Source organism: Zosterops lateralis (assembly GCF_965231275.1).
Source record: "Zosterops lateralis genome assembly, chromosome: 3".
In the NCBI taxonomy this organism is placed as follows: Eukaryota; Metazoa; Chordata; class Aves; order Passeriformes; family Zosteropidae; genus Zosterops; species Zosterops lateralis.
The window spans coordinates 68,879,453-68,950,599 of record NC_139764.1 but is presented as its reverse complement, the minus strand read 5'-3'; the positions used below and the strand labels follow the sequence as shown (position 1 = coordinate 68,950,599).

At 46.6% G+C, this 71,147-nt stretch overlaps 3 protein-coding genes across 3 annotated transcripts in view; 1 reads left to right on the top strand and 2 right to left on the bottom strand.

The window, feature by feature from the left end:
• OSTM1 (osteoclastogenesis associated transmembrane protein 1) overlaps positions 1-943 on the bottom strand; it is a gene marked incomplete at its 5' end in the record, with an annotated part of 9,249 nt that extends 8,306 nt beyond the window's left edge. Inside the window, one exon of the mRNA XM_083856742.1 lies at positions 614-943. Coding sequence (XP_083712868.1) covers positions 614-943 — 330 coding nt within the window. The remainder of the gene's footprint in view (positions 1-613) is intronic.
• A 46,495-nt stretch (positions 944-47,438) lies between these two features.
• NR2E1 (nuclear receptor subfamily 2 group E member 1) lies at positions 47,439-64,737 on the top strand. The gene is made up of 9 exons (XM_083858339.1): positions 47,439-48,078; positions 53,014-53,159; positions 53,786-53,873; positions 54,137-54,372; positions 55,651-55,797; positions 60,478-60,574; positions 60,960-61,109; positions 61,379-61,484; positions 63,863-64,737. The coding sequence occupies exons 1-9, from the start codon at positions 48,054-48,056 to the stop codon at positions 64,023-64,025; spliced, it is 1,158 nt and encodes a 385-aa protein (XP_083714465.1). The 5' UTR covers positions 47,439-48,053; the 3' UTR covers positions 64,026-64,737.
• A 3,534-nt stretch (positions 64,738-68,271) lies between these two features.
• SNX3 (sorting nexin 3) overlaps positions 68,272-71,147 on the bottom strand; it is a 17,622-nt gene continuing 14,746 nt past the window's right edge. Inside the window, exon 4 of the mRNA XM_083858209.1 lies at positions 68,272-68,955. Coding sequence (XP_083714335.1) covers positions 68,850-68,955 — 106 coding nt within the window. The 3' untranslated portion in view covers positions 68,272-68,849. The remainder of the gene's footprint in view (positions 68,956-71,147) is intronic.

Sequence of the window (71,147 nt, the reverse complement as noted above, 5' to 3'; positions counted from 1 at the left end):
CAACACTAAAAAAAGGAGGGAGAAAACACCCAAAACAAAGCACAACCAAAGCCTGGAAGATGTAAACAGAATAGCCAGCTTCAGTCAAAGTTCTCCCACCAGGAGGGTGCACTGACCCCAGCCAGTCTCAGGCTTTCTACACCGGCTCCCACCGGCTCTGGAGCCCAGAAGGCTGTGACACGGCTCCTGACAGGCTGCTGTGCCTCACTCGACACGGCTCCACCAGCTTTCCGGGAGTGCCGGGCAGCTAAGCTCTAGCAGCGCTCCCCATTAGTGCTCACACAGCCTGTGAGCCAGAACACCGCTTCAGCCACTGCCGCATCAGCAAGAACAACTCGAGTTTTTCCACTCGGAGAGCTTTCTCCGCAGGTGGAGCTGCTTGCCCCCGGCCACGCCAGGAGCTGGCACGGACAGAGCAGCACACGGCGGCCCGTCCCAAACGCTCCCAGGCTCTGCCCCGCGCACCCAGCGGGGCGTTCAGCCTGCCTTCCCCAGGATCCCCCGCCGCCTGACGGGCCCCGGCACCGAACCCACAGGCCGGGAAGCCCCAGGGAAGGGGCCAGGCCCCGGCCCGCCCCGGAGGCCGCGCACCCCCCCGGCCCCACGGACGCACCCCGACGGCGCGGGCGATGCCGCCGTACAGTGCGAGCAGGCGGCGGTAGTGGCCGTGGCAGCCCTGGCAGAGGCGCACCGGGCGGGCGCGCCGGCCCAGGCACTCCGTCAGCGCCGCGCTGCCCTCCGCGAAGGCGGCCAGCAGGCTGCGGCACTCGGGCTCCAGCTCGGGCAGGTCGCCGGGCAGCCCCGCGCTCCACAGCTCCTCCGCCAGCTCCTCCGCCAGCTCCAGCGCCGGGGTCTGGCGCGGCCCCGCGGCGGCGGCGAGGCCGAGCAGGGCGAGGGCCAGCGCCGGCAGCAGCGCCCGGCAGAGGCACCGCGGCGGCGCCATGGCGGCCGCGCCGAGGAACCGGAAGCGCCGCGCCGGGAGAGAGCCCGCCCCCGCCCCGGGGCGCCGCCGCTGATTGGTCGGGCCGGGCCGGGGACGGGGAAAGGGGCGGGCCGGGGGCGGGGCCTACGCGGGAGGTCCCGGGGGCGGGGCCGGGGCTCATCCCAGGGATTCATCCCGGGGGTTCACTCATCCCGGGGATTCATCCCGGGACACGGCGCTGGGGTGTCCCCAGGGCCGAGTGTGTGCGGGCTGTGCCCGTGCCCGCGGGATGTACTCGCCTCCCACACACGCTGCTCCGCGAGAGCGCGGTTTCCGTGCCCTGCCTTTCATCCAGGTGATACTCTCCTCATCCGAGAAGGGATGTTTAAGAGTACCCGTCGTGTGGGAAGTGACTTTAAGATATGCTGAAATACAGCGACAATTTAAGGATTAAAAATCCCCCAAACAGAGAAAGAAATTGTGATGGAGAAATAAACTGCAACTTTCTGCAAACGAAGTATTTCCCACGTTTTGTTTGAAGCTGGACACCTTTGTTGGTGCCTGGCTCCAAATTTCCCCGTGGCCGACTCTGAATAAAACCACAGCTACCAAAGGAAAACTCTTCTCGGAGAGGGAGGAGGGGGCAGAGCAGTGGGAAGCCCCTCCCGGGGGATGAGGTGCCAGGATACCCCATAGCTGTCTGCAGGACCTCGACCCCCAGTCCCTTCCTTCTGACTAAGGCTCTTTCCAGCCTCTTCCATGGGCCTCTTACCCAGCCTGGGGTTTGTAGCGCCCTGGCAAGATACACATCAGAGAGATAAAGGCGGGCCCTGCGAATCCACAGCCTGGTGCCTTCGGGAATAATAGAGCCGAGCAGGAATGGCCCCATCCATTTTTGGCAGCCGATTGGGCGCTGCACACACGGTGCTGCAGCGGTGATGGGACACAGGGCCGGGACAGTTTTGGGAGCTCAGGGCCACTGGAGCGGCTCCCAGAACAGCCAGTGGTACCAGCTCCACCAGCACCGTGTCACCGGCCCCACCTGGGGCTGGCTGTGCACTAAACGTCACGGCATGGAAATATCCAAGACAGGTTTGTGAAAACACAGGAGTGAAGGTGTCGATACAGATGCCATCAACAGGCACAGAGCACCCAGCAGAGCATCGGGCATCTCTGGGCGTCCTGAATGCTTCGGATCTGGAGAACTGGCTCTCAAAGCAATGGATGAAACAAATGCAAACCATGAGTATGACACAGACAAACGCTGCAGCGTGGTCAAAACCCACCGCACCGCCTGTACCTGCAGGTGACACGGGCGAGGCCCTGGACTGGGTGTCGGACCTTCCCTGAGAAGGCAGGCAAGCCCCTCGGGGTTTTTTGCAGGCAATACCTTCCCGCACAGCGCCTGTTGGTTTGGGGACCCCATCCAGCCAGCGGAAGCCTGAGGCTGCTCAGCAGGACGCGTGTGCCCAGCTGGCACCAGGACATTGCCATCTTTCCATGTCTCCCTGGCAGAGGTGCAGCCAAAACACCGAGAAACCCTGGGGCGGTGCCGCTTGCACCGAGCCGCACCCGCAGCCTGAGACCGGGACAGGGGACACTCGCCTACCCTAAGCCACCCGCGGGCCAGCCGGGGTCCGGAGAGCCCCGTTTGCCGGAGCCCGGTGTCCCTGCGGAGCGGCGTGTTCTCCAGAGAGGAGTGTCCCTGCAGGGCGGGATGTCCCTGCAGAGGGGTGTCCCTGCAGGGCGGGATGTTCCCGCAGAGAGGAGTGTCCCCGCAGGGCGGGGGCTGTCCGGGGGCGGCCGGGCCGGGCTGCCCGCATCCCCCCGGGAATGGGCCCGCATCCCCCCGGGAATGGGCCCGCATCCCCCCGGGAGAGGGCAGCAGCACTCCCGCATCGCCCCACCGAGGGGCTGCAAAGGGCCGTCGGCCTGTCCCACGCCGCCCCGACAGCAGCCGCAGCCCCGGGAGGGGAGCGATGCAAACACGCCCCGGGGCAGCTCTCGGTATCCTCGCCCAGGGTCTGCGGGCACCGGGAGAGACCGGCGGGCGGGGACAGCCGCGCCCTCATCTCCCGGGTCGAGGGGGAGGCGTCTTCCCACGACGTAAGAGATTTTAATATTCTCCTGTGAGATAATGTGCTCTTCCTGGACTCGGGGAATGTGGAGAAGGAAAAAAGAAAGGGAGTAAGTAAACCTTTAAGAAAGAAAAAGGGAAGGGGAGAGAATAAAGGGGGGGAAAGCTCAAGAGTTTCAGATGAGATCTCTGAGGTACAACCAGTTGTTGCAGACCAATGAGGAAAATGTCTGGTCACTAAATGTCTGTTCACCTTTTTATCCAAAATAAGCATGACACTACAAAGCAAAATATAGAAAGTCAGTAACTTTTTCAGATGTGGTTCAGAACTGGTCCTGAAGAAGGCATGGTCCCCTTCTCTGGTAGCAGATACATTTGGTGACCAAGAAGAATTCAGGCGTTTACACAGAGAGCTCGGCTGTCAAGCTCATTCAGTTAATTTTGTTTTAGACTTGGTGCCATTACCTTTTTGCTCGACCTCATCGAAGGAGTTGTACTCACAAGCAGGGTTTGACCTTGACCAGCAAATCTCAGAAATATTCAAGAATATCAGAAATCTTGTGTGGATATACCCAATTATTCTTGAAAACACATCCAAGTGTTTCAATACCTGCCCTGACTACAGGCAAGAGCATTATTCCATAGAAGGAAAAAAAATCTTACCTTTAAAGTGCAGAAACAGAACACAGAAACGGGTATTGATTTCCTATGCCATCTTGCTGGATCCGAGGAGATGGCAGTGTGAGCCAGAGAAAATGAACAGTCTAAAGCTGTAAACCCTTTTTTCCCCTCTGATTGCCAGTCTCCCTGTTTCCTTCGGTGTTCTTTCTCCTGAGCTATGCCACTGTGAGCTGAGAAACAAACTCTTTTATCAAGTTTTCTTGTTATCTTTGAAGGATGATGGCTTGGATAAAACCTTTATACCAGAGAGCTGGAAAAAGAGGAACAGACCATAAATGTCAGGGCAGTGCCAGAAAAGTAACTGATGACGAAGAGTGAAAGGAGTCAGGGGCGACTGAAAGGCTGGGTGCTTGGGGAGTGCAATGGCCTCTGGAAGGGAGACTGGGGCAGGCAGCAGCTCAGAGGGCAGGAAGAAAGAGGAAAAAGGGCTCTGCCTCTTACACCAAAACTGCTACAAAGGAGACAGACCACCCATCATCTGAAACAGGGGCTGGTAGGAGCAGGGAGGTGCAAGGGTTGTCCACAGAGAGGTGCTTCTGGCATTGTGGAAATGGAAATATTTTATTAATCTTGACCCATTTCATTGCAAAGATTACAAAGCTCAGTGTGAAAATAGGATCAGTGTATTATATCTATTCCCTGCCTACAGAAAGCTTTTCCTTCTGCTCTCCATCACAGTCCTGCATGTCCCTCTAATTCACGGGGCGTTGTTGGCTCATTTGTGTGCTGGTTGTGGCTGATGTCAAAGCCTAACTGTGGGTCACCTGATTAAATGACTGTTTTCCAGATTCCACAGAGAATCAGAAAGTGGTTCAGGAAACAATAGCACATATGTAATTAATAAAGGGTACACACACATCTTCATCACACCCTTGACAGTGAACTTGTGAGGAAATAAACATGTTAAATAAACTGTCAGCATGCTGAGGCATTTTTGTTAGTTGTGAATCAAAATCACCCTAGCAATACTGTAGAGTTGGTCTGAGCCAATTCTTATTTTCAAAATATTATGTGAGTTTTGTTTAAAAGAGATTGACAAAGGCTTGTCTAGCTGCACTATTTCTGACCAGCCTAAGCCACTGTGCTTGCTAGCACTGTCCATTTGGAGCATTATTTTTCTATATGGATAGCAAAGAATATCAAAACCTTCCCACTCAGGGCAAGTCACACCTGCACTAAACCATGAAGAATGAGCAAAAGCACTCAAAAGTCAGGAAAGCAAAAAGCAGTTGATCCACAATCATTTCAGCCCTTAAATCAGAAACTCCCAAAATCCCTCAATGTCTTTGCAAATCAGATGCCAAATCATGCCTGGAGTTTTTAGGAGCAATAATGTTGCACAAGCTACTTGGAAGTCAGGGAAGATCAGATGCTGGAAAAGTGAAGACACACTCAGGAACATCATTCTCTGGGCAAAAACAAGAAACAGCTACCACCAACTATAACATCTTCAATTTTATACTTAGAGAAAATGTGTATCAGTGCCTCATACAGAATTTTTTTGGAATGTTCTGCAAATTGGTTTGATCTCTGAAGTGCCAAATGAAACAAGGGAACACTCATAGCATCACAGTTTTCCAAAGAGCTCTGGCTAGGTCTATGGTGCCAGGCTGTCCAACTCAACTGCAATGTGTTTGTCTTGGGCAATTCCATGGAAACTTGTGAAACAGGCTCTTAGCTCACCTAAGCCAAATCACCACATTGTCATTTTGGAGAATCACAAATCTCCTCCATGTCAGAGTAAGGTTTTAAGGTTAGATGCTACCTAATACAGCTAACCCCTCCTTTTTGCTAGCTGCTCATTTGGGGGGAGGCTGGACCTGCACTTGACATCCTCAAAGGATCAACAGTTATTTTTCTGAGTTTCACTGTTCACAGAGACCTGCCCAGGACCCATTTTCCATATCCACCTGCTCCTGAAGTCTCTTGTTGTAGCCTCTGGCAGATACTCAAGCAGATACTCAAGCCGCCTTTAGCTGGAACAAGCTGAGTGGAGGAACCCTGGACACTGTCCTGTCCTTGGGGCTGGGGTATCTAAAGGCACTGAAGTGACCTGTGATGGTAAGCCAGAAAGCCAGCAGTAGTTTTCCCATTTCCAAACAAATATAGAGAAAACACTGAGACAGGCCATCCATCAGCTACCTTTCTCTCCTATTTAGCACCAGCATACTTCTGAAAAGAGAAAACTACCTTACCTCTTTGCATGAAGGCTTTTTTTTTTTTTTTCTGTAGGCATATAACAGCATAATAGCTTCAGAAATCGTACCTAGTGCCATATGATCTTTGCTTAGACCTTAAATGTTTGCATATAATCCTCTCAATGAATCCAATGCACAGAGAAATGCCATTTCCACACACCTGTAAGAGTTTTTACTGTGGAAAGGGAAAAAAAATAGGTAACTTGTATTTTTAGAATAATGACTAGAAAAACAATAATTGTCAGTGACAATCATGCCAGCCTGTGAAGATACAGCTAGAACTAAGTTGATGGGAATTTTTTTGTTTGGATTTTTTTTCCCAGGATTCTGCACTTGAGCAACTGAATGTTACCACATTTAAGGTCCTGTGTGGCATTGCTCTTTCCTTACTCATTCGCATCTAATTAAGTCTTAATTGTGCTGTTCGTTATGAAATGAAGGGGCTGTTAGACTGGATATTTTTCATGTCAGTAAAACAGGATGATACGTATGAAATAGCTAATGTATAGAAAAAGAAAATATGAAAAAAGACCTCTGAAGATAATGTTTAAAACCTAGCAGAAAGATTAGAAGCAGCGTAATAGCGAATTACTTCTAATATAATTACTTCTATAATAGCAAATTATACAAATAACTTCTTGATCGACACAAACAATACAAAAGCTATATTCTTGTCATAGCTCACTGCAATGTGGATGACTGTCCATGCTCAGAGATACCCAGTGAGCCAAGTTTTGCTCTTTGTTACCCTGAGGCTGGTGTGGTATCACCCCACTCTTCTCCAGCAGGAAGCAAACCAGAACTGTTTTTCCCTTTTGCACTGGTTGTTTCCTGCTACTCATATATCTCAATTGAATTTCATCAAGTTCCCAAAGCTTATGCCTAAAATATGTCTTGCAAGGGAAAGTGGCTGGGCTTTGACAGACATTGGATTCACTTGTCAAGTTTCTCCCCTTGTGTTGCAGCCCCTCTGGGATGAGCCAGTGGAGGACAGTCTCCACAAGCAGGAGTCCTTCCCTCCTGTACTTATGTGGCCGGGATTGAAGCAGCACTGCAGGGGCTGACATGAACATCTGAACTAATCAGCTAAGGGAGAAAGATTTTTACAGGTGTTTCCATATACATTTGTCCTGGTCAGTTCTTGCTTTAAACCTGTTCTTTGAATTGTACCTAGGTAGTTCCTTTTAGACATGGTAGTAAAAAATTATCTATTCACTAATGTAATTTTCTAGAAAAGGTTTTCCCTTTCTTCTCTGGGTAAAGGATCACAGCAAGATGATTGCTAAGAAGATAGCAAAAACCTGGCAGGTAATTTCAGGAATGTATTGAATGTAAGTATTGATTATCCTACAGAGTTTCAATCTAACCTGAAGTACTCCCTGTCTATGTTAATTCTGAGAAGGAAAAAGTAAAGAAAAAGAGTTTTCAGCACAGTTTTAGGTTATTGTGACAACAAGGCAGCTTCTGGCAGAGGGTTGGCAAAGACACCTGTGGAGGGAAAGTCCACTTGTGGCTGCATCCCACTGGGCCTTGGCCAGCTACAGCCACACTGTTGTGAGACGTGAGGGACTTAAGAAGAGCCAAGCACTGTTCCCACCTAGGGTATGTCACCAGCATTAGTACATTGTGGTTTCTGTAAAGGGCCAAATTTTCTCATTTGTGAATTTTCAACTCTGTTCAACAAAGTTCATCTAAGTTGTGTGCCTGTGAGAAAGGGAGCATGCTTTGGTCAAGAGGCTGTAAATGTAACACTGAGTACCAGACGGATAGCAGGCTCCAACAGGCACTTCCAAAAGGCTACAGGCAGCTGAAGACTGGGTGAAATTTTGTAAACAGTTGCCTTCACACCTTGCAGTGTTCATCGCCATGTTTCCCTTCCAGCTTGTTGCTGTGACCTGAAAGTCACTTCCTCTCTTCCAAGGATTCACACAGAGTTTATATTTAAAAAAAAACCCCAACCAACAAATACTGTTGTAAATATCACATGTAGTGAATGCAACTTCAAATGTTGGGAGGATATTTATGGATGTCTTATTTGTAATAGCTTCTTTTCAAAATTATTTTGTGCATTTAGAGTGCTTTTATTTTAAAAAATGGACATTCCGCCCCCTCCCCAAAATGAAATACCTAAACAACTAACCAACAACAACAGATAAAAACCCCATAACACATTTCCAGCCTTAAAATAGGTCTAATACTGTGTGCTCAGTCTTTCCCTGCCAGGAGGGACTGTGCAAACTTCGCTGCAGAGACAGTGCAGGTAGCCTGACCACATCGTGACTCTGAAATCTCTGGCTGGCAGGATTTAGCTCCAGTCCATATTCAAGGGGACATTTACACTGGCTCCATACAGGGACCCCAAGTAAATTTTCAAGAAGGGAAGTTTCAGTGGCAGAGGAGAGGTCAGGCTGTGAGAATCTATAGAAGAATAGAATTTGACTTTCTTACCTTTCTACACTGTATTAATTGAAGTGTTTAAAAGAGAGAAGCTAATTATTCAACACGAGCCTGTCAAATCTTCAGCAGCTTGGCCAAGTCTTTCTGAGCAGCACGGGTTTGTGAATGTCTGGGACTGTCTTAACATGAATTGATGTCTCACCGTCTTCCAGCTATTCAGAGCCTGCATACCTTTGTCCACAAACGACTTTAAGAAAATAAGGAACGGGTTATCCCGGGAATTTCCCACGGGATTTTCAACACGTTCACTCACGATGAAAGCGGGGATGGACACAGACACTCACACACAGACCAGAGAGCCCCAGCACGGTCTGGGGCCAGCCCCGCTCTGTCCCGCAGCCGGGCACCGCGGCAGGAGCTCTCCCCGCCCGGCTCCTTGTGGATTCCCCGCCCGGGGGGTCTCCCCCCGCAGCCCTCCCTGGGGGCACCGTGGGGCAGCCGGGGGTGGGGAGGATACCTGAGTGTTCAGACGGGTGGACAGATGGATGGACAGACTTCAGGTGCGCCCTTCCACTCGATCTCCGGGACGAGAGGGCTGGGGCAGCCCGGAGCTCACTCCCTCGCAGAGACCTCTGGAGAGCAGCCGTGACTTTTTTTTTTTTTTTTTTTTTTTCTTCCTTCTGAGCACAGAAACACAGAGACCAGATTTGGGGCTTTTTTTTTTTTCTAAGCCAGGTGTTCCCTTACTCACAAGTCCCGAAGTTGCCATGGGGAGGCTGACACTACTCGGCAGAGGACAGGACGAGAGGCGGTGACAGGCAGCGCACACCCGGGGCCGCTCGGGCCCCCTCACAGCCTGAGGGGAGCCGGGCACACCGCCCCCGGCACAGGTGAGGGGGCACCCAGGGGCGCGGGGCTGAGCGGCAGCGGGAACCGGACAGACGACTTTCCCGGGGCCGGGGGCGGCCTCCCGCTCCCCCCAAAACCTCCCTGCCTTTTCTCCTGGGTAGGGCAGGGCTGCGGGCAGCCGCTGGGGAAAGCTCTCCGGGACATGCCCGGGCTGTCCTGCGCCCCTTGGGTGGGGGGCTTGGGGGGTGGGTCCGAGACTCCGATACAAGCTGGGGGTATTTTTGGCGTGGGAAGGGGTTGTTTTGGGGAGCGGCAGTGCCTGCAGCCCCGGCGGTGGCTGTGGGAGCGGTGCCGCCCTCCCTCCCGCTCCCCCGGGCCCCCCGGCCCTGCCGCCCCCAGCCCGCCCCGCCGGGGTCGCCTCCCCTGCCCGGGGCCGCTTTGGGACTCGGCTTTTTGTTATTTTCACCGAGAAGATATTAATTAAAAGAAATACATGATTAAAAAGTAATGAGTTGAATAAAAATTATCTCCGCTCATTTTCTGATTATGTTAATTGTTAAAAACCCTTCAATCACGCTGTTGCAGTCAATGGGTTTTAATGTGAAATTAGTGGGCTCTTGATAACTTACAGTCCAGAATAATCCTGGAGGTTTAGTCATCATTCCTAATAACGAGATGTTACTGAGAACGGAGATTTTACATGATTTTGCCACATTCAGCCCTTCCCCCATGGAAGGTCTCTCTTTGTGGCACACAACTTCAATTTTCATGCCTACGACTACTTTGTTAGTCTTCCCCTGTGTACTGCTCCATTATACGCCAATTACATATTTTATGTGCCTCTGTGTCGTCTGAATATTTAGAAAAAAAAAAACCACCATGTGTCTGATATAAGAAAAAAAAAATGTCCCTCGTGGATTTCTAATTTTATTTTATCGTCCAACCCATATTGGATATTGCAACTCTTCCTTCCCTCTGATGAATTATCTCCAGAAGAGATAAGAACAGGTTTATATTGAAAATATTAAAAGTAATTATACTCTTCATGGGGGGGGGATATTTTCTGCAGGCGTTGGTATTCTACAGGCTTAAAGGTTGAAATAAATACGGAGAGTTTCTCTCACGGGTGACGGCAAAGAGCCGGGGATTCGCTGCCTTCAGCCTCGGGCTTCGGAAATGCCGTGAAATCCTCCTCCCAGAGAGGGACGAAATGACGGCCTCAGACCGCTCATTAGAGCAAACGCTTCTGCCCTAAAAATTTATTTGAGAGGTTTCATTTTCACGCGGGAAACTAAATGTACCCTTTTCTGTCCGACAGCCTTGAAAATTGTCACCTAAAAGCCTCTCCTGGCACCCAGCTAACGATTCAGCTAAAACCTCGGGCACTGACAGCGGACTGACCCCTCTGTGGAAGGAAAGAAGGAAAGAAGGGAGGAAGGGAGGAAGGAAAGGAGCGGGCGAGGAGCGGCTGCGGGGCGGCGCTCGGCGCTCCAGCCCGGGATGTGCCCGGATCCCTGGGCAGGGCTGTAGCCCTGAGGAGCCTCTGGGAGCCCTGGGGACACACGGGCCCATCAGTGCCACTCCTTAAGGCTCAAAAAGGGGAGGGGGAAGGAGGAAGGGGGTGTAAGGGGAAAGGAAAGAGGGGGAGGAAAAGGCAGCAGTAAAATTGGCGCTCTCTGTGCCCGTGTGTGTGCGCGCAGAGCCGCGTATTCCTTCCCTCGGAGACAAAGTGCTGGTGCCGTGCGTCCCTCTGTCACTGCGAGGGTGTCTAATTATTGCTGGCAGATAAGAAAAGATGTTTTCGGGCGCACCGAGCAGACTGGCGAGGGGGGCGGCGGAGTGCGGGGCGCGTTCCCGGCCAGCCCTGCACAGACCAGGCTGTGGAAAAGCCTCCGCCAGGGCCATTTGTGCTGCCGCCGGTTTAATACCGATCCCCTATCGCAGCCGGCGAGGAGCGAGGGTCCTGCACACCGCTTCTGGCTCCTTTGGGATGGCGGGAGGTGGGCCAGGAAGGGTCCCTCCGTGTCCTCCCTGCCCGGGGAGCCGCGGGCCGGGGCCACCTTCCCGTTCCCAGCCGGGCCTGCCCCTCCCCGCCCCCCCTCAGGCAGCTCCGGGGCCGTCGGGCCTCCCGGGGGAGGGGGGAGTTTGTGTCCTAGTTTGTTGTGAGGGGGAGCGCTGGGGGGACTGTGGTTTGGTTTGTTGTTGTTTTGGTTTGGGTTTTTTTGGGGTTTTAGTTTTGTTGTTGTTTTTGTGGTTTTTTTCTCTCGCTTCGGGTAAAAAAAGAGCCATTTGTTTACAAAGGCCCAGTACCCCCATGTGAGCCCACCCGGCGGGGCTCCATCGAGGAGCGGGGGGGGTTTCCCTCCGTGCGGGGCCCCCTCGCCCGTTCATTTCCCTATTTGCATCCGCAGTTAGCTGAAGATCATTTTAATAAATAACAATGAAAGAGGAGCGCATCTAGAGGGCTTGTCGGCAACATTCAAAAGCCAATAGAGTTTATAATTTTACTCTATCATTTCTTATTGATTAGAGTAATCAAGATAAAAAGCTAGCCGGGCTCCGAGAAGTTCAGCGGCATATCATTAAAGATAAGAGTCAGTTAATTCTGGCGCAGGGGTAATGGTGCCGGCGATGAAGAGTTCATTTGCATGAGATGCTGAGCCCCGTAACAAGAGGACAAAAATCACTAATTAGGACTGCAGAGTGTCTCGAGTTCTTCAAGCACCCTTTAGAGATGAGGGATGATGCAAAGCGACCGCACTTTTATGTAAATTGGGGCTAGGACACCGCGCCCGGGGTGCTGCTCCCGGCGGGGACGGGTCGGGTCCCCGGGGCCGCTCCAGAGTGCGGGACCGCCCCGCACCGAGCCCCGGGCAGCCCGGGGGAAACACCGCCGCCAACAGTGCCGGGTCTGCACTGAAATCTGCCGGGTGGGGGAACAAGACAAGAAGGGGAAAAAAAAGAAAGAAAAAAAAAGAAAAAAGAAAAAAAAAATAAAACAAAAATAAACTCTTTGCGGAAATGTTTATTCGTTGGTTGAAAAAAAAAAAAATAGAGTGAAAAAGTAAGCCTCACACCAATGAAAATAAAAAGTCTGCACCCGTGAGCCTGCGGGTTGCTAAAAACTAAGGCGAGAGCTTCATGGCGAGCTGCGGGCAGAGCCTCATCCCTGCGGGGAACGGGGAGCGCCCGCCGCCCCCACCTGCCGAGAGACGAGCCGGCATCAACCACTCCCTGCAGCTCCCGGTCACCTCCTCCCCACCGAGCCATCGCCCCCTCCTTCCCGCGGAGCTGCTCTCTTCCTCCCTGTTCCCCAGTCCGGTCTGACCTCCCCTCTGATGGCACAGACAGCCCCAAACTCCAGCAGAGCCCCTCTGCTTCGGGCCGCCCCCCGGGGAGGAAGGGCACCGCACCCGTGGGGCTTTGGGGAAGCTCCCCCCAAAGCCGGGGCAGCAACAGGCTGGTGGCTCTCGGGTTGTTTACTCGCCCCAAGGTACCGGCCGCGGGAGGCTCGGCAGCTGCCTGTCAGCGCTAACTCTGCCCCTCGCTTGGCCGGGGAGTAAAGGATTCACGGCCTTCTTTGGGCTAATTGTAGGTGTCAGCGTGGAAAGCGGCAATGTTTGCCGCCTCTCAAAAGTCTCTCTGTGCGTCTCGCCCCCCGGCAGCTCCCGGCCGGCCCCGCAGGCAGGACCAGGTGTCCCTCCCGGCTGCCCCTCCCGCTCCCGGCCGCCTTCACACCTTTCCCTGCCCACACGTGTCCCCGTCCCGGGCACACACCATCCCTGACCCCCATCCCCGCGCCCCGCACAGCCGAGAGCCGGCTCTCCCACCCGCGCCTCGCCCTCTCGAGTGCGCGGGTTCCTCGCGGTCCCAAAATCCCTTCCCGCACGCAGGTGCATCTCTCGGTTCCCCAGCACACTCACAGGCACCTGCCCCCCACCTTCCCTGCAAGCTCACCTGCTCACACGCCCTCAGACAGACGGACAGACAGACAGACGGACAGACGGACAGACAGACAGACGGATGGACAGACAGACACCCCGCTGCACAGACCTCCCCCCGCCCCCGTCCCCTGCAGAGCCCGGGCCGGGCCCGCGGCCGGAGCGGAGGAGGGTGGCCGCGCTCCTCCCGCCTCGCCTCCCCGGTCCCCGGCTCTTTGCACTTTTGTCTGGCTATGTGGCTGAAGGCTCCTTTCCCCTTGTTCTTCCCATAGAGAATAAAGTCAGTCTGTATTTAATGGTTATGGCGGATGTGAGGAGGATTTGGCAAATGAAGAGGCCTTTTGCTCTAAAATATTGTTCCTTACGTCGTGTGAGTCTACCAACCCACCACGACCCCATATTCTTCTCCGGGTGTCTGACTCGAATGACAAACGAGCTGATTTTTTCAGTACATCGCTGGGAAATGTAGTGAGTGATAATAGAGATTTCTCTTTCATTTTTTACGCTTGACTTGGTTATTGTTGCTTTTCTTTTCCCGTGATTCCTTCTGAGGATTAGCTCTGACTTCCCCACTATTGGCGGTCAAAGTGGCCCAAACTCTGGATGACAATTGATGGGGATCAGGGGATTGCCCATTCTGTGCCTGTAAGAACTGATTTGTGCCAGAGAAACTCATCAAGTATAGGCGAAGAATAAAAAGCATTTGGGGGTAAATGTATTCATTGAGAAGGGTTCTTCCAAATTGCTTCTAAGTTTTCTTAATGAAAAGTAACGCTTGCAGCAATCAACGGCTTTTTGACGGATTACAAACCTGGGTAGGACTATGGGGCCGCATTTAAAAGTGCCCCAGCCTTAGCATGAGGGCAACTCGCTCACAAAAGTGCAGGAACGAGGGTCAGGCCGCAAAATACAAAGCTGAGGTTTGATGCGTGCAGGAGTAATGAAAGGTGCATTAATTTATTAACATGGTGCGCGCAGGAAAAGTGAAAGAACAGCCCGGTGTAAGGAGAATCATTAACTCTCTACCCCAGGGACCCACCCAGGCCTCGTCATTTACATCAAAATAGTTATTGTATCTTTAGAGAGATAAAAAAATCCCTCGGCAGCAACAGTCCGTGTAAAAGGTGGAAGACGGAAAGGAAAGGAAAGGAAAGGAAAGGAAAGGAAAGGAAAGGAAAGGAAAGGAAAGGAAAGGAAAGGAAAGGAAAGGAAAGGAAAGGAAAGGAAAGGAAAGGAAAGGAAAGGAAAGGAAAGGAAAGGAAAGGAAAGGAAAGGAAAGGAAAGGAAAGGAAAGGAAAGGAAAGGAAAGGAAAGGAAAGGAAAGGAAAGGAAAGGAAAGGAAAGGGGAAGGAAAGGGGAAGGAAAGGGGAAATGAGGCGGTGTGAGCGGACACAGAGGCGGTGAGGAGGTGCAGTGGCGCGGAGCCCTGCCCGGCCCGTGGCGGCCCCCCCGAGCCCCGGCCCCGCTCCCGCCGCTCTCCCCGGGCCGGTCCCGCCGCGGGGCTCTGGGCAGCCCCGGCACCCCGGGTGCCCCTCCCCCGAAGTGTGGCTTCGGGTGTTTAAACATCGATTTCGTTAATTAGTCCAATCACTGGGGGCCGGGGACAGCCTGGCCAGGGCACCGGGCTGGGGGCGGCACCGGCGAGGGGCGCGGGCTTTGTCCTGTCCCGGGCCGGGGCAGCGCCCGGCCGGCCCCGCTGCATTTCTGCATTTCGCTTCTCGTGGGGTTTTTTTTTTTTTCTTTTTTTTTCTGTCGTATTTTTCTTAAGCAGTCGAAGGACACAATGAGAACGGCCCCGAAGTGAAAAGGGTAAGGCCGGGAAGGGGAGCCGGGAGGAATCTCCAGCCTTTCCCGCATTCCCCTCAAGCCCGAAAGGCCGGAATATTAACTTTCTTCCCCCTGCATCTTGTCAATGCTATCATGGCTTTGATGGGAGGGTCTTCAAGGTGGCACATTTCTGAACTTAACCCCTTTTCAAACTAACTCTCTACCTCCCTTGTTAGTGCCCAGCTCTGAACTTCTGAAGAGTATTTTTGTGTGAGTCAGGGTTCATTCACTCGGGGGCTTTTGTAGGACTTTCTTCCTTTCAGCCCTCAGTGTGTTACACCAATTAAAGGACGACGTGCTGTAAATGTAATGGGCCGAGCAGTGATTGTTTTTGACAAGCAACAAAACACATAGATCCACCCCTTAGATTAGGCCGTTGAAGGGAGGTTCATGCCGGTCAGTTTACTGAATAGTTCATGAACTGTAATTCTGAGGGCTTGTGTGAAAGAAAATGTCTCTCCCCCTTTCTTTTCTTTTTTTTTCATTTTTTTTTTCTTTTTTTTTCCCCTCTAAAAGAAGAAACACCAAGCATCTAGGGGGAAGGGGATGGCTTGGGAGGGTGAGGGGAGTTGGAGGAGAGCAGAGGTGGCTTTGTCTTGTCATTTAGCAAGGAAAAAAAAAGAAGCTAACAGTCAAGCCACTTTATGTCACTAAACATGCCAGCCTCCTTTGCAGAGATGCTCCTCTCCATACATCTTTATAGGCAGCCTCAAGCTAATAACCTTCTACCTGCTCCCATCCACTCAGTATTTTTATCTTGTTCAGAGTTCTCTCAAAACTGAATCAGAAGCATTTCACAGGAGGAAGAAAATGTGGATTAGAGTTGAACTTTTGAGGAGCATAAAACACAAGAAAAATTGTATCTCATTATGGGCCCGATGCTGTTCCTCTTCAACCCAGTGGATGGAAGGGTGGGAGAAAAGGGAAAATCCTCCATAACACAACCTGAGTCAAAGTGGTTTGAAAAATAGAAAAATGATCCTTTCTCAAATGGCCAAGGGGGTGCTTGAGTTATTTATTTAAGTCAAAGCAACTTGGCTATTATCAGGGAAGGGGTAGACACAAGTCACAGGCTGTGGAAAGAGTGGGAATAATGAGATGGATACTTCTTCTTGAAAAGAAGAGTATTTCTTCAGCCTTTCCTATGGAAGATTATCCTGGGCATGTCACATTGTCTTTAATCCCAGAGGCATCTGCAGTCCTGCAGCTGCACGGGTACCACGTGTGGGTTTGTGAAGGGAATCACAACACTTCAACTCTGTGGAGATGGGTTGGGAGCAGATATAGCATAGAAATACCTTCAGAGCCCTTTGAGAAGGGATATGCTTCTCCATATCCAAATTCAGCCTGCGGGGTGATCCCTGAAAAGTAGTCTATCTTGGGAATTCCTGCTGAAGAAACACAACATGTTCTGCTCTCCGCTTTTGCCTGGGCATCATTTCACCCCCAAACTGATAAATTAAATAAATAATCCTCCTTACATTCAGATATGTTGTTTCTCTAGGCATTTTTTAGTGACTCCCATGCTTGGCTAAATCCCTGTTAATTCCTGTGGGGCTCCAGCAAACCCCAATGATATTTGGGGAAACTATGTGGGCAGCTGTCACTCCAAGATCCAGAATTACTGTCATGCAATAACCACATTGGAGCCATCTGAGCCTAGGTAGCAGTGCACAGCATTTTTTTCTAACCCTTCCTTCCTATAGTTCAGTACAATGGGACCTAATTCCCGCAACACTTTTTTTGGATGCAGCAAGTTGTTTACACTGGTAATAAGCTCACTGTATGTGCTGTAAAATTTGTACTTGTTACTGCAGGAGATTAATGAATATGTGAATCACAGCTGAGGAGTTTAACTCTCATTGACTTCATTATGCAGAAGGTATCAGGAAACAAAAAGACACGTGTGCTAACTCATAAACAGAAGCACATCTCTAATTCCAGTCTGCAGGCCCCACTAGAGCAGACTTTACATCTGCTCCCCAAAAGAACAGTGTGCTGCTCGTGCTGGCACACAGACCACAGTCATTTGAGGCCACAAATGCCATAGGATAAGGGGATGTTGTGTGGATGATGGGCACATATCAAAGAGGAGATCCCTCTTTGGACGTGTGAGAGCTGCTCCTGAGGGAGGTTGGTCAGTACAGGATGGAGGTCAGTGAGTGCCCTGGAAAAGGATGAGATCACCATGTGATCCGTGTGTTTGATTAATGACAGTGCAAAATGCTGCAAAATGCTATAGTATCCACAGAAGTAGGTAAAAAAGGCCCCTCCTCTATTTCCCACCCTTCTCAGCAGCAACGGGAGAAAGCTCCACTTGATAAAATTAAGTGGAGGTATTTCTGCAGGCAGAGGCTTCCTGAAGAATCTATTCTTCTTGTTCCTTTTCAACCAGATCTTTCGAAAGACTTAGCTCAAGAAAGCTAAGGAAATGATCTTTCTCAGGTTGGGACATAATATTCTATGTAGCCAAGCTAAGCAAGTTATAAATTTGTAAACATTTCTGTCATGCAAACGTCCCATTCTGGTTGCAGTAGGGCAATTCTCATTTGGGGGAGAAAGCATAACCTGCTCAGGGGTTGCCAGTTGTACGTAATGTAGCCGTCCTAAGCCCGTGCCAAACAACCTTTCTGCTATGCCAAACCATCCCAGATTTTGTGTAAATTTATTACACCAAGCACACAGCAGCTGTTTAATTGCAGAGAATTTAGGACAGGAAGTGAAGAATAAATCTGCATCCAATTGAATCCGCAGCATGTAATTATCTGGAGCACAAATGGGTAAATAACTAAAACTAATGTGTCTAGGAAAATAAAAGCACACATATAGACACATATTTGTGTGGGGAATGGGAGTGTGTTTCATTCAAGTAAAATGACTCACTAGCAGTGTTCCCTTGATCTGGCTCCAAGTGTTTGCAGTGTGCCTCCAATTCTCTCCTGAAGAATGCTACATGACTTCAAAGCACGGTAACTTTTTTTCCAGGTGCTACAGTGTACTTTACAGCAGCAGATCTCACGACCTGATGGCTCAGCATAGTAGGCAGGAGGAAATTAGCCTATAAATTCATCACGGAAATTAACGGAGATTTGTGCTGCATGAGGCTGGCCATACTCTCTTCCAAGGGATGAAGATGAATGAGAAAAAACACCTACTTTCACCAGTGAAGAAATTACTGTTTGTGGCTTCCACAGAATTGGAAAAATTAGGATTGGGAGGCATTAATTTTTTATTTATCTCTTCTCAGACAGAAGTGCAATATTTTTCAGTCTTTTTGCAATTCTGTACTATTCCCAAGGAGAACAAAGAAGAAGGAGCGTGGGGGTGTTTTTTCCAAACAGGTTTTAATTTTTTGCTGGTTGCTGTGAAAATTCACATTGGAAAATGAACCAGTAGAAAAGTATACATTCAATGAAGGTAGACAGGCTGCAGTAAGCTCCCCCTTCCCCTCCATCCCAAAATGTGGGGAAAGTTTTCTGTCTTGTAGAGAGATGATTGATAAGTAATGTAATCCCCTGGAGAGATGGTTTTCAGATCTCCTCCCCGAATAGATGTCAAAAGCACCAAGCACCATCCTGCTTATCCAAGTTAATACATTGTGAATACAGCACTGGGTAGCTGCATGCAGCAGGATAGCTGCAGTCTAAAAAAATCTGTAACCCACATTAACTTGTAAATATGGTATCCAGAAAGAAAATGTGCCTACTAATCTGCTCCCTGCATTTTCCCTCTTCTCTATGTAAATTTCCATGGCTTGCGTAACCATTGGACACTCATGTTAATGCTGTATACCCATTCCCGAAGCTATGAGCCACTTTTGCAATCTTCTTAGCTCTTAGGGCTTCTCAAACAACCCATTGCAAGGGGAAAAAAAATCCACTGAACTAATCATGCACATTCCTTCGGGTGGAATAGTTTATTAAAGATTTTTAGTTTTGTTTTTTAATGGAGATATTTTTTGGAGATGAAGCAAACAGAGAGGATCAAAGCAATTTTTCATTACTGGGTGGCTGAATGATGGTTAGTGAGACTAGAGGAGATTGACTGTTTTGTAGAGAGATTAGCAGAATTCACATTGCCGCTGAATGAAAGGTGGAGGAGGCAGAAACCCTAAACAAGTGAATTCAATTACCTATGAAAGGAATAGGGTAAATGAGGATTCTCTCTTTGGGTTTGCTCCAGGAAATATTTCTGAAAAGTTTGTTGAAGAATACCAGTCATCCAAACCCTAATTTTGCTATTATGTAAAAACTGGTTGCTCTGTGGCAGCTTGTGATTTGGAAACGCTTCCCTTGTTTTGTGTACGCTCTTGGCATGTCACCTCTTCATTTAATTTCGTTCTCAAATTACACCACCCAATGCAACTTGTTTGCGCATGTGGCAAAGATTTCAAAAGGAATATAAACCTGATCCCAAGCCCACCAGAGTTAAAGTACACATCCTCCTCAGCTTCCCTGGACAACAGTCCCGGCGGAGGGAGCAGTGAGCCACCTTCACGGGCTGTGGGTGTGATTGCTGCTTCTGGGAGGTTTGCTGTGCTCTGAGCCCTGGCGTGCCCTGGCACAGCCTGAGACAGCCTGGAGTTCATGACCTCGGAAGTTTAGAATCTCAGTTTATCTGCTGTGTGGCAACACTGTAAGCAATATGGCATGGTAGGAAGTGGTGTTTGTTCCATGGGCTGTTAAAACAAGGTCTGTTGATTAAGAAGCAGCATGTTCTCAGCACAAGTCTCTCTCTTTTGGGCCTCTCTGGAGCAGGACAACTCTCCCAGGTATGCAACACTCTCCCCTCTCCCCAGTACATTTGAGGGTGCTAAGCACAGAGGGATCCCCACTCCCTCAGGACCTCCAGGAACTCCAGATCAAGGACTAAGAGCTGAGGCAGTAAATCCTGCAGGACTAGGTAAGGAGAAGGTTTCCCAATGGCACTACTTTCCCCATCCTGTTGTACAAGAAGATGTTGCTGAACAGACTCAGAGTGGAGAGATATTGATATTCCTGCAGAGGTTCCTTCCAAGCAGAGATTTCTCCTTTCCACATCAGCTGAGCCCCTGCCATTCCCAGAATTTTCTGTTACTGCTGCAAACCTGAGATAACCTCATTGCCTTCCTACCTCCCACCCTGCCTCAATCTGTTCCTACCAACTTCTGTTCCCTTCTCTGTGGGTGCCTCTTCCCCTCCCAAATTCCCCCAGCTCAAGGGTCACAGTGCCATATCTTTGGGCCTATCAAAACCCTCTCCATTGTTTTAGATGCCACAGAAAAGCCCCAGTCAGAATTATTGGGCAAGGTGCTGTACAGGATGTAGGGGACAAACTGATCCCTTCCTTTATTTGTCTCCTGAGTAATGTTCTCAGTTTATCCTGTCCCCTCCCAATCTTTCCTCTCAACCATTCCCACTGCAGCAGGTGGTGTTACATTTTATTCACTCTGTTCATAGGTGTATTTTGTCTGTGTAGTCTGGAAGTTTAGACAGGGCCTTCGACTGATAAAAACAAGGTAATTTGGAGGATTTGGAGGATCCATCTCAGCTTTTTTTTTTTTTTTTTTTTTTTTTTTTTTTCACTTGCTTAAAAGGCAAATTAAATTTTCTTCTTCTCGAGACTGGTATGAGGGTCTTACACACACTGCAGACCTGGTAGGAGTCATGAATGTAGATCCTTCTCTGCAGCAGAGTAAGAGAACCTACCCCAACCAAACATGCTGGGTTCACCTCAGGTGCAGGAGAAGTTGGCACAGGCTGGCTGTGTAAGGAATTTTCTTTTCAACTGTTTCCAATGTCCACCCTTGGAGGACACATTTACTCTTCTCACAGTGCCCACAGCAAAAAACAACACCCAGAAAAAAAAAAAAAAAGTTGCTGGGAAAAACTGCTGCCTTAATGGAGCAGAAGAGCACAGAGGAGGTGAATCTGCAGCTGGGGGCAGCGGGTGCTGTTCCACGAAAGTAAATGAAGATGTGCTGCTCTCTTCCAGCTGATGATGTGACCAACAGTCCCCAGCTGTATAATACATGCCACATACAACATGTAACAAATTGTCTTCCTTATTGGAAATATTCCTGTTTGCAGGAGGTGTTCAGGAGACTGAAACAAAATCTTGGCGTCTCTTTCTGTGTCCTTCTTCTAATAAATCATTAGCCAGCTTCTTCCTTACTCTGTATGTCTATTCCATCCCAACAACCTAATTATTGCAAAGAGCTCATTTCTTGCCCAATTTCTTATGCCTTTTACTGGTGTTTTACTGATCACAAATCCTCTAATAGTTTTCCAAGAGTTTTTGCATTCCCCAAATATCTGGCAGTTTCAAAATTCATGTATAACTCAGGACTGAGCTGTGAGGTATTTAGGATCATTGGCTTGTACCAGAACTATTTCTGGATAAGTTTTCCCACCTTTTACCTACTTTCCTCTTTAATGAGACAATGACAGTTCCGACAACAACAATTCTCCAATTGTCCAAATACTAAGGGATGACAGCATTTGCCAATAAATTTGCTAGTTCCTCAACACATTACATCCAAAGAAGAGTCTTTGGGAAGTATCTACATTTCTCTAGCATATCTAACCCTAGAGTAGTTTTCAGGACACACACTGGAAAACTTTGAACCATGTTATGGAAGTCAAGGGACTATCTGCCCTTCTAGAGTGCCCATCTTGAGCAATCTGGCTCAGGGAAACATTTGAAACTGACTTCCAGCAGGCAGCTGGGACAAGTTGTCTGTAGCACCTTTCTTATTCCTGGGAGTGGGTGTGACTATATATTCCACTACTTCTCCCACTTGTAGGCAACCTGCCCCTCTGAACTCCTCTTTATTAAGGCTCTTGGTTACTTAGACCATTATTGATATTAGATCTTTAACTTTATAAATTGAATACTAAATCTTGACATTGACATCCATAATCTATATACTTTTTCTTTCAGAGCAGCTTCCTATCTGCAGGGTTCTGCATCTGAGTCCAGAGGGGCTACAAACCCCCTATGGGGTTTTAAAATTGGATCTGCCAAGAAAAAGGAAACCCTAATTCTGAAGTGGTTAAATCTCTCATGCCACTGCAGTTGGTGCTTTCTTACCCAGTTTATATAGTGAGTCTACAATATTGGCAAACCCACAAATAAGGTCTTCGTAGTAAATTCAGAGCCCCACAAAACTCTGCACATCTGTGACTGTCTGGGAAATTGCCCAGTCCTGTGCACAGCCATATTTTTCTTTTTGCTAGAGAAAACTCTCTCTTGCCAGGTTGTGTGTCCATGAGAAGGAGCCCCTTTTCAGAGCAACTCTCGTTTCAGGAAGCTCAAGTTCAGTGGTAGCCTTGATCTGATCCCAGGCTAGTTGTAAATGCAGCCTTTCTTACCAGCAGCCTCTGAGTGTGCCCTGAGCCATCTCAGCAGAGCAGACAGGCTGAGAGGGACCTATTTTGCAGTGACTGCTTCCAAGATCCCTCAGTGTCAGCCAGAAGCCGGCACTTTCAAGTGCTGCTTACTGACACAGTAGAAATGCTGTCTCCTGCCCTTCTCCCCTGCTCTTTGCTTCCACTGCCACTTGCCAACTCTTCTTAAAACTAAGAAAGCAGACTGCAATATCCAAGGTGTTATTCTCTCACGGCAGTGGCTGCACCTAGAACGGTGTTGTTTCTTTCAGCACATTTTGCTTTGTCCCAAGGCCTGCAGTACCACCTCCCTTCACCAGACCTGTGGATGACGTCCAAGTTACTGCTGAAGGCACCTTTAGGTCTTCAGTGGTCTGTACAATGCCTTCTCCCCAGACAGTGTGGGGCAGTTTAATGGGTCATTGCCTCTAAAGATGAGCCTTGAGTCTTCATTATGAAGCAGAACAAGCGACTTCAGGACTCAGAGGAGCTATCCTTGATCCCTTACCAGAGGCAGAGCTTCACAGTTTTTTTCATTAATTAGAGTCATTTAAAAGACATCTGACCCAGCAGTCACACTCTCCCTGTTTGCTGCCCATAACTCACAACTGCACAGTCACCATATGTTCTGGCTCTGTTGGTGTTAACAAGAATTTTGGCTCAGAGGACTGCAACAATTATTGGCCTACAACTCTGCACTGCCTGCAGCCTGGGGGAGTTTCCTTCATATGACATTTAGCCAGCTTCCCTCTGGCCCAAACAGCCCACCACGCAAATGGTGCTGCCCAAGTGGTGTTCTCTGACAGGAGATGAACTTGTGAGCACTTCAGGGGCTCTGTTTCAGAGCCAGCCTGCAGCAAGTGAGGGTCATCACAGCATTAGCTTCAAACCTGTGCTTCTTCTCCAAAGCAACCTGCCCATGCAGGCACCACCCCTGATGCACAGCAGCATTCACTGCCAGGAGTTCCCAGATCTCAAGGTGAATCTTGGATCCTCCTCATCTTTCTTTTACTATCTCTGACTCTTCCACTTCCTTGTACTTTCAGGTCAATAAGCTGCACCTTTTCCCCTTCAGAACTGGGCAAGGGCTTTCACTGGTTACCACCAGTTATTCCATTTTGGCTACACTCCAGGCTATAGTTATTGTGGTATTTCTCTACCTTCTCCCCTTAAATGAGTAGTTAACAGGGCTTAGCAAACATTTTCCCCTTCGCACAAACCAACTTTATCCTTCCTTCTAATCAGTCAGAAGTGCTGCAAGGAGGATTCCCATCCCATGTGCAGACTCTTGCCCATACTCACGGTGTCTGCAGCTCTGACCTCCTCTCTCTCTACCCTGCAGCAATGTCCCCTTTCAGCACACAGCTGCAGCTGAGCCCCGTGACAAATTCCAGCACCTCTCAGAATGGCTCTGGCCTCCTTTTGCTGGTCTTTGCAGGCCAGGCCAAGTCCAGCTGAGTCCCTCCAAACTGGTCCATTGCCAAAGCATCTTGGCAGCCTTTGCTGGAGGTGTGCCAGGAGGGAAGGTTCCTCAGGTTCTTCCTAGCTTGGGTAGATTCCCCCTTCTCTTCCCTGAGACCCCAGTGAGCCCCAGTCTACTGGGATGGTTTCTGGCTTTGGAATGTGTGCCCCAGTTTGGAAAGTAAGCTCTTTTTTTCATTTTTTCTTTTTTTTTTTCCCTGCAGGTAATCGTTCAGAACTATTTGGTTCCTGGGAAACTCTGTTGCTGTCCATCTTCACTGACACAAGGGTTCTGGGCATGCCTTCTCAGACCATTCACTGCAAATTTCAGCCAGTTTCTTATATATTAATACAGTTTGGCAGTTAATGCAGTTGTGACATTGTTATAGAGCCAGGGCAGTAGAAGTCCTCTGACAGCTTTAATTCCACATCAGGTTTCTGACTTTTGCAACTTTTTGATTTCCTTGTGCTGTTGGTATTTTTAGCTTTTTTAATCCTCACTGCTGTCCTGCTCAGTTAGTAACCTCCAAGCTTGCCAAAGATTCCTTGGCCTCCTCTGTCCCCGGAAAAGCTGCTGGTCCTCAGCCATCTGGTTACTGGTTCCTTATTCATTTATTTTGAACTTGTTCCAGCTTCTGCTGCCCCTAAAAAATTTTACCTCCAGTCTCAGGCCATCTCCTAAGCCTTTCAGCAAAGCCTTCAGATGTTGCTTTAATCCCTTCTGCAAGGTCTCATGCTCTTTTCTTGGATCTTTAGACCTTATTTTAGTCACTTGTGATAGCCTCCATTTCTGCAGGTTTTGTTCATAGAATTTCACAGGAAGTCTCAGTGCATGGCAGAGCACAGCATTCCTGTTTTCCTTTCTCTACTGGAAACAGCTCATTTGATATAAACTGGAATTGCATTTGCCTACTTGGCAACCCTATAACTTTGGAGTCTCATGGTCAGAGTGTGGTGAGTAAGAGAAGGAGGTACTTTTTTCACCCTTTTGCATTTCTATGTAATGAACTTCTGGCTTCAAGCAGAGATGCTTCCGATACACCTTTAAAAGCATTTTGCACAATTACAAACCATCTCCATTATATTTATAAAGGCCATCATCTCTTCTTGAATAGTCTCATCCTACTCTTTATAGCTGATGCTTCTCTATTTTGCATCCACCTATTTATTAAAAATATAAATCTTCTTGAGGTATTCCAGGAGTGTAATTCCCTTCCATCACAGCCCCAGAATAGCCAACTGTCTCTTCTCTTCTCTTCTCTTCTCTTCTCTTCTCTTCTCTTCTCTTCTCTTCTCTTCTCTTCTCTTCTCTTCTCTTCTCTTCTCTTCTCTTCTCTCTTCCCTTCCCTTCCCTTCCCTTCCCTTCCCTTCCCTTCCCTTCCCTTCCCTTCCCTTCCCAGCTCCTTTCCCACCTCATAGCTCTGCAGTGGTCCTTCATTCCTTCCACAAGATGTTATATGCTGGAGTCCCTTGACAAGAAAATGCTTCTGCTTTAGAGGAAGCACTCAGTTTCAAGAATGAGCCCAACTCAGATGAAGCTGTTCTCCAGATCCTTTTTATTCTCCAAGGTGGGGACTAGGCATGTTCAGGGCACAGTATAGCTTATCTTGACATGGAAGGCTGAAACAGGTCAAAGTAGTGAGATGTGGTTTCCTGCCCACTGTGAATAGAAAGAGACACTGTGGACACAAAAACAGGAGCAGACGAATATAGTTAAGTGGAATTATTTACATTCTAGATACTCAGACTTTCCTTGAAATACTTTCCATGATGCTTTTAAAGATGGCAGGGAAAGAAACTGCACAAGCAGCCAAAACCAGGCTCCAGAAAACTTCCCTTAGTTCTGACTGACATTCTGTTGACTTGTCCCCTGTAACTGATTCCTTCCTGTGCCATTTCAAGAAATTTGAGTTAAAAAAACTCAAAGCCAGTGACTTGTTGCTCTATAGAATATAGTTAAAACGCAGTATTAGTGTGCACCTTTTACCAGCCTTCTCAAAGCTGTATTAACTGAAATCACTGTAAAATTCTGTTTGCAGTGACTTTTGTTTTGCTTCGCTCCCCACCACAGATGCCAAAGGGAAAAATATCATATGAAAAATGCAGTAAAATTCCATACCAAGGATACTAATTTGGTCTGCAACTCCAGGACCATCAGCTGAGAAAAAAAAAAATCATCTCTAAGTCATCATATTCTTTTGTTTGGTATGTTTCTTATAGCTGTAGTTACAATAAGCTTCTTCCACACTTGAGATTTGATCCTGCCCATACACCTTCATTAGTAATGCACTGATTACCAGGGATTTTGTACAAATGCTGTTCGATAGTGCCAGAAAATTCATTGCAGGAGTGCTGAAGTTAACACTGACATGAGCTCTCCATATGGAAGATGTAGTGAGATGAAAATATGTCTAAGCAACAGAGACCCTGTGTTGCTCTACTCGGAATGATTTCCAAAGACTCCCAGGGATGCCACCTTAAATTTAGGAACCCGCCTCTAGTTGGAGTCCAAAGCTCTCAAAGCCTCAGGACTGCTACTAGAAGACAAAAGGAAGTAGGAAAACATATAAAAATCCAATGTAACTCTTGAACAGCCTCTGCTGCTCCATAATAAAAGAATAATAGTGTGTAGCCCTCTTATAGCACTTTACCTGGGGATCTCAGTGGTTACACAATGGGTGAGTTAGTCTCTTAGCCTAAACCAGGGCAATGTCCAAAACAGAGCTGTGGGAACACAGTGCCTCTCCAGTTCAAATCACAACTTCTGGGAGCCCTTCAACACATGGAGGAAGCCTTGCTCATGGAATATACCTTGCTCCATCTCCATGATACTGTTTAGCTTCAGCTGGCAACCTGTACCATGCAGCCACTTGCTCACCCACACACCCACCCCAGTGGCGTGGAGAGGAGAATAGGAAAAAAAGATAAAACCCATGCATTGAGATAAGAACAGTTTACTATCGAAAATATAATAATAATAATTTTAAAAATAGTAGTAATGAAAAGGAAGACAACAAAAAGAGAGAGATAACACCCAAGACAGGCACATTATACTCAACACAATTGCTCACCACACACTGACCAATGCCCAGCCTGTCCCCAAAGCACAATCGGCCCATTTCAGACAACTCTCCCAGCTTAAGTACCGAGCATGATGTTCTACAGCATGGAATATCCCTTTGGCCAGTTTGGGTCAGCTGTCCTGGCTATGCTCCCTCCTGGCTTCTTCTGTGCCTCCTTGCTGGCAGAGCATGAGAAACTGCAAAGTCCTTGATTTTGGGTAAGCACTACTTAGCAACAACTAAAACATCAATGTGATACAAACATTGCTCTCATGCTGAATCCAAACCACAGCACTGTACAAGAAGCTAGGAGGAAATCTAACTCTGTCCCAGCTCAAACCAGGACACTCCCTTTAGACACAGGAAGGATGCAGAAAAGCTGAGAGTCTCACGGAGCTTACCAAAAGCAACTTGGCATTTCTTTGCTACTGTTTCTGTGCTCATACTTATGACATCTTCTGCATATTAAAAATACAAAATAAGCTTTAATTATTTTATAAGAGAGATTAAATTATAATATATATATTACATATACATGTAAATACACACATATATATATACACATATAAATAATACATTGTACAGAAATATATAGGCAATGAGGTGGATGTGTATACCCTGTAAATATAAAAAACTGCTTTTTCTTGTTATTTTACATGCAAATTCTTTTTGGTAGAGAAATTCATGCTACCATGAAGAAGATTTTTACAGGACTTTGAGGTCCAAAAATATGTGCAAGATATTTTTAATAGCACGTTGGTCTTTAACAGTCTGGAATTGTGCATAATTTATCCTAAACACCAGTCAGTTAAAGTATTATATAATCCAATTGTTTTATTTTAAAATCTTTCTATGACATTTTGTGCCACATGCTGCATAGCATATAGACCTTTAGATATCCAAACAGCTCATGTTTAAAACCCTCAAACCAATGGCTTCAGGCAATATTTTCCAGCACATTAGAGCTAGGACAGCATTGTTTAAATGTAAACATCCTAGATTGCAGTAGCCCTTGTCTTCGCCTTCCTCCCCTGAAAGGTGATGGCTTCCCATGTCCAAACGAAACAATTCTTCAATGCTGGGCCACTTTCTTGGTCTCAACACTGAACACCCTGGACTCTCTGTAGCCACTGTCCTTGACAGAGCTTCTTTCAGTGTGTAGGGAAAGTTGTCAAAACTAAACCAGTAAAAAAACTCCAGCTAGCCAGTTCTCCCAGTAGGTTAAAAAAATATACATGTTAAAATGCCGGGACTGTCCAACATTTCACTTGAAATTATCCATAGCAACACCAATTTGGTACTGTAGTTACAAAAGAGAGTATATTTTTTAAAAAAAACCCAAAAAACAACAAACTAAGATCTACAAAAGCAGCCCCTCAACTTTAAAGTGAATGTATTCCTGGAGAAGTGAAGGGCCCGTTGTGCAGAAGGCTGTTTGCTCTCATTGCTGGGAGCAGACCCTCTCCAGTGAGGAGGCGAGGGGAGTCAGATAGCGTATTACCATGCAAAAGCAGCGGGCTCTGCCCATGATGACTGCAATATTAACTCCCAGGGCTTCCTGCGGCTGAGAGGCAGCGGCGGCAGCAGCGAGTTTCACTTGCCCCCTGCCCCCCACCCCCGAGCCTCCAGGTTCAATAAAGATTACATCATGGAATAAGTATGCCATGTAAGCCTGAGAATCAAAGCCGTCACAATTGGCGGCTGTTTAACTGTAATGTCGCTGAAACACACACTCCCCCTACGCGCACACACTTTCCCCGCGCCCTCCCGGCCCATCCCCAGCCTCCTGCGATTAAGGGTAGTGTTAGTGGGGAGAGGAAAATCTGATCAAAACTGTCGACCGCAAACTGACAATTTTCTATGGATTCAATAAAGGCCACCTTAACGATTTCCCTAATTAATGGATGACATCTTTGGCTGGAGGAGAGGCGCTGTATTCTACTCTGCCTTAGTCTTTGTTAACCTTCTAATTAACTTTCGTAGGTCACCCAGGTCTCCCAAACCTAAAAGTGAAGAGAGCCATTGTGCTAGAAGCAGTAAACTTACTTTTTCTGCCTGGGTACTTAAAAGGGAGAACGATTATAGGCAGGGAAAAATAACTCCATTTAAACTCTTTGTGACTGTGCAGAATGCATAGGTCTCTGCCTTAGAAAATAATTGAAACACCTTTTATACCAATATTTGCATGCATAATACACCAAATTAGCAAATATACATCTAAATTCAGCTGCAGTTCTAAATTGATTAGAGATTTGGAGGGGGTTTTGGTCTTTTTTTTTTTTTTTTTTTTTTTTTTTTTTTTTTTTTTTTTTTTTTTCTTTTTTTCTTTTTTTTTCTTTTTTTTTCTTTTGGAGGGATGAGAACTTCAGTGGGTCAACAAAAGGAATTGGATTTCTTGAGCAAATTGCAACTGCAACAGCCACCAGCTTTTACATGGCATGATCTCCAGCAAAGAGCCTGGACTAATAGTACACACACACACATTCTAACACTATAATATTAGGCCAGATTAATCCCTGTGGTAAGACCATTGAAGTCAATGGAATTGTATCAGAGATGAATTTGGTTCATTGCCTTTTGTGGAATCTAATATGAATTGACCATTGAGCTGGAGGCATCAAAGATGATAAATGCAGCCCTCTTTCAAACAGTCTGATGCAACCCAAAAAAGGCCAGGCAGAAGGCATTTAGGATGGGTGGCCTTTTCTTCTGTCTACAGCTTTCTCAGGGAAATTCTGCCCTCATTCACGCCCATTGACTGAAGTCAATTAAATTATTTTAATAAATTGTAATTAAAATTCACAGTGTACAATGAAAGATTGGAACTTCATAGCACAACTTGACTAATAAACCTGAAGTTAATTGCTTCTTGAAAGTAAAGATTTAGAGTGCTTCTTTGGCTTACAGAAGAGACATGAAATTAATTGTTCTGAGTTTTTTTTCTACGCAGCAGAGAAAAACAGAGAAGAGAAGAGTAGAAGAGAATAATAATTGTTCCCTAATATAAACATACAGATGTACATCCCTGCAGAAATATCTCACTATGCAACTCATATTCTTGAACAGAATGAACTGAGCTTAAAATTTATATTGAAAAAAAGATCTGAAACAGTATGGTTTGGAGAATTTTTTTTATTAAGTGAGGAAGAAGCTTGACATAATAAATAAAACAGGCCTGAAAATCAGGCTATCTCCAGACTTATCCTTCACTGCCATTGGTTCATAGCGGAAAATGTCAGCTTTGACCTTGATGCAGTTTCTCCCTCGTTATGTGCCCATGAAGTAGCATTTTTAAAAAAACCCAAAAGGTCTTGAACTGTCGCCCTGATTCTTTAGCCTTCTGATTGTTTACATTCTTGAACTAGAGTCTCTCAAAACAAAGTAGATTGTTTTCATATTTCTCTGTGATGGACTTCTGAATTGACCACTGTGGTCAGAGAGGTGTTCCTCTCATCTACCAATCCTTAACCAAATTCCAAATCCTATTTAAACCCCAAATCATAATAAACTGCCCTTCTTTCCTCACTTCAACCTAACTGGTGAGTGTGCGGCTCTTTCGTGTCCCTAATAGCAACATTGAACTAATCAGGTGTGAAAACTGCAGCCATGCAAAATGAAACATGCCTCACCAGGAGGCTGAGTTCTTCAAATTCTTATTTTTGATGGTTTGATTCTGGCACCATGTACATATTTTGTAGTAGAATAATCGTCACATACATTGACATCTATGGCTCTTTACTTTCCAAACAAGTGGTGCAAATTACATTAATGATCCTTCCAAGGGTCCCTTGATTGCCCTGTAAAAGTCTTGGCTGTGGATACGAAAGACCCAAATCTCTGAGGAGATTTGAATAATGAATCATTTGAATCACCTATCAAAAATATCCTCAGTTGGACATGCCTTGTATGTTTCTGCCTAAAATGTCCTGAAGGAGGTTTGACATCATGCAGGACTGATTGATGGTACAGGTATGGGAACAAGATACAGAAAAGGAGCAGTTCATCTTCCCTCCCTCTGGAAGTCTTATCTCTGGACAGCTGGAGGACTAATAGAGGCTCAGGGGTCTACCCTGCTCCCACTGAGCACCACAACTGGGCAATGTTTTACCTGACCATTCAGCGGAGACAAGGGATCCCACATCAGTGGTAATGCATTGCCCTTTATATTTTATGAAAACTTTCAGGGTCCCCAGCATCAGGCTCTCCCTCAGAAGGAGTATCAGTACTAGAGCCAGAGGTCTTCAGAGAAGAAGACCATTGTTAAATTCTCAGGAGAACTGGGCTTCTTCCCAGACACTAACACAAACCTCCCATGTGACATGGAGCTGGGGGAAAACATGTCACCTGATTTTTAATATCCATGTGATGTTTTCTGCACCTGAGCCTTGTGAGACTGAATGCCTTGAGAGTCAATGGAAGATAAGACATCTATGACTACTAACCAAGAAGTGCTTATTTTGGATGTCTAGTACAGCAAGAATGAACTGTGCTACAGGAGAGATTTCCCGTGATTGACTATGAGAAGTCCACATACAAAACTTGAACGTTTGCAGCTAGTAATGCAAATGTCTATCTTTGGGCAAGCAAATCCCACCTCCAGTCTCTCTGCACCTTGGTTTCCTATTTGTGAGAAGGAGATAGTGATTTTTCCATTCTTCCATTCTCTGCTCCTAGTTCTTCCATTTTTTCACTCCTAACCAGTCAGCCTGTTAATGACCTGTCTAAGATTCACCTGGCAGGAAGTGGACAGCTACTTTTAGGGCATCTATTAAATTGGTATTTTTCTGAATTAATTTCATCCAAAGTCAAAATCTAAAACAGATCTGAGAAGTGCATCACAATTTTTTTTTTTCTCAGCACAAAGAAAGATGAATATAACCAAGTCTGCAATTTGGATTTTAAAGTCAAGTAAAATAAATCTCTTGTTTGTTTACACAATACCATTCACAACAAAGGGCTTTGATAAAAATAGTTTCAATTTCTTGTAGTACTGTTTTAACTGCCCCTACATCTTAAATAATCCAATGACAAATTAATCAGGAAAACCTTGTTAATACTCAGTAGAATAAAATGACATTTTTCTCAGTGTCATAGTTTAAACCCAGCTGGCAACCACATAGTGCTTTCACACACACACACACACACCTCCCACCAGTAGGATTGGGAAGCAGAGTGAGAAAGAAGTTAAAACCCATGGGTTGAGATTAGAGCAGTTTAATGATTGAAATAAAATATAATAATAACACTATGATAATAGGTGTAAAGAAAAGGGACACAACAAAAAGACAGAGAAAAATAAAACCCAAGAAAGACAAGTGATGTACAGTACAATTGTTTACTTCTTTTGACCAGATCCCAACTCACTCTGGAACTACTACCAGCCCCTTCCAGGCAATTCCTCTCAGTTTGTATACTGAGCATGATGTTGTAAGGCATGGAATATCCTTTTGGCTGGTTCAAATCTCCTGTCCTGGCTATGCTCTCTCCCAGCTTCTAGTGCACCTCCTCTTGGCAGAGCATGAGAAACTGAAAAGTCCTTGACTTTGGGTAAGCACTACTTAGCAATAACTAAAACATCAGTGTGTTATCAACATTATTCTCAAACTGGATCCAAAACACAGCACTGTACCAGCTTCTAGGAAGAAAACTAACTCTGTAACAGTCAAAACCAGGACACCTAGTAATAAACACAACAATTCAAAACTTGTTTCAAACTAAATTAATGAATAGTGGAAATATTTCACATCAGCTGGGACACTCATTATTTACCTTCTTGACACAACACACTGCACTGTGTGTAGCCAGATCTGGAATTAACTGTCTGACCTTGACATTAAAGTAATTTTTCACAGTTTGTGAACGATGCCTCCTTGCAGTTAACTTTCCGGAGGAAATCGATTATTTTTACCAGATAGTGTAGATCCTGGTAGTGTGCAGTTCAATTAAGTTATGCTCAGATGTCATCTAGAAATAACAATGTCATACAAATAACCATAAAAAGGATTTATGGACAGAGAGTGTAAACCAGGGCACCTAAAATGCATTTGATTTGTCTTGTCAAAATAGAAACATGATAATTTTTAAGTCAAACTGGAATGAGGCCAACCCATCTCATTGAATCCACTGCCTTGGCAAGACTGGAGTTGGACCTGAGGTACTGTAAATGTTCAACTCCAATACTATTGCCTGGACTAGAAATTCCACCTTGCCACCTTCTCAGCCCGAGAGGTATGATGAGCTGGCTTCCCAGCCCAGGAGGCCTGTATGGGCATTCTCCATCCTTTGAACTTTTCTGTGAGTGAGGAGCCCATGGACTCAACAGAAACAGAGATGTCGGTCCTTGGCCTTCGCAACTTTAGAGCAAGATCAACTCTCAAAAGTGACCTTACACAAAGCACAGCAAGGCTGCACATCTGCTGCCTTTTGGTGGTTTTCATACCATATATGTTTCATTTACAGGAAAAATATCGTGTTTTTTCCCCTGCTTGGTGCTCTGGCAGAAGCAGCCTGGGCTCTGAGAGGCAGAAGGCTTGAAAAAGGTATGAAAAATCAACTCTACCTTGTTGCCTAACTTATGCCAGCAAACAGAGTCCCCATGCACAGATCACCCTAATAAAGTTTCAATACAATAAGTCTGCTTCTCTTAGAAGCCAAAAACCACCTATATAGCTCTTTAGATAGAAAAAAGCACAACTATCTCTTTTTTTTTTTTTTTTTTCTCTACAGGTCTCCGTACAGTATCAGAACTTTGCACATGAGCAGCACTAGAGTTACAGTCTGAGACACAGGAGGGATGACTGAGCTCCTCAGCATTGTCCAATAGCAGATAGGAAGAAAAAGTAAATACTTTGTCCCCAGAAGAATTTTTTTAAGTGCCTCTGTTTGATATAGGCACCTGTATGTTCACCTTGGGCACTGAAGAGAAAATGTGGAGTGAAAGGAAAGCACTTTGTTAGTCCTAGTGCAAGAGCCCATTGCTGATTCTCTAGATAGGAAGCAAAAATAACAGGCTCAGAAGATGGATCCATCTGTCCAAGATGCAAATCCAAATACCTGACAAGTTCTGAGGATTCCAAGCGCTTTATAAGGAGGAAAAATAAAAAAGAGAATCCATAGATTCTTCCCTATCTGCTGTTGTTTCATTTTAAGAGCATCCTTCATATTTCCCAACTACACCAACTGAATCAGGACCTGGGCTTTGGAAACCTTTATAGCCACCCCTTGAACTAGATTAATATGTCAAAATCCCTCGTACATAATGGCACTGCTGTGTCCCCAGTTCTCCTTGCCACACTGTGAACTCCATTACGTCTGTCAGCTGTGGTGCCACTCCCTTTCTCCTGTTCTCTTATCTACTGCCTTACAGTGTGTTCCTGGTAACCATTCCTCTTCCTCCTCACTGACCACTGATTTTGTTTCTCTTGCTGACTTTTGCAGCTTAAGTCCTATATTAAGAACTCCAGTTTCAGCTGCCAGCTCAACAGAGAGTCGCTGACCTCACTGCATAGCTGTTTTTGACTTTTACACCTTGTGCATTATCCAGTTACCTTTTGGATTCTCTGATTGTCGGTTTTTCCCCCTTCTTTTTGTCACTTCTGGTGATAGTTACCCCCAACTCTTCTCTTAGCTTCCAGTGTTGCCCTTCCCCAAGCACTAATCACTAACTCTTCCAGCCTCTACCCTGCCTCATTTCATCCAGGCACGTGGTCTGGTGAATTTCTCTAGACCCTTGTGTTCATCTTCTGCATCTTTGCATTTATCCTTAGAAAAAAGATCCTTTCTTCACCCACTCCTGGGTCCCTGCTAGGGTCCCTTCAACCTCCCCCATTGCTACTCATTCTTTGATTAGCATTTTCTTTCTCCAGACTCACCAGCAGACTCTTTCTATGGATCACCCTCCTCGTCGGTTTTCAAACAAGCCTCTGAAGTCTCTGCAAAAACAACCCTCCTCTACATACCATTATGCCTTTCTCATCTCCTTACCTCTTATCCTTTCAAATGACCAGTTTACTCCCATTCTCTTGAACTCACCTCTCTGACACTCAGCAGTCTGGTTTCCAGCCACTTCACTCTGCAGGAATTGCTCTCTCTAAAATCACTAATGATGTCCTTCTAGTCAATTCTAACCACCTCTTCTCCAGTCTCTTTCCCTTTGATTTTTCCAACACCTTTGACGTGTCAGACCATTCCTTCCCTTGGAGTCCCCCACGACTCAGCTGCTGTGCTGAAAATTGCCTCCTTTCGTTTTAGAGCTTCGTAGTTGACAGCCAGAATAGGGGCACAATGAAAAGGATAATTCTTTGCATTGTCTTCTGCACACTAATGAAGCTCCTCTTAGGAAACCATGAAAATTTTAAGGGCATACCCAACAGTAGGGAAAACTCCAGCACAGGATCTCTTTGCTTCCTATAGACCTCTATTCCAGACTTAATGCATAATAAAGGAAATTTAACTTTTGTGTCTTTGGAGTTTCCTTGATGGAGTTCTGTAAGGAGGAAGAAAAAGGAGAATAAATGAAACTAATAATTTCACCTTTCTACCGATCTGTTGATTTGCGTTTCTCTCTGTTCACTGATAAAATCAGAGATAGATTAATTCAGAACTATATACAGATATATAAAATAGACAAAAAGTGGATCAGCCTGGGAAGATAGTGGAGTCTTTCCAGTGTCAGGTTAGCCAAAAGTCAAAGAACATCTAGAGGGTAAAAGCAAATGCAGTGGTGTAGCGAAGGTCACAGTCAAAGGTTCAGGGGAGGGGGGGTGTGGTGTTAAATCCTCCAGCTCAGTAGTGAAGCCAGAGGCTCTTTTCAAGTTAAGCTATCCTTGCAGAGCTGCACGGATAACTTGAACAGATGTTCCTACTGTTTGGCTCTTGCCGTACCCATTTCCACAAAGACAGCTCTACTTAAAACATAGACTGAATATAAACTGGAATCACTTTATGTGGAGCTTAAAATACCAGAAGTTCATGAGCAAAGTGCACAGAGATATTACACATAACAATTATCATTGACTTCAGATAAAACTGCTGCACTCTTGTACTCTTCTACTTTAACTTCAAGCTGTTTTCCTCCTTATAGTCGGCAGAAAAGCTGTGAATGATAAATCACACCGTGTTTTCCATTTAAGCAAGAATAAGTTGCGGATAACGGTGTTTGAAAAAATCAAGGGAATTAACTTTAACTGTTGGTTGCCCTACTCCCTGCTCTGCATGTCAAAACAATTAGTGAGAGTTAGATGAAAGGATCCACTCTGCAGAAAAGGGAGAAATAGAATCCAGTGTGAAATATCCCCCTGCAAAGACAGAATATATGCAAATGAATTGCAGGTAACCTGGAGATCTGATACTATACCACCTCCAGGAGGAGAGGGTCAGCAGTTACATCTGATAATCACCTCTCTCTTTTATTGGGGATCACTATTTTCTAAAAGAAAAGCTAAATATTGATGAAATGATACCTTAAATACCACAAGATTATCAAAGCAATTACAGGGATTAACTTCCCAAAATGCTCCAGTATAACCTCAGCTGCAGAAACTGTGCCAACTTGGTAATGGCTATTAACATCTGTATGCACAAGAGTAATCCCCTAGTTTTCTTTCTTTTTTCCTCTCTCTCTCTATCTGATTGCTCCTATATATGTTGTAGTTTTTCTGAGTGCATGGGATATACCTCCTGGGAAGCTCATTCTACATTTCCTTGTTTGACCTGCTTAGAGTCAGAGGAAGTGAAAGGTTATTCAAGGAGGACACAAAACAGCTATTTGTGTTGCCCACTCCCACATGAGAAAACCTTCCCTGATGGAAGGAGGCAGGAGAATTTGCCGGCCATGAAGTCCCACATGGATATGCTGACTTTGACCATGCTGACTCAATTTCATTCCCTGACAGGACTATCCACCTCAGCACTGAATGTCCTGCAGACACCTTCCAGAATCAGATGTCTGAAGAAGTTTAACCCCACTAAAGAAGAGCTCCTGCTTGGTTTCCCAGCACAGTTGCATAGTTCAGGGTCCTTGGTAGCTTTCTATTCCCAGAGCCCACTCTCATGCTCACGCCGATGAGAACGGCTCACTTTTGCTTCCATTTTCCCCTCTTCACTCTTCTCTTAGTGGGAGAAGCAACTTTAAAGCATGGGAGAGACAGACAGAGAGAGCATGACGCCCTATAATCCAACAAGTCAACTTCCCGAGCTCAAACATGAACTGATTTTTTTTTTCTTCCCTCGCCTTATAAAAAAGAAATTGACTTTTGTTTGGAGTTTGTGAAAAGTGGGACTCGGGGCCCAGTCAATGGGGCTCCCCGCGGCGCGGGCTGAGTGGAGCCATCTCGAACCAGTCAGCCGCAGCACCAATTAATCCGCTCTTTGTCACAGCCCCGGCCTCAGCAGCAGCGGCAGCAGTAGCAGCAACACATTTGGCCATTGTTCAGACCTTCATGCAACGGGATTTACCCTTTCAAAGAGGCAGTTTTGTCCCAAAGAGTTCGAGCGGAAGTTTCTCACTGACAATTTGCCCCAAATAGATAGATTTGTCAGCAGCAACCTTTAAAAGCAAAAAGCCATGGAGGGAAAAGGGGAGAAAAAGAAGTGCAGGGGGAAGAGCAAGTGCATCCTTGTCCATCTGTCCGTCTGTCTGTCTGTAAGCCTGTCCTGAGCAGGTGGGGTGAGTGCCAGGCCTGAGGTACAGAAGGGCGAAATGGCATTGATGGGGGCTCTTGTTCATCTCAAGGCAGATGTAGCAAGGGAGCTAACAAGCTCCCAGGCTGTTGTATAGCAGCTCTGACTTCTGAAAGCCTTTCAGGGAACTTCTTTTACATGGCATTGTCATGCCTGCTACACAGCAACGTGCTAGGCTGGCCAGGGTTTCTCAGCCTCAAATACTCCAACAGCAGCTCAACCATGAGAGGAGCAGGCCTCACTCCCTATGGTCTTGCCACCAAAAACTGCACATAAGCCAATGCAAGAATTTTTTTTGTAAACAGTCCTGTTTTTGTAAACAGTCCTTTTCCTATAAGCAGTTCAGTGGGGTTCATATTCCAGGCAGGAAAAGGGGAAACAAACACACGTGTGTTTCCCACACTGATGCTGCTGTGCCCCTTATGGGTACACCCTCTGTAGTTCAAGGTCTGTTTCATGGACTGAAAGTCAAACCTGCTCTGTTGCAAACTGCACCGACTCACAGGCACTGCTCTTGCTCCCACCCTCGGAGCACAGCACTGCCCAACATCCCTGGCTTACACATGGAACCTGCTCTTCCTCACAAAACTTCCTCCCATACTCCAAAACCAGAACAGGAAAATGTGCAGGAAACTCTCTGCACAGCTTGGATTCCAGCAGATCCACATCCAGACAGCCTCTTCCAGCCTTGCTCTCACACTGGAGAGCAGCAACTGGGAAGTTCCCAAGCCTGTCAGACTAATCTGTCCTAATATCACAAATTTTGGAAAAAAATGGAAAAAATATGCCTACCCTCACCTGTGGCTCCACCTTCTCTCACACCCACTGGGCAGGTGAGGAGGTGAGGGGGTACCACATTCCTATGAGCACCATACTGCTGAAATCTAGAGACCTGTTTTTCCCTAGGAAAGGTTGGAAAAGGTTGTTCAGCCTGACATGAATTGCCCTTTGCATACAAGAAATCATCATCTAACCACCTATACAGCAAGTACAGCCTGCTCTTCCCCAGAGGCCTTTGCATGGCAAAGGAGCCAAATTCATGGGAGAACAAATGGTTCTGCTGCAGTCTTAGTGCTTATCTGCTGCCACTCAGGCAGTTTGGCTGCCCAAACTAAGCTGGAGAAACCCAGTTTGCCCATGTAGGTCTGCTGCAACCATCTGACCGAAAGGAGGGCATGAGGAACGGATGCAAGGCAGCTACATAGCCCTAAAACTTTGAAAGAAACTCTGGAAACTCCATTGCTGGGTGACTGGTGGTCCAGCACTTTTGTCAGATTATTTTGTCTCGCTGTATCTAAAATGGGGCTTATCTGCATTACTCAAAGAACCTCATCGTTTGAGTATAGCCCAGCCCACTGTCGTTTATTTGATAGCCTTCCCAAGGCATTTCCTGAAAGACAGAGATATGAAGACTGAGTTTAAACCAATATCAAGAATGTCAGCAGCCTGCTTTTTCCCCAATGTTCCCCTAAGCCTGCTTACACCTGCTCTTGGAAAGGAAAAAGGACACAAGTGGCTGCAAACTAATTATAAATCAGCCTGAAGCAGGATTTGTTCACTGTTAGGTTAGGTCTGTTCCAAGTGATTTGGTTTCCAAGAGAACTAGAACCCTTTGAGTTAAACCTGAAACTGAGTTAAAAGTCTGAGTTTAAACTGTAATATTGGGCTTCACTCTTCAAGATACATCCACAGCAGTGGGTGTCACATGTTCTAGGTTCTCATCACAGGGGACAAAGAGTTGCAGAGCAGCAGCAACCTCAGTCCCAGAAGGCAGAGGTAGGACCTAAGACCCTCCTCATTTGCAGAGGAATTTTAAGAAACCATAAGGGCAGATGTGTAAGGATGGACACACCTTGTAATGGCCCAATGCACTGAGATGAGCTGAAAGTCAAGCAGTACAATGGCAAATACATTCAAAGACAGCTTTCTCCATATGGCATTTCTCCAGTGGAGGCCTCACTCCTTCAACTGTCATGGAAATGCACATGTACATTACCGTTTGTTCTTTCCTGGCACAGGAGGAATATCCATACCAGGGACAATGGTATTCCTGAGGAAGCTTAGCTGTCCCACCCTTCTCTCCTTTAGCATGATTGGCCCCAGCTATCAATCAAATGAATGGGATTCCCAACACCAAAACTCTTCTTCCTTTAGTAGTAATTTTGATAGTGATTTTCAATGAAAGAAAAGAAAGGCTACTAGTTATGACAGAAAATATTCTACTAGCTACAGTGTGCTTACCATGGGCACAGTAAAAAGAACAGAAGAAGATCATATTTCCTCTGTTTTCCTGTAAGGTTCTGAATCACAGCAACCTCATGGCAGCAAAAAGGCTGTGTGGATTTGAACAACATCAGCCAACACTGACTGCAATGACAATATATAGAAAATTTAAATAAGAATGAAAGAAATGCTCCTGACAGTACAAAACTGGTTGGTCAACCACACAGTAGGTTTGTAAAAACTTTCCATGTGTATTTGCAGCCAAATTACAGTATTTGTATCACTCTTGGAGTTTCCTAAACATCATGATTTACTATGGAGTATAATCTCTGCACTTGTAGTTGGAATAAAACCATTTTTGAGCAATAATTTGTACATTGGATTTATACTGATTTTGCTAAGTGATCTGTCACACAGCTTTGCTTACCAATGTCAGCACTGTCACAGAACTAAGTAATTATGAAAAGCAATTAAGGTAAGCATTACTAGTTGTCACTAATCCATAAGAACCATTCCATGGTGGATTGGCATCCATGCCAATCCTTCGAGTTTTTGATTCAGTGCTTCAATACTTTGCACTCTGTATTGCAGCATGAAGAACAAAGTCACAAAGTAAAACCTTGTCCTGGGATTCTCATAACACATTCCTCTGATTTATATTTCTTAGAAAGAGCCATGCTTCATGAAAAAGAGGGACATAGAGATAGTGGATCACATCTCACCAGAGAGATATCATCTCCTATATACACATGTCCATAATCCCTTATATTTATGGTGATAAAATGTTTTTGTGACAATTGCATCAAAACTATACCTGGTAAAATTGTGTGAGGGGATGAGTTAAAATATCTTAAGTCCCTTTTAAGAGCACTTAGAGCTCAGAATCCCTGGGTTGGCAGCATCTGAGTGTCCCACGCTGCAGAAAGCACTCCATGCACCAGGGTTTGTAAACCACCAAAACGAATTACAAGTTCAAGGATATGATTGAATTTTAATGGTGAAATCTTAGTTAAGGACTGACAGGATTCTTCCAGTAAGATAAGTTGCCTAAAACTTTGATTGCTTACATCACATTTTCAGCTCTCATGCACCCTGACAATCCTGCTGAAGCTGGTTAAAATATTACTTATTTTGTATTTATGAGGGAAGACTGCAGGATCAGAATCTGCCTCAATGGTATGTTTTTACTGGACTACATTTACTGTTCAGGCAGGATAAGTGTAAATAGCTGCAGGATTAATTCACTTTACAGAGGAACACGGCAGGCCTCTGCTTTCCACTTTTCTTAGAGATAAGAGTGCTAGATTTTGTTACACAGGTTCAGGCCACTGGTTTTGCAAGCTCACCATCTTGCTCTCATCAATGTCTGAAATCTCGAAAGGCAGAAAACCCCAACCAACCTCATAATACATTCAGCTAATTGCAGAGTGATGCATATTGTGCTCTCCTCTGCTTGGACTTGCCACTAATTGCTCTACCTGCAAGGATATTTCTGTGACCTATATTTTATGAAGCAAGAGATAAAGCAAGCCTATCTATAATTTTCTTAGTCAATCATTAAACTGTACACATCTTCTTAAAAATCTTTCTGCACCAACTGACTCAATAGTTTCAAGCAGCACTGAATATGATATGCTGATTCAATGCTGCATCTGGAAGTATTTATTTTTATTGGTTTTAAATTCATTTCCCAAAATAGATACCACAGATCTGGTCTCCAGCCAAAATCAAGAGATATAGATAAATTGAAATCAATGGAGCTGAGCCATTACATTGCCAGCCAGAAATACAGCCCTTCCTAAGAGCATTCTTTGCTGCCACTGGCAGTATTTTTTGCAATTGCCTCAAAGGCCAGCTTGTTAATAGGCTTCTACAGCAAAATTTGGGAGGCCAGTCTACCACAGAAATTATTACATTCAAAGGATAATCAATCAGTGTCATGGCTGAGGCAACTCTTTCCTACGCACACAGAAGTACTTAGGATGTAGCCAGAGCTATTTGTTTGCTATACTGATAAAATGATTTTTAAATGTTACAGCACAGCTCCAAGATGTATTTTTTCTTAGTAGTCAGAATTCTTCTGCTGACAAATTAAAACTGTTAAAGTATAGATCAATCTTATTTTAAGTTTTCATTTGTTTGGTTTATAATATATTTATTTGCCCTCTTATTTGGACCTTTCACTTGTTTTATACAGCTGTGTCTCTGCCAGCTTCAGTATTGATACTGTCTTTTGTGTTCGTGTCAGGAAAACTAAAATGAGGCTGTTTCTCTCTAAATTAGATTGCAGCTGTTGCTACATCATTGGCTTATTACGACACTTTGATTTATATCTAACTAGCAAACTAACAAATAAGTCAAGTCACTAACTAGAGCCGCTTTGTTAAGCGCTTGTCTGGCATTGTCTAGATGGGATCAGGTACCAATGTAGGCGTATAAGCCAAGCCTGACATATCCCTTTCAAAGGCATACGTGATTAATGGGGCATTTCATTGCTGCAAGTGAACTCAGGCTTGTTCCACCCCTGAATACAAGTATTGAGGAGAAGTGCCATGACTTACAGCGATAGTCTTTCCCCAGTTATCTTTCTTAGGTGTAATTTTCCCCACTATTCTGCACAATGCTGATGTGCACTTACCAGATGCACATGTAGAAATTGAGCTTTACAGTTGCTGTTGCTTGCAGCCATTATCTTACTTAACCAAGCATGCACACACCCAGGGGAGAAACTTGCCACTTTTTCACTGGCATCTGCAGGGAGCACAGGTCTCCCCCAGAGCTTTGCTGGATAAATTACCTACCCCACATGAAGGATGGGCTGGGATCTGTTCAAGCCCAAACCCGTCAGAGGTAACTGCTACATTCACTGTGGGACACCTCAGAGTGCAGAGATGGAACACATGGTGCCACCAGCTCAGGGAAAGCTGCAGCCAGAAGGTAATTTTGCTTTACAGAGTGTGCATGAGCACAAGGAAATCCCTCTTCCACCAGGAGTGAGGGAGTGCTCAGACAGACTTCATCAGGTCATCTTTCTGTTCCTTGGATTTTCACATTTTGGGAAAAAAGCCTTTTCTTGATTCACCTGGAGAAAATTAACAGCACCAAATTGTGATGTACTTTTGCTTTGTTGCAGATTTTGTTAGTTAGCTGGGGCTCTCAGCATCATCCTGCAGCCCTGGAAGGCATCTGGCTCCAGGGCTTCCAGGGCAGCTGCCACATAGCTCAGCTACCAGGATCAGCTACACTGGGGGTGTGGTGAGTTTTAGCCCCAGCCAGCATCTCAGCACCACTTGCCCACTCCCACACAGTGGAACACAGGAGGGAATGGGAAGAGTAGAATTGAGAAAATTCATGGCTTGAGATAAAGACAGTTTAACAGGTGAAGGAAAAGCCATGCACATGAGCAAAGCAAAACAAGGGATTCGTTCACTGCTTCCCATGGTCAAGCAGGTGTTCAGCCATCCCCAGGAAAGCAGGGCTGCATCACACGTAACAGTGACTTTGGAAGGCAAATGCCATCACTACAAACATCCTCCCATTTCTCCTTCCTCCCCAGCTTTATATGATGCCATACGGTCTGGAATATCCCTTTAGTCTGTTGGGGTCAGATGTCCTGGCTGTGTCCCCTCCCAGCTCCTCACACAGCCCCCAGCCCCTCTCTGGTGGGATGGGGTGAGAGGCTGAAAAGGCCTTGACTTTGTGTAAACGCTGCTCGGCAGTAATGAAAACATCCCTGTGTTATCAACATTGTTTCCAGCACTAATCCAAAACACAGCTCCCTATGTCAGCTCCCATGAAGAAAATTACCTACCTTGGTCAAAACCAGCTCAGTGAGATGACCTAGGAAGGACAAGAGGAAGGCTGGTGCCATCACTGCCAGTTGTACACTGCATGGCCCTCCCAGGAATGCATCCATGGGGCAGGGGCTTTGCAAGGAAAACTCAGTACCACAAAAGAGCTTGTTAAGTACATTTCCACACACGGAGCAGCCTGGGCTGGGCACAAAGCACAGCCGTGTCACAGCCCAGGAGTGTGGTGGGACAGCCAAGGAGCAGCATGGCTCCTTGGCACCTTTCATAATGATGCTGCCCGTTCATCTGCCTGCAGGGGGATGCAGAAAGGGGATTTGTGGTGGTGCCACAAAAAAGCAGACTGTGATTGACAAAGAAGGGAAGACACCTTAGGTTGCTGGGGTGATTTGAAAGAACTAAACCCTGAGGGTATTTATGATGCAAGGATGCTGCTGTACTCAGCTCTCTGCATAGTGCTGCCTAGAGCACCAAGGGACATCTCTGGCTATCACCTGGCACATGCATCAAAGGAGGGGAGAGGAGACAGCTTCTCAGGTATTCCAAAGCAAGAGAAGCTACTCCTCCTGGGAGAAAATAGCTCTAGCCTTTCTCTCCTTATCACCTTTCCAAGAAAACAGGTGTGTTAGATTTGCCTGAAGTTACCCACCGGCCCCCTGTTGAGAGAAACAGATGAAAACTGCACTTCTGTATATTCTGCTGCTATATCCATGCACCTCTGGCATCTTAAATTTTTTCCTCACCTGACATTCTTCACTTTTTCATTTTTTTCCCTTTTATTCACTAAAGACCTTTTGGCTCCCCATCCAAACACCAGAGGAGAAAAGGAAGATAAAGGCAGAAGGAGTGCTGTACTTGAAGATGGGTCATACATTGGATTTTTATTGCTGCCAAACTCCAAGAAAAGGAAAGATACCTGGCAAGAGACCACAGCACAATGCTGAGAAACATCACCATATAACAGTAATCAGAGTCCAAAGTCCTGAAGGAGATACATTCAAAAGGGAACACCATTTGCCATTTCCTGTTGCAGGATTGACAACTATTTTTACTTCCAAGGCAGTACAAGGATTCAGTAAAGTTCATTGCTGTATTAGTATCTTCTGTATATGTAGGCCTGCTTAATAAACAAAATCTGTTTTACCCAACAAACAGCCAAGCAGCATACAGCCATTCTTCACTTCCAGCACAGTGGGGTGAGGGAAACAATCAAAATAAAAGGTAAAACTTGTGGGCTGAGATAAAGGCAGCTTAGAGAAACAGAAAAGGAAGGGAAAATAATATAATGATAAAAGGATATACAGTGAAAGTGATGGACAAATGCTCACCACCAATTGACTGTTGCCCAGCCAGCCCTCTTGCCATTTCCCCCCAGCTTTTTAGTTCAGTGTGATGTTGTATGATATGGGTTAGATCTACAGCCAGTTTGGGTCAGTTGTCCCAGCATCATCCCCTGCCATCTTCTTGCATACCCCCAGCCTATTCTCTGGCAGGGCAGTACGAGAAGCTGAAAAATCCTTGACTTAGCATAAGCACTGCTCAGCAACAACTAAAACATAGGTGTGTTATCAACATTATTCTCACCCTAAATCCTAAACACAGCACCATGCCAGCTACTATGAAGAACATTACCTACTACTCCATCAAAAACCAGGACAACAATAGTAAATGTTAAATGGCAATAATGGTATTCATCACAAATACTAAATGTTAACTATCATTTCTCACCTTTTGGAAGCTGAAATACTTTTCCACCAGTGGCCCTGGAAACAGCTTTGATAGAACCTGCAGTGAAAAGCTGGAGGTGGGAGACAGCTCTTCCCTGTACTCTTGGAAGATGCATCCTGGCTTCACTTTCAGGGCTGAGATATCTCTGTCCATCACAGGTACCACAGGAAATGCTCTGAAGAGACAGAGGACAAACTTCAGCCAGTACAGGTGTACAAAGCAATGCCAGGCACAGCCCAGGGAACAGGGAAGGGCTGATGGTTTGCTCTCTGCACAGCAACTGCAGCCCCAGCCCACATGCAGAGCCAGCTTTGGGTGTCTGGGTTATGTTAGCGGAATTTTGCGTGGAGAGTTGGGATGTTTGAGCTGTTAATTTTTTTTTTTCTCTTGGCAGAGCCTGATGCTGTACAAGGGAGGGAAAGTCCTGTCTCCATTCAGAGCAGCCTCTCTCAGGTGCATCTGAAACCTAGGGACATGGTCTGATCAACCTTCACAGTGGTTTTGAGGCGGCTTTGAGTTTACAACACAAACAACTGTGGCTGCTATAAGGCCAGAGATCTGCCTCTCTAGAGCAGGGGATGCCTGGGGCCAGATTTGGGCCCTGCTGCCATTTAATCCTCTTTCTTTTGGCCTTCAGACCTTGCTAATGTAGCATCTCCTTCCCTGTGGCTTTCCACATTGCTCAAGGGAGTGAACTTTTCTCTGCCTCCCTGGAAGCAGATTTGAAGTGAATTTGTCTGCATTCCCTGATCCACCAGTTTCTTTGCTTTCTGAGATCTCCCTGAGCAACTCCCCAGTCCTCTGAACAGTGTCCCTCAGTGTTAGGCAGGACCAGGCTTGTCCTGGTTCAAGGCTTCCTTCTGTGTTGTGGATGCCCTGGTCTCGTGGGGAGCAAAGAGCACAAAGTCACTGGGATTCCAGAGTCGTGCAGCCCTGCAACACAGGTATGGTGTCAGCACAAGAGGAATCACTCACAGCCTGAGATAGAAAGATGCAAGGATGAAACACGAAGTGCAGGAGGACGGGGACAGTATGTTTAGGACTGGGCTGACCACCACATTCCCCTAGGATCACAACCAACAAGGGGGAAGTCAGTAGTGGTGCATCGACAGCTCACACGAGTGACAGGGCTGAGAAAGCAGAGAACGAGGGAGAGCACCTGCAGCCCCTGCTCTCTGGTGCCATTGCCTGCCCCAGCTTGCACCGGCAAGAGAGACAGTCTTTCCTTCCTTCCTTCCTCCCCAGGTGCGCACCTCTCACCGTCCTTTGGCTGCTCTAGCCGCCCTCACCGCTCAGTTCCCAACGGGGGTGGCGAAGCTCGGCAGCCTCTGGAGTTGAGAAAGGGTCCCATCTCTGGCCCCGCGGCTCTGGCAGCGCTCCTGGGTCGCTCGGGGGTGGCCAGGGGTGGCCAGGGCGGGGGTGCCCGGGGCCGGAGCAGCTCCACAGGGCAAGGGCGGGCTCCTGGCAGGGCCGCCGTGCAACAAGTCCCGGTGCCGGGAGCGGGAGCGCGGCCCTCCGTGCCCTCCGGGAGTCCGGAGGTCTCCCACCGCGCTCGGGCTGCCCGGGGGGAGGGCTGGAGGCCCGGCCCGGCCCGGCCCGGCTCGGCTCGGCCCGCAGCCCCGGCCCGCTCCCCCCGGCCGCCAGCAAAGCCGCTGCCCGGGACGGGGCAAGGGCAAGGGCGAGCCGCGGGCGGGCTCCACCTCAGCACGGGAAAATGCAAAAGAAACGAGATCTTGATCCCTTCTTTCTGCTTTCCTTTTGTCTTCTGGTTTTTTTTCCTTTTTTTTTTTTTTTTTTCTGGGGGGGGGCATGTGGGGGGAGTTGTCCCTTTTTATGACAGCGAGGGCACAAGGCGAGCGAGGAGGCGGAATCGTCTCGGCAGCCGCTGCATTTTGTGTGGAAGGCGCTCGGGGGTTCATTAATATCATTAGCATTTAACCCCCTCCCTGCCCCCTCCCCTGGCAGCGCGGGTGACGTCAGGCGGCGGCAGGAGTGGGGGGAAAGCGAGGGAAGCTCAGTGGGCAGGGGGCGTCCCTCTCCCCTCTCCCCTCCCCGCCGCTGCCTGTCACAGCCTCTGCCGATATTATAGGGGCCGAAGCCTGCAGCTCAAAGCGCGAAGTCAGCCAGTGTAATGAACTTCTGGAAACCTTTCCCTTTTTATACCATTCAGTTTCTGAGAGGCAGAGACTGCCTCCTCTGACGCCTTTTCCCCCCTTCCATTATTTTTCCAGGCTCTGATCTCCCTGCTTGCCTGCACCGAGGCGCTCGGCGCAGAGCCCCGCTCCCTATCCTACCTTCTCCTTCGCCTCATTGTTGTCCTGGCTGCTGTGGCTCTCGCCTGCCTTCCAGGAGCGCGGTGGCGAGCACAGCCGCACCCCCAGCACCCTGCCAGGGTCCCGAGAGCATCTGTTCGCAGAGGGGCAGCCAGCGGCACCCGGCTTTGGGTCACTTCGTTGCTTTTTTTTTTTTTTTTTTTTTTTTTTTTTTTTTTTTTTTTTTGCTGCCTTTTTTTTTTTTTTTTTGCCTTTTTCCTTTTTTTTTTTTTTTTTTTTTTTTAATTTTTTTTTATTTTTTCTTCTAAATTTTTCCCCCTCCACTTTTCTCTTTTTCCTCCCCTTCCCGCGTCCCCGCAGCGTGTCCCCGTCGCTGGGGAGGACATCGCTGTGGGAGCGGCGAGGATGTGCCGGCCCCCGCGGCGGAGCCAGCAGCACTGAGCACCCCGGGGAGCACCTGCCCCGCCGAGCAGAGCAGGGGGGCCCGGGGGGGCCGCTCCGCCTCGCCCCGGCGCCGACACTTCGCCCCGAGTTGAAGGACTCCCGGGGGCTTCGAGCATGAGCAAGCCGGCGGGATCAACAAGTGGGTAATAAGGCGGCGGAGGCTCCGAGCAGCCTTTGCGAGGCCGGCCGGGCCTGGCCTGGGGGGCGGGAGGTGGAGGGGAGGGAGAGGAAGGGGAGGGGGGGCTGTGCCTCGGGTCTGCACCCCCCGCGCCCAATTGAAAAAGAACCGTATATTTCCAACCGGAGCGGCAACGAATGTATAGGCTCGGAGTTGCCCCGATGCGGTGTGGGCCTGGGGCTTGCAGAAAGCCGCTTTCCAGCTGCGTGGCCCGAATTTCCGCGCCGGGAACAGCGGCAGAAGCCCCCGGGAAGGCGGGCAGGGAGGGGCCGGTCCCGCCGGGACAGGGAGGCCGTGTGCGGGTCTGCGGTACCGGGCCGGGGGGGAGAAGGCTCGGGTTTGAACAGGCGTTTTGGCGTTCAAACGCGCTGGTTTTCGCACGGACTTTATGCAATCTTCCGCGACATAATAATTTCTTTTTAAGAGTTGGAAACTCCGGTCACTCAATTACACGGAATCGCGTAAGCGACTCGGTCGAAGGAGGATTTAAATGCAATACTTTGCACACCATTCCCAGTTACAACAAATAATCCTGCAGCGAGGAAAGCAGAAACAACTTAAAAGTCACATTTTCCTTAATCCTAAATCCATGCACCTCATAACTGGGGAATTTAAAGCATGACTAACCGCTCTTACAGAACGGCTCAATTCGCATAATCCCAACGGGACTTTCGGAGTTTGTAATATGGATGGAGTCAGTAACAAAGGGGGAAAAAATACCCAATCCAATTTAATGTCTGACAAGTGATGGCTCGGACAGCTATTTCCTCTGCGCTCCGACGGGCTCCCGGGGCTGGAGCGGCGGCGAGGGAGGCAAAGCGGGAGGGACCCGCGGCTGTACCTGCCCGGCCGGCCCGGGCCTTCTCCTGCCCGCTGCCCCGCGTTATTGACCCGAGCCCGCCCTTTGTCCGGGGCCTGGGGCTGTGGGGGCTGTGGGGGCTGTGGGGGCTGTGGGGGCCCGGGGGCTGTGGGGGCTGTGGGGGGCTGTGGGGGCTGTGGGGGCTGTGGGGGCTGTGGGGGCCCGGGGGCTGTGGGGGCCGAGCCCCGGGGCTGCGGCCGGGCTGGTTTGTTTTCCTCCTCCCCGGGCTGAGTGCGGCTCCTTTTTGTCCCAGCCCCGCGAAGGAGGAAATAAAATTGTATCGAGGTGCTCAGGTACTACCCGGGGAAGGGGACGGGGCCAAAAAACCTGCGGCGGGCGAGGTCCTTCGGCCGGCCGCGCTCCTCAGGCTGCCCGGGCAGGGCGAGGCGGCCGGGCTGGGGTCGGGCCCGGGAGCGGCCGCGCCGGGACGCTGTCGGGGCTCCTGGCAGTTCCTGAGTGATGGGGAAGGGTCGGGGAGGACCGGGGAGTCTCGTCCCCGAAGGGCGGCGGAGCTTTGCCGGAGACATTTTGCGGGGTGAGAACCCGCCGGGCCGGATCGCGCCCCGCGGAGCTGAGCGACCCCCGGGCACCGCCGCTGGCCGCGCTGGGGACCCCTGACCCCGGGACCTCCCGAGAGGGACCCCGGGCCGGCCCAGTCACACCCCAGGGGCACCGGGACACGCCGGGGGTGCTCAGCGCCGGGCCCAACCCGGCCGGCCGCGGCAGCGCCCGCCAAAGCCAGAGCGGCTGTCCCGGGCCTGGGCGCTCGTCCCGGGGGTCCCGAGAGCTGCCGGGGAAGGGGCCCAGCCCTGCCTTCCCTGCCCGCCGGTGGGCGCCCGGCAGTGTCAGCTGCCCTGTCTGCCTGGGTGGTAACCAGACCCCATCCCGCCGTCCCTGAGCCCAGACTAACTTCTTTCAACAGCCTCTGATGGTAATTACAGTAATCGGGGCTGCCATATATCCTTTAAGCAATTATAGCACACAAAAAAAGCCCCCGAGGACCCCCTGTCGTGGGATGTTCAAAACGGTTTCCCTGCTGAACAGAAATCCCATTTTCTTAGCGCTAAAACTTCTGAGACGAAGCGGTACCTCGGGGAACCGGAGCGCTTTTAAACAGAGTTAATCAGTTATCGCATGACCCCGTGTCAAGCTTACATTTTTCCCTTCCCACCCCCCGCCCTGCCTCTTACCCGTCTACTTATTTCATATTTTGCTCTGCACGAAAGTTTTCTCATCGCGGCCCCCGCGGGGCAGGGCCCGGGGTTTGGGGGGCGGCGGGACGGGCCAGGGGCTCCAGCCGTGCCCCCTCCCCGTCCATCGCCTCGCCGGGCCCACGGGGCTGAGCAGCCTGCCCACGCTGCCCCGCGCTTATGGGGCTTTGGTCAGGTGCTCCAGGTGCTCCAGATGCACAGCAGGAATACAGGGATGTGTAAGGAATGTATGGGCCATATGTTTACATGCACGGTGTCGATATGTACACACACGGTGTAAAGAATTTTTATTTTTTCTTTTCAAAGCAGCTCCCAAACTTAAAATCTCTGTGGGGAAAACTAACTCAAGTTTGGTCCGTCTCCACTGGCCGGCTTTAGCGCGGGCAGAGCAGAGCAGAGCAGAGCAGGGCAGGGCAGGGCAGAGCAGAGCAGGGCAGGGCAGAGCAGAGCAGAGCAGGGCAGGGCAGGGCAGAGCAGAGCAGAGGCGGCCGCACCGCCCCGCAGCCGGCCCGGGGAGCGGGAGCCCCGTGGTGCCCGGTGTCCCGGGGGGGTGGCGGTCACACGGCGGGCCCGGTGCTGACCGGAGGCGGCCGGTGCCGCGGGAAGGGGAGCGGACGGGGACCCGGGGCCGGGGGCGGCGGTGGGACGCGGGGCGCGGGGGCAGCACAGCAGTGCCGGGCTCGGCACCGGGATCCACCAGCGCCGCACGTACCGCTCCAGTGTCTCCCCCCACCCCCAGCCCGCCCCTCCTCCTCCTCCTTTGTGTGCGTGCCTGTGGATCCTCTCTCTCCCCGTGGATGCTGAGGACCGGAGAGGGAAGTCGGGCGCTTTCCCCCGTTTGCATTGTGCGATATCCGAATTCCCATGCTACACTTTTTGACGGGTCACTGGTGCCCCAATAGGCAGGTGGCAAGGAGGGCTTGTAATTACACACTCCCAGAAGCCGTGCCTTGGCCTCAGCCCTCCTCACGGGCGCCTACCTGCAGCTCCAAAGGCGCGCTTTGCTCGCGGGCAGCGGTGCGGGGGGGCATCCTTCAGCCGCGCTCCTTATTAATTGCGCAAAAGTTTTCTATTCTTTAACCTCTCTCCCCCCTCCCACCTTCCCTCCCTCCGCCACCCCTCCCTCTCGCAGTCCCTAACCTAATCCCCGTCCCTCTCGCCGTGTTGTGTATAGCAGCTGTCGGGTTTCATTTAGGGGAGAAGCTGGCAGCTTGTGCTCATTGGAGGCAGTCAAACGAGTTTCAATGGGCAAAATCATTAAGTTAACACTTTATCTAATGTCCCTATTGTCTGCCAGCAGGCATTGTCTTAGAGCCTTAGCGCAGACATGTCTGAAAGTATCTCGGACTCCCAAATTCTCTAGGGAGCGAGAGGAGCCCCCGCGGCCTGTTTGCACTGACCCCCTCCCGCCCCAGCCCCGCTCCGCTTTCCCCCTCAGCCTTCGTCCTCACCCACCCATCGCCGGGGCTCTCCCTGAACTACTTCCAAACAAATATAGTGGCCCCCATAGCCCCACATTAGAGTGCGGAGACCAAGGTTTAGTGAGGGGGAATGAATTGCTAACTTAAGTTCTGGCAAGAGGGAGGAAGGCTGTCTGAGGGAGAAGAGAGAAGAGAGAAGAGAGAAGAGAGAAGAGAAGAGAAGAGAAGAGAAGAGAAGAGAAGAGAAGAGAAGAGAAGAGAAGAGAGAAGAGAAACAAGGAAAAGTAAAATGAAAAGAAAAAAATTAAAGAAAAAAGAAAACAAGGAAAAGGAAGAGAAAAAGAAAAAGGAAACAAGGAGAAGGAAAATGAAAAGAAAAACTAAAGAAAAAACAAATCAAGGAAAAGGAAAATAAAACGAAAATGAAAATAAGAAAAAATTAAGAGGAAAAAATAAAGGAAAAAAGAGAAAAACAGAAAAATATAAAGAGAAAGATAAAGAGAAAGGAAAAGAGAAAGAAAGAAAAAAAGAAAAGAGAAAAGAGAAAGAGAAAGAGAAAGAGAAAGAGAGAAAAAGAAAGAAAAAGAAAAAGAAAAAGAAAAAGAAAAAGAAAAAGAAAAAGAAAAAGAAAAAGAAAAAGAAAAAGAAAGAAGAAAAAAAACAGAGAAGAGGCAGAAGCCGAGCGAAGTTTTGGCGGGTTTCTTGAACCGTGCTGCAATAGTCTCAGTACGAGTTTTTACATCTCCCCGAGAGCATTTGCAATTCTAGTGAAGCCGGGGCAGAGCAGCGCGGGCGGAGCGGAGGGGCCGGAGGGCTCTGCCCGCCCGCCGGGCTCAGCTCCGCTCCTTCTCCGCTCACGAAACCGAGACGGAAAGTTTGGCTGCAGGTTTTGGGGTGAAGAAAACGGCACGCCTTCTATGCGGCGGAAATCAGCCCCCTTTCGCCAGGGCTGCTGGCGGAGAGAGGAGGTTACTTGGCTTCTCGGTCTTTTTTTTTTTGTTTTGGTTTATTCTGTGCATCGGTCTCCTGATCGCTCTCCTGCCCGGGGAAAGTGCTGTCCTCTGTTTGCCGAGCGCCAGAAAGCGAGGGAAACATGTACCCCCCTGAGCAAACCCCCCGAATTCCCTCCCCTCCCCCCCATCCGCACATCTAGCAGGCAGGACTGCTGCTCCCGCTGCTGTAATCTTCCCTTCCAAAATGGGGCTTGGCGATTATAGAAGATCCAAATAAACGTAGCGGGGCATGAATAATGCTCATTGTAGAAAACTGACACTTGCTCAAGGAAAAGAAAGTTGGCTATAAAATCACTTCATTATTTGCTTGTACCGCGGCTCTGGGGCTAATCCCTCCGGAGGTCAGATTGCTGAGCGCTCTCTCTCTCCCTCTTTCCCTTCTCTGCTTTCAGGTCGCATTTTAGACATCCCTTGCAAAGTGTGTGGGGACCGCAGCTCCGGGAAACACTATGGGGTTTACGCCTGCGATGGCTGCTCGGGATTTTTCAAGCGCAGCATCAGGAGGAATAGGACCTATGTTTGCAAATCAGGAAATCAGGTACCAGCCTCAGCCTGGCCCCCTCACTGCTGCACCCCCTACCCGGCATTTCCCCAGGGGCCGCACTGCCCTCGCCCCACCAGCAGAGAGACACCCGCAGCAAGGTGCAGCATCCCCCGCCCCACTGTTCCTTCCCGGGGGGTCCCGAGCCGAGGCCGGGCCCCGGGTGCCCCCAGCCCGTCCCCCCGCCCCAGCCCAGCGGAGAGATGGGGACAGGCGCAGGGAGAAGGAGGGATGCGGGCAGGGCGCAGCCTGCCTTTGGGAGGACAGAGGGGAGCCTCCCGGTGAGCCCCAGCACAGCAGGCGAGGGACAATCATCGCTTCACACGCCGGCGTGTGGTGCCGCGCCCGGGCGGAGGCAGCCCCGCTTTTCCCCTTCCCGCTCCTGGCCTCCCCACTCCCGGCGCGTTCCCGCGGGGAGGCGAGGCCGGGAGCGCGGAGGGATGCCCCGGGCAGCGGGGATAATGGATCCCCGAGGGGGCGGCGCCGCCGTCGCTGTCTCGGGTGCTGAAGGCGGCCCGGCCCGGCCCGCCCTGTCCCGGCCCGAGCCCCCGGCACGGCACGGCACGGCCCGGCTGGCAGGGGCGGCCCCGCTGTCCCGGGCCCGACGGCTGGCTGTGTTGCAGGGAGGATGCCCGGTGGACAAGACGCACAGGAACCAGTGCCGAGCCTGCCGGCTGAAGAAGTGCCTGGAGGTCAACATGAACAAAGACGGTACCTGCTCCCCTCTCCCGGGGCGGGGTGGGGGGCAGCAGGAGGGAGCTGCTCGGGATCCAGGAGCGCTGTGTCACTCCGGTGTCTCCCTGGCCCGGCCGCTAGTGACCCTCCCATCCCGCGGCAGCTCTCAGACACTCCCCAGAACACCTCTCGGGCAGGGGGCACAGGGCTGGCCTCGGAAAACCACAGCGAGGGAGGGCAGGTGTGTCGGGCAGTGCGGATGCCGAGGTGACCCCTCGCCTCTGTTTGATGGCCCACAGCGGTGCAGCACGAGCGGGGCCCCCGGACGTCGACGATACGGAAGCAGGTGGCCCTTTACTTCCGCGGGCACAAGGAGGAGAGCGGCGGGGCCCCGCACTTCCCCGCCGCCGCCCTGCCCGCGCCCGCCTTCTTCACCGCCGTCTCCCAGCTGGAGCCGCACGGCCTGGAGCTGGCCGCTGTCACTGGCACCCCGGAGAGACAGGCTCTGGTGGGCCTGGCACAGCCCACCCCAAAGGTCAGCACTGCCCTGGGCCCGGCGGGCTGCAGACCTCGCTGCTGAGGTGCCTGCAGGTGTCGGCTCTGTCCTGCCTCCGGGGTAGACATGGCACACAGCAAGGCTTGAAGCTTTGTGGGTTGTGGTGGGGACTTTCGTTACACCCCTAAAAACTGTGAGGATGTGAGGTGCAATGCCCTCCGGAGAAGGGACATGCAGCAGGACTGTCTCTCATACATTCTTACACCTTCATGGATGCAGAAAGGCACCTCCTGCCTGGAGCCCATCCACAAGTCAGTTTTAAACCTTGTTTCACAAGGAATACAATCCCCGTGAATGAGTTTTCTTCAGCAAAATGCCAGTCTCCACAGTGGTGTAGTTCAGAAAGTACTTTGTGTACTGACCAAAGCCTGCAGCTTGTCCCCAGAGACACAAAACCCAAACTTGGCTAAGCTGGCTCTCTGCAATTCTTGGTTGTGACATTTCCTAAGCAGCCCAGTGTGGAAGCATTTCTGTGGCCCCAACTGCACAGGAATTAGCTGCAAGGCAATGTTTTTCATTGGCCCATTTGCAATGGCATTTTGCGTCTTCACAGCATTTAGAAAATCACAGAAGAAACTGCTTAAATAGTTCTGCATTTTCAGAGCTGGTATGTAGCTAGTCAAAACCCATCATAAATGTGGTCACAACATATAGTTTTATGTGGTAATTTTGAAAAATGCTGAATCAGAAATTATTTGGCAAGAAAATGTAGCACACACTTGAAAACATAATTCCATTCAAACCCTACACAGACTCTACATAGTCATGCTTAGCTCTGTGCATCTATTTACAACCTGTTGCAGTCAGGGAGCAAGATGAAGGTTTAGGCTAAATGATTATTTAGGGCTTTGCTGAGCAGAGCTGGAATGCTAAATCAGCTTCTGAAGCAAGGTTACAAACTACATGTTGTTAATCAAATTTTTATTCTTCTAATTCTGCTATCAGAGGTGTGCTATTGTGTAACAGAGTAAAGCATGACACATAATTTTGGTACACTTTTTCCCATCCAATGTAATGATTTAATTCTCCTTTCAACCTCCTGCTCTGAACAGTTTCTTTAGTACAGCCCATCCACACGGATAAGCAGCAAGGAGCAGTTTGGAGTGAGCCCACTGCAAGCAATGCCCTCTGCTTGCAGAACATGAGAGTGCACACTCGCTATTGAGCAGGAGCAGGAGCACTGAATGTAGGGGGGAGAAAAACCAGGCTGCATTGGTGACACTGTATGAAATGGCTTTATTTTCTCTTTGGCATTAGTACCCACATGAAGTCAACGGTACCCCAATGTATCTCTACGAAGTAGCCACTGAATCCGTCTGCGAGTCAGCAGCCAGACTTCTGTTCATGAGCATCAAGTGGGCCAAAAGTGTCCCAGCCTTCTCCACCCTGTCCTTACAAGACCAGGTAAGGCACTGACAGTGGGAGTGGCATTGGCCTTGCCTGCCTGTTAAAGAAGGCTCAGACTTCACATTGGGTCCTGAACTTCCTGCCCCAGACCTTGAAATCCATAATGGACTTCAGCAGCTCTGAAGTTCAGTGCAGAGTTTCAGTCTGTCCCTGAAAACCAGGCAGTGATCTAGAAACTGCTTTCCTCCAACTTTTATCTCATGAAGCAAGTGAAAAAGGCAAAGAAAGAAAAAGCAAGTGAAAAAGCCAGGAAAAGGAAATCTAACATACAACTAATACTATGGAAGGACAAGTGCTAGAGGAGAAATCACCAGGCTGCAGACCAAGCTTGGCATGCCCAAACTACTTCTCTACTTGCAGGACAACTTTTCCTTCCATAAAATGGGGGATAGCATCTTACTTTGCTATTTTGGGATAAGAAATGCTTAGTTAAGTTTATGGTCTCAGGATATGACTGAGGTTGTTTTTGAAGACCAATTTTCCTCCTCCTCCTCCTTCTCCTCTTCTCAACTGTTTACACAGCCAACATTTTTTCCCTTATTAACCTTGACTTACAATTACATCAATATGGTGGAAGCAGTATTTGATCAGCCCCCAATATTTTTTAACATTAATTAAAATCTTCCCTAATATGTTTTGTTTTCCTCTATGATAATTTGCCTTTGCCTCAAGTAAATCAGAGGTGAACCATACAAGACAAACAATTTCTTAATGACTTGATTCTTGATGAGGACTCAGTGTGCTTTGTATAATGCACCAGTTTTTTAAAAAAGTAATCAGATAATTGTAAAATGGAAGGGTGGAAATCTACACAAAGCTCCAATCATAAAAGACATCTAATACTTTGATATGATTGAGCTAATTTACTAAAATGATAACTACAAAAACTGTGCCATAGATGTTACAGAGCAGTTGTCAGAGGAACTAGTTCCTCTCCCCAGAAGCACATTACAAGTGTTGCAGTTGATATGCAAATATGTATTTGGAACTAAAAGAAAAGAGCTCCTTAGGAAACCAATAATGTTTTCAATCTAAAGGTAAATAATGATGGTCACAATGTGTTATAAAGCTAAGGTATATAAAAATGCTCATTTTCTAGCACCAAACCCACGTTTTGAAATCCTTGTTGTGAAATTAGAGAAAGAGGAATGCTTCTCAGCTCCACCTGCAGTCCTGCTATGCAGTGAGGATGAGGGGAGCAATGAGACAGGGCCTGGAAGGTCACACATGCCAGTAGGAAGACAACAATCCTGGTGTGGCATCCTGCTGCTCTCTAATCGTGTCTTCTGCTGCCACTAATCCCGTGGAGCACTGTGTCTGTCACAGTGAGCAACCAAAGAAACAGGCTCAAGTGTCAGGGACAAGAAGCAGGTGTGCTGCTCCAGCAGCAGCCCCAGCACACGGGAGGAGACTAGGGCCGTCTCTAGACCAGTGGTGTCCACAGGAGGCTCCCTAAGCAAAGCATTTATCTGACATAATAGGGAGGCATTTCCCACACCATCATCTCTGTGGTGTGCAGAGGAAGAGGCAGCAGGATCTGGGAGCAGGGGAAATCTCCATGGATGTGACCAAGTATGCCTCAAACAGCCTGGCCTGCTTATTTACCATAGATATCACAGTGCTCCCATTAAATAACCCACCACTTCTTTCACTTTCATAGCAGGGACTAATCTTAGTGAATAACTTTAAAAACCCAGCCTTTCCTTAACATCACTCTTGCTTGCTGTACCTCATTGCAAGTCAGCTTCCTCAAAACTCAGAGCTGCTCAGCTCAAAAGCTTTGATTTGGGCCTCTTTCTGCATGGTTCTCCTGTCATACTTAGGAGAGCTGGAGAAGAAATAATTCTGATTTTAATCACCTTATTTAATGAATAATCATACAGTTGATTTTTATAACATTGCTATTGCTTTATTTAATTCGACAATGGCCCAGCTGTAAATGTCTGTGTTTCTCTTTTCGTATCCCTGACATCTGGCTGAGGAGAGACTAAAATCTTTTTCTGAATTTCGCTCTTTCTTTGTGCTTTTCTAAAAAGGCAAGTGCACTGTAATTTCAGGACTCTGGGGTGGTTTTATCTTGAAGGCAGGTAAATAAATAGAAACTAATTTGCTGCTAAAACACAAGTCTAAGCATTGCTTACCTCAGGTAAAACAGAGGCTGCGTCCCTTTGCTAGATTCATACAGATAAGTCCACCTTGAACCAGAAACCACACAACAAAAAATGTCATGCCTCTAGTTCTGCTGGCCTGCACACCCAACCACGTTATCTGTGAGACAGATATCTGAGGTTGGCCCAACTCAGGTCACCAACAAAAGGTCGCACTAAGGATGGGGTTGATTAAAAAGCAAAACCCAGTTGTTCAGAAAGCCAGGTATTTGTTTTTTCTTTGAAGAAGGAGGGCTGAGTATGACTTCAGCATGAATTATTTTAATTGGTGGTTTTACAGACTTATGCATAGGCATGAAGAAAGCTTTAGCTATTGGAATAGTCTCTTATTTTCAAAGTCTTCTGACTTTAAAGACTTGGTGGGAAAGAAAGTATGAAACTGATATCTCCCAGGAACCACCATTCATTACCATTGTATCTGCATGAATGAATGACAAAAAAAGTTTTAAGAAAGCAAATGAAAGGCTGGCGAATCATTTCCTATGTCATACAGACACCTGCACATCCATCAGATGGGATTATCCAGAGGAGGGACTGGGTTTGCAGGCTGCAGTGGTTAGGAAACTTAAGAGTAGATTCATCTGCTCTCAGAAGAAAGCTGAGATGAGTACCACACAGCACCCCCTCCCCACCTCCATTTAAGGCAACAATCTGGGCAGTTTTTGGTACTGTAAAATCCAACGTAAATATTTCAAACAGCAACTGTATGCAGAAACACAAGTACCTTCCTGTCACAATTTCCTTAGGCTATGGAGAAGTTCTACAAAGCACACAGGGCAAAAAGGCATAAAATAGACATAACCCTGCAGTGACAAGTTGAGAGCAGAGACTCTGAGAATTCTTCCTTCCATTCAGATTGGAACAGGGTGGTTTAAAACTTGTAGTCATGGAATCACAGGAGTGGTCAGGTTGGAAGGGATCACATCTGATCCAACCTCCTTGCTCAAGAAGGGTCATTCCAGAGCACACGGCACAAATTGTGTTCAGGCAGTTCTTGAATATCTCCAGTGAGGGAGACTCTGCAAACACATTGGGTAACCTGTTCCAGTGCTTGGTGCACAGTAAAGAAGTTTTTCCTCATATTCAGGTGGAATTTCTTGTGCAGTTTCTGCCCATTGCCTGGTGTCCTAGTGGCTGGCAACAAGTAACACTGTCCTAAACAGCAATATTGTTAAGAGTTTGCACATAGATTAAAGATTTGCTTTTACAGATGCTTTCTGTATCATCTACTACTTTCACATATCTGATTCCAAGGATATCATCATTAATTTGGTACAGCATTTTTTTTTTGCTTTTTCTTCTTTACAGACTCTTAACATACTTAAAGTACCTTCTTTCCTCTTTTTCTAAGAAGCTAAGCTGCTGAAAGTTTCAGGGACCATAGCAACAACGATGGCAGGTTTTAGGGTTTTGGTTTGGTGGTTTAATTTTTTTTCTGCTTGAGATTTGGGCAATCTGCTTTCAGTGCATGGAGCTGCTAGAAGATATCTTCTGAGCCCACTACAGTTCTCACTCCTTCAAATCTCTCCCACCCTATTGTGTGAAAAAAGGTCCCAGTGTAGGCACCACTACGTGCCCTTTGGCCATGAACTTCAGCTGAACCAGAGGCCCTCCAAACCTCTCTCAAGAGCTGGTCTGGGCTAACAACTCATACATGCCCTCAAGACTAAACAAGTCTGTTCTGGCTTTGCCAGATGGCATTTCCAGAAGTCTTGTCTCCTCTTAGGATGCACCACTGCCTCTTCAGGGAAACCACAAGCATTGCCTCAGAGAAAACAGAGAAAAACACATCCTCCATATGGACATGCAATGTGCAAAAACTGCAGAAAACTAGCACTGCTGTCAGCATAGGTGCCTGGATATTTGCATCTGTGAAAGGAAACAGCTCCTAGTGCCTGGAATTTCTGAGTGATTTTTAGCAAAACAGCAGAAAAACAGGTGACACTGAAAAAATGTTTGTGTCCAGATGCTGTGCTTGACAGATCTAGAGACTGGCTTAGTAAGAAAGGGGTAATAAGATGGATGTGTGCGCTATAAAACACTGCTCCTTACACTGATGCAGGATGTTATCCAGGCTTTTCTTCACAAAATTCTGCCTTCCCGAGGGAAAGGAGTGTAATCTCCAGGGAGCAAGAGGAAAGCACTCATCCAACCTGTCCTAGAACAGCTGTATAAGTGCTGAGGAGGAGGAGAAGAGAACCCATACCCTGCTGAGAAAGCAAGTGTTGTGAGCAAATGCTCTGGAAAAAGAGTTCTCACTCTCTTTCTCTTCCCTTTTGGTCCACAACACAGTGCACAGTGAGCCAACTCTCAGTGTTTTTCTCCAATGCATAGACTTATTTCTAGACACCTTTTCAAAGGCTAAGAGAAGAGTTAATGAATGCTGTGGGGGAAATACCATGACAGGCATTTAAAGTAGTTTTTAAAATAACAGAAATTTACATATTTAAATTGTTTATAAATCTATAAATTATACACTATGTTATATTGTACATCTATTGTATGACAGCTGATGCTTTTGGAAGATGCTTGGAGAGAACTGTTTGTTCTAGGAATAGCACAATGGGCCATTCCAGTTGATGCTAACACTCTACTGGCTGTATCTGGTAAGAATTGCACAATTTAATGACTTTGTTACAAAAATTACCATAAAAATACATTACTGAAAAAAGAACAACATGTAAAGAATAACAAATTCCTACTGAACAATAGAGCATACCTGTCATTTTTAAATCTATATTTAAATGCAAATAATGTTGTTTTGTTGTATTCATGTCTGCTTGAATTGTCATTTAAATGCAAATTACTGTGTTTGTTATCATCCAAGAGAAGATTTTATATTAACTTTCATACAATATAGTCAGTTTACATGGAACCAGATAGACAAGTGTGACAATAGAGAGGACATTGATACAGAGGATTTTGTCAGAAATCAATATAAAATAAAGCAGATGCCTTTAATATTATTTATTTCATCTGTTTCTGTTTCAGGCATGAACGGTGACAATACAGATTCTCAGAAGCTGAATAAAATTATTTCAGAAATACAGGCTTTGCAGGAGGTTGTGGCTAGATTTAGACAACTTCGGCTAGATGCTACTGAATTTGCCTGTCTCAAATGCATTGTCACTTTTAAAGCTGGTAAGCAGAAAGGATCTCTCACTTGTGTGGTCTGAAACAATGAGGTTGCTGCTTTAAAGTGAAAATGATGTTTTAAACCAGGCACAGCTTTGTATCACCCAGTAGGTTTGCCAGTATTGAATTCCAATAGTCATTGCTGCATTTTGAAAGGGCTGACAGCGGAGTGCTGGGGAACTAATGGGAACATTTAATTTCCATTGATAGCACTAGCTGAACTGTTTTGATCCACCCAAGAGTCAAGCTGAACTAGTAACTGATCTGCTTTCCAGTGCCCACACACAGTGGTTCTGAACTGAGGAGTTTCCGAAATGCTGCTGCCATAGCAGCTCTTCAAGACGAAGCCCAGCTCACCCTGAACAGCTACATTCACACCAGGTCAGTGGGGTCTTCTGTCAATGCTTCTGGCAGGTGTCGGGGCAAAATCCTGCTCTCATTGCATGGAAGGTGGCATTTGCACTGACTGAAATGGGGACCAGGCTGCTACAGAGAGTATACATTGGCTGTCAGCCTGCTGGGATTTGGCATTTCCTGATTAAATAGAACTGTAGAACATGTTAGAAAGGATCCTTAAAATCATCCAGTTCAACCATTAACACTGCCAAGTCCATCATTAAATCATGTGCCTAAGTGCCACATCTATATGTGTTTTAAATACCTTCAGGGATGATGACTCCACCACTTCCCTGTGCAGCCTGTTCCAATGCTTGAGAACCTTTTCAGAAAAGAAATTTTTCCTAATATCCAAACTAAATCTCCACTAGTGCAATTTGAGGCAATTTCCTCTTGTCCTATTGCTTGTGACTGGGAGCAGGGACCAAAACCCACATTACTACAATTTCCTTTCAGGTAGAGAGTTTAAAGCCTTCCCTTAGTCTCCTTTTCTTCAGACTAAACAACCCCAACTCCCTTAACCTTAATCAGGACTTGTGCTCTAGACCCTTACCAGCTTTGTTGCTCCTCTTTGGGTGTGCTCCAGCAGTTTGGTGTTTTTAAACAAATAGAAAAGTGTTAAAAGGAGAGCTCTTCCTCTGGGAAGTGATACCTGTGTGTTACTTTGCAATTCAGAGGGCTAAATTTCCCCCTGCATTTTACTCAATCAAATACCACTAAAAGTGATACTCAAAACATTGCATCTCAGACCAGTATAAGCACCTTTCACCCACAATCACCAGTTCTCATATAATCTCCTCCATTTTGCAGACACAGAAATCAGGACACAAGGAACGTAAGTGGCTCTTCCAAGATGCTGCCTGGAGTTTGTGCTCAGGTTCAGATGAAAACTCCAGAATTTATGAATCCCACTGTGGTGCCGCAGCAAAGTCCTTTAGTTGCAGTGGAGGTCCATGAGACTAAAAAAGTTGGAGATGGAGCAGTGGAAGAGGAACTTTTATACCATTTTTTCTCCTCTGAAACTTTGATTTGCTGTCATAGTAGCTCTGTCAGGCAGAAGTCCTACCAGTATCAGAGATTAGATGGTACAGTCTCTGAAGCACTTCTGCTAGTCTACAGAGAATGGCCTGCACTGGGGATGGAAGAAAAAAATGCAAATTCCATCCAGTTATGGCTGCTTCAGAGCAGAAAGAGTAACTGCTGCATAGCAGTCTCTTCCTGTTCTTAAGGAAAGCCTTTTCCAAGAAGATTGCTCACTGGGGGACCTTAAGTATGACAGGGCCTGTTGGAGAGAGAAGCCAGGGAGGAATACATAGCCACAGCTTCTCTTCCAAGAGAACAACTTTTCCACAGTGTTTCTGTGTTGCTGGAAGCATTTAGATACTGTGCTACCCAGTGAATGTTGCAAACAATATCCTTTTATAAGAGAGAAGTGCAGTCCACTGACTCAGACTCCATTGTGAGAGGGCTTTCAAGCCTGTGTGTTTCATCCTCAAGCTTGAATTTACCCTTCTGCCAATGTCACTGCAGTATCAGCCCTTCGATCCCACTGGAGTCATTCTCAACAGGATGCAAGGGAGGGCACTCTGGAGAAGCAGCATGTTTCTCCAAACCCACACTTTCCTTTAGGGAGACCACTGTAAGCAGAAGTTTGAGAATCACTGTTGTAATGACAGCATAAGCACAGAAATGTACATCCTATCCTGTGCTGACTTCAAAAGCTGGGAGAAAGGATGGAAAACATCCTATGCACAAACACATTACCTGGGGAAAAAACAGCTTCTTTAACAAAAGCTTTCCTTACAAATGTCAACTGGTATTCAATATATCTGCTAACGAAAAAAGGGGTAAATGATTACTGTGACAATCTAGCTGGTTTAAAACTGTACTTCAAATGACAGGTTAGTTACTACCAGTCAAGCTCTCCCCTGAATTGCATTTGAGAACATTGCTCTATGAGAGACACATCAGAGCAGGTCCAGTTTTTGTATTGCTCCTGCTCTAGGGGAATGAACAAAGGAGCTACACAAAACTCAGAAACTTCGTCCTATATTCTGCTGACTGCCATGGAGAGTTTTTCTAGGAGTCAACCTTCTTGCTCACACAAGTACAAAACACAGGGTTTTGGCACAGTGTCCTGGGGTGACACTAGTATCCCACTAGATTCTGAGTCATTCTAGACCATGCAGACTGCACTTAGGTAGAGGTTATGGAGTTTCCTCCCAAATTTGTCTCAAACTGAACATACAGGTAACACCACCTGTGCAATTTAGTAAATATTGGTCTTTTTCTATAAAATAAAGGTCTTCCTTTGAAAAAATACTTTAAACTTCAATAAAATTCTTTATCTCTCTGTCTCCCAGGTATCCCACACAACCCTGTCGTTTTGGAAAACTTCTATTGCTTTTACCAGCTTTACGTTCAATTAGTCCATCTACAATAGAAGAAGTGTTTTTCAAAAAGACCATTGGGAATGTACCAATCACAAGACTGCTTTCAGATATGTACAAATCCAGTGACATATAAATTACCTTAAAATAAACAATCAGGATGGACAGTTTGAGAAGAACTTTATCTATGGAGAATAAGCCTCAACTAACAAAATCTACAGGAAGCATAAGCCTGGGAATGTTTAGTCCTTAAACTCATTGACAAAAAATACCCCAGTAGATATGATTCTGCTGCTCTGAACAGAGTGATTTAGATCATGGAGAGAATGCTTTGTTCTATAGAAAAAGTGAAAGTGGTTGGAATTTGGCTGCTATTCCTGTTACTACAGGATGGAGGCAATTCAGATGCCAGTCATAGTTAACAAAGACTCTGCTATTCTCTCATTTAACTGGCAGATCTGAGACAAAATGTGAAAGGTACTTTAGCTTGTTCAGTATTTGGAACTAGGTGACCAAACTTGGCTTCTGTTGTAACACAAGATGTGGTGGCCTTCAGAATTGTTTTAAAAGTAGCCTATGTTGGGAAAATGTTTTTAATATGATAGGCAACATTTGAGACCAAGTTACCAAAACATTGCTTCTGCTATAATACATCATGAAGTGGCCTTCAGAACTGATTAAAAGGTAGCTTATGACGGCAGCTCCATTCTTCCTACAAAATGAACTGGTGATCTTTGACGCGGATGTCACCACAATTTGTTCGGTTAACATCTCAAAGACAGAAGAGCTTTATACATTTCCTCCCCGACTTTCCCTCCTTCTTCTTCCACACACACAGACACGCAGTCACACACACACCTGAAAAGAGACAACACAAGAAAGGAAGACTAAAACAGCAAAACCAAATATAATGGAGATGACCGCTTCAGTGATCTGCTGGCTGTCCCGTTGGCACAGTGCTGAAACCAAAGGCAACGGTGGCCAAACTCTGTCGATTAGATGTGCAGAGAAATTAAATGACTATAAAAAAAAACAATGGAAGGAATTTTATTTCAAAGAAATAAAGGTTGTTGACTGATACAATGCTAACTATTTCCAAAAGTCTCCAATGCCTTTTTAGAAAACTCCAGGTTCTAATTTTGAAGCCTTGTTCGCCTACACCCTCTCACACACAAAAACGTTATAAGCTGCTTATTTGATGTACGAAAAATGTAGAAAAAAATTTTAAAGATAGCTGCTGTACTTTTCAAAATTTGATTTGTTATTAGGAACTAGCACTGAGAAAGATCAGCACTTGAACTATCATAGAATGAGTAAAACTTTTCCTGTACAAAGTGGATTAACCGATTTGTGAAGTTAAAAAGTTGTACTCATTGTATTTACAAAGAATAAAAATATATTGAATTTAAATTACTTTCCACTGTTCTTTTAACTGTTATCCTTAATCAGCTTCTTTCACTGTCCCCTACTTATCAGGGAATAGAAATATTCTTTACTAAAATGGATTGCCCTAGATCCTGTGGAGTTTCCATCATCAGAGGTTTTAAAAAACAGATTAGACAAACATTAAAGGAGTAGCTTAGGTGATCCTGCCTTGTGAGGTCCTGCATAGAGCTATTTCCTGTAATCCAAATAAATACCAGCTGCAAGGTTTCTTTCTCAAGAAGGTGACATGTAGCTTTTTCTAGTATACAACACTATGCATCAGAGGTCTACCCAGTATGTGCCTTCTGTTGCATGTTATTACATTTTTTTAATATCACTGAACTGTGCAGCTAACAAAAGGTGATGGGTAGAAAAGGACTGCTTTGATTAAAGACTGAGGTTTTATTAAGGTGCCTAACTGCATAATCACACCAAAGAAAGAAGGAAACAACTCCCAATCAACAGAACAATTTGGTAATAGTAGGGCAGAAATGCATTGTTCATATGGCAATGAGTACCTGAAGAACCATGCATGCTAAAATGACAGGCAGAAATATACTGTGTGTATTGATGGCTCATTGGTTTGCAGTCTCAAGGAATACAGGTCACAGGTGAAATCCTAGCACTGTTGACTTCCAAGCTCAAAAATCTCACATGTTTCAGAGGTCAAAGTTTTAACTCCACCTCTCTTCCATTTGCAGTCTGCTGGGTCTCACACTCCATCTTTTCCAAGACAGATAGACCCTAAATATACAAGATGAGTCACAGGCTATGTGACCTCAAAGTATCTTCTATACAAACTAGCTTGGAGCACTTAAACATGCTCTTACCACAGGGCACAGCACATTCCTAGAAAAAAACCAATTGTTTATAATCCATTCTTCCTGTACCTGCAATAATCTTCAATAATTTTCTACTCTCTACACTAAGAAGAACCTGTCAGGACAGAAAAATCAATTGTGGTTCTCCACTCTGTGATAGTTCAGTTTATGAGCAAGAAAAGTAGAGCCCAGCGCTGCACAGAATCCACCACAGAACACCCATTTCAATAAAATTCATGCTGCTGTCCCACAGCATCAATAAACATGAAACTGCATCCACCCTGCTAGGCAACTAGGCAATCACACCCTGCAGTTTGCTGTAGTCCTGGTCCCTACATCACCCAGGCTAGAGGGCAAAACAAGAGCGTACTGGCAAAGCAGGCAGGGCAATGGGACCACACCCATTATCTCATCCTCTTACCTGCAAGACTTGGCGCAGCTGCAGAGCAGACTTACAAGCTGGAAACAATGCCCAGATCCCTACGGTTTAGACACAGCTAATCTCAAACTATGTCTTGCTCCCACTACTGCACACTGCACTGAAGCACAAGCAGTTACACTACACTAGAATTAAGGTCTCTAGCTAGCCTTGAAGGACTGAAGACTAGGTGACATCCAGAGTGCTATGCAAACACCCGGTTATTCTAAGAGACTAATGCACCAAAGTCCTCACTTTGGAAATAGGAATACTTTAACATCAAGCATGCAGCTTTTCTCTCTTCAGCTTAAATGTTTTGGTTCTTTTCATAGCAAATGACAGAGATTATGTCATAATCTTTCAGGTTTAAGATGTGGCATTTACTTTGATTTCTGAAAGAAGCTTCTCTAAGAAAATAACATTTGAGAAAAGAAAAATAACAACTTACTCTGTATCTAAACCTACATAATGAAACTTCAATACATTTAATCCTTCTTTCCCCCTTTTCAAGAATAACTCAACTTTTAGGGGTGATTCAACAAGGAGAGGGAAATTTGGAAATTATTTACATTATCAAAAATATCTTGAAAGGCGACAGCCCTGGGCTGCAAATGGACTATTGGTTTTGGTCCTTGGTTTTGTGAATAGAACAATTAGAAAGAATCAGCAGAGTCTGGTTAAGTATGAGGTTTCCACCTAAATTTAAATTACTCAGAGCAATTATTCAAACATCTATCTATTCAGTGTAGCTAATCACTAGTACTATGTGTAATCCAGCCAGCCACCACTGCCTTGTCAGTTCAGTCTTTCACATTCAGATTTCCATAAATGAGGTTAATGGTCTTAGTAAAAAGAAGCTACTAATTTTCCCAGCAAGTTTGTAGGATGCTCTTTACAGAGATAAGTGTTGTAAGGAAAAAAGCAGCAGAGCTGAGTCTAAACCAACATGTAGCTACCAAATAGCACAAAACACTAAAGCAGATTGCTACTAGAGTGTTCTAGAATCTGCTGTCAAGAGCATCTGGATAGGCAACTTCCACGTCACAACTGGAAGACCAAGGAAGCTTCTCTAGCTCACTTCCTTCTCTTATAAAAGACAACTTCAGCAGTGCTGCCTGGGAACTGCAGTTCAGCCATCCAGCACCTGCCTTGCACCAGTGGTCAAACCAGCACAAAGCTACAGCTCACCCTTCCTTTAGTATTCAGGAAGTGGTCTATGGTCACGTCTTACAGCAGACTTGTATGACTTCATGTTCCTAATTCTATTTGTAGAGCAGAGCTATTTTAATCTAGGAATAGCATTATAATTTAAGTTATGTAAACATTCCTTTCTCTACAGGATGGCATAGTTTTCACTAGCTAGTTGAAACTAGGTTGAAGCTTCTCATGCCAGGTAGAAAGGTACTCTTTTCCCAAAGTTATTAAAGTCACAGATCTGTTGACTGCCTACCATGAGTGGTATTCCAACTTTGGCTCCACAACACAGGAACAGAATTTTATACCTTTATAAGTTCTTTATGTTCTTTATATGTTCTTTAACACTTGCAGAGTGAGTGCTAACATCTAAGGGTACTTAGTGCTGGCTATTAGTGATACAGAAGTACGTTGTAGAAGAGCATCACAGCGAGGCTGTAACACCAGTTCACTTAGTATAGTCAAGCCCCTCCTCCTCAGAAAGCATGAGACACTCCACACTCAAGGTCAAGAGTGACAAAACATTTGAAGTGCATTTTCACTTTTATTTCAAAACTTTAGACAAGTTACTTTAGTATATAAATTCAATTTTTTTTCCTCTTACAGAATATAAAGATAATTCCCTCATTACTTCAGTATAAAGTGTTTTACAAGCTTGAAGACAATTGCATAAGTGTTTCTCATACAGGATATCAGAAATAAAGCAGTCTTTCTACAGACATTCAGACAGGTGACTACCTCAGAAACAGCATAGCAGTTTAGTCAAATACAAGTGAACACGTGACACTACAGTTGTGAAAGTTCAAGTAAGGCCAAGTCAGTAAACATTGTTAAGTCATTGCAAATAATAGTGGAAAGGTTTGTGAGACATTGCAAGGGGTGAATGGTTTCATAGTATAATACTCTTAAATCAAAGATTCAGAGGGATTTAGCTAGAAGACAAGTGAGTTCTTAAATGCTATAAAGCATATGCAAAGACCAAGCAGTGTACTGGTGTTAGTGGAGACTTCATGCCTGTTCATCCTCAGCATGCTAAGACAAACCACAACCTCTTAAAACCAAGCATAAGAACCACTAATATTTGAGGAGATGCTTTTAAAATTCAAGTATGTCTTATTTTGGATGGTGTGTAGTTTTTATCTATTACTTCATCTTGTAAGAACATGTGAAGACAACGCTCGTTCTGTGCCAGTGGGTGGCCTGCAACCCTGGAGAAAAAAAAACAAGCATTAGTGGGAACCAATTGAGCCTACTTGTGGCTATCCTGCAGATCAAAGTTTTGTACCAATAAACTGTTGTTCTGCACTTGGGCATAGATCCTACTTTCACTTCATTGCTGGCAACTAGAATGCCTTCTAGCAGCAAGATTTATCACACTTCCCCAGTTGAAGTTAGCCCATAGGAACCCTGAGCTACCTCTGATCCTTTGGAACCATGTTACATCATCTGCAACCTGCAATTGATGGGACTATCCAAGTAAGTGCTCATTCTAGCATTAGGAAATCTAGAGCTAAGAAAGGCATGAGGATTTTTGTTTTTTAAAGGTCCTAAGACTTTTGCCACGGGACACCCTTTTGAAAGCCCTCAGTTGTCAGTGTTAGTGAGCAGCAGATTGTCCCGGCAGAGCTGAAGCCTGGCTCCAGCAGGGGGTGCAAAGGCTTCCCGAAGGCTCAGGCACTGCTCCACACAGACTCCCCGGGGTCAGTGTCCTGGCCTGTATGGGCAGCACTGCACACAGCCAGGGGCTACTGGCACTTCTGCCCACTGCACATGTGGCAGCTTGCAAACACAGGAGACAGAGCTTGCTTCTTCTAGCGGACATCAGCAACTCTACTGTAGATTTAATTGAAGCTGTAAAACAATCCTTTTAACAGTAAAGAAGAAATTAAATTAGGAGACACTCAGAAACTTGAAAGAAAATCACAAGGTACTGCACTTGAACTCTTAAAATACCATGCAGACTCCTGTGTTGGTAAAAATCCAAAAGAATCAGATACCCGAAAGTTCACCATTTATGGACACAAATACCTAATGCAGTTTGGTTTGAAAAGAACTACATCCAGTTTGGTCAATCAAGACAGACTGCTTCCTTTAGGAGAGAAAGTCCCCCACCATCCCAAGGGCAGCCTGTGTAAGCCTTGTGGCCTCTGTATCTGTCAGAACATTTCTACTTGTAACAGAAGGCATTGGTGGTTGAACACATGCAATACATATTCAGCTTCAATGGCTCAGCAGCACTTCCAAGCACTTCTGTGCATCTTCTCCAAAGTTATCTATTAGTGTTTATTTCATCACAGAACATACTCACTAGTCACTGAGGAAGCTATAATGAGGAAACTGAGCTCTCCTATTCAGTACTGACGGATTATTTCAAGTGCAGTTAGAAAATGTATCCATCTTGCCAGGTTCTAGCAAAAGGCAAGCTGTCTCAAGCGCTAGCTCACAAGGATGACAGTCCAGAGTAACTAGTTTGAGTTCCTTACCCCATCAGAATAATGGGTACTATCATTTACTAGTGTTAAACTTCAAGGAAAAGACAATATAGGAAAGGATGAGGCAGCAGCATATTTTTTCTTCCTTTCAGGAAGGCTTGAAAATTGGTGGCTGAATTGCAAGACTAGATCTGATTCAGCTCTTGGTTTCACAGGAATACCTCACTCTGCATTGGCTTTCCCCCAGTATTTTTCACCAAGGTGACCCTTACACACAGCAGCTGCTACTTCAAGAATTTTCACGTATCTCAAAGTCAGGTTGAGGCAGACAAGAGTGTTGAGACATAACACCCTTGTGAATGTCACTGAATGTTGTATTGATGGTGGTGCCAGCAAACTGGCCCAAGAGACCTGACTCAAGCTGCACTGTTGTGATTCAGATTTTACATCTAGAGGGATAAAGCTTCTCAACAACATCCATCTCACACTCCCAAACATTAAGAACTAGCATTGGTGCATCAAGATTTTTTTTCCAGTTCCAGTGGTATCAGTTATCTGAGGGACTCTATAATTCCAGAAGCAAAGATCAGCTTTGATTATGCAATAATGTGACTGTACCATGCAAAGGACCTTCAGGTCTAAGTTTATTAGTGCCCAGAGTACTTGGCAGAAGCCTTAAAGGTTCTAAATGGTTCAAAACTTCAGTAATATTTACTTAGTTGGTTATGCCATTAGAATACACTGATGAATTAAATTGCTATGATTTGTGCCTGAAAAGCCTCATTCCAGATGTACTCAACTCTGCCACTACATCAATAGCTACATTAATCTCCTTTTATGTTTCAAAGGAGGAAAAATTAACCAAGAAGTTTTACACTCCCACAAAATCAACTTATTACTTGCAGTAGGACTGAAAAATGGATACCAATAAGCTGGCCATTCCATTTCTGTCAGTTATACAGAGTATT

Bases quoted from the DNA above. Each gene is read 5' to 3' on its own strand.
- NR2E1 (XM_083858339.1), top strand. From the start codon at position 48,054: ATGAGCAAGCCGGCGGGATCAACAA. The intron at 48,079-53,013 runs GTGGGTAATAAG...CTCTGCTTTCAG, and splicing joins CAAGCCGGCGGGATCAACAA to GTCGCATTTTAGACATCCCT. The intron at 61,485-63,862 runs GTCAGTGGGGTC...TCTGTCTCCCAG, and splicing joins AACAGCTACATTCACACCAG to GTATCCCACACAACCCTGTC.